Genomic DNA, 55,549 nt, shown 5'->3' with positions numbered 1-55,549 from the left:
TAAAGAAACCAGAAAATATTCACATTTAAGTAGCTGGAATCAGACAATTTGGACTTTTTATTCTTAAAAGATGACAATAAATTTAATAGTTGGCAACTAATCGACTGATTGTTGCAGCTCTAAATATTTACCTCTGAAATGTAGTGGAGTAGAAGTATAAAGAATACTCAAAGCACAAAAACCTGACATGTTTATAACTATATATATAAATATAATTATGAAGACATTATAATTACATTTGATTATTGAAAATGAGTGTCGGTAACATCCTGAGCACACAGCCGTTTTCACAGAAGACATTTTGAATCGTCATAGCAACAAAGGCTCAGGTGTAAATAATAAAATTAATCCATTCAGCTGCTTCAGTTTCAGGGTCCTGGTCTTGTTCACGCTGCTCACTGGGACACTTGAACAGGACGGAGCCGTCGTAATAATCATAATTTCAAACTGGTCACAACTGCAGTTCAGTCATGAATCCGAGAAATAAAATCAGGAGACATTTTCAGAATTTAACCAAATTTATTGCTCCATTTTTTTTTAAGTAAACACACTTTAATTCATTTCCTACATCAATGCATTCATCCATCAAAACTATTTAACATTCTACAATCAGTTCCCTTGATCATCACTTTCTAGAAAAGGTATGAAGTTACAAAAATATAGAATTGGTTAGAAAAATAATCAACTTAAGTCATAAATTCAGTGTGGTTATAGCCTCCTAGTCTGAAACCTCCACTTTATAAACACTTTATGTTACCACGGACCATTTTAGAAATAACAACAGTTGTTCAGTGACTTTTCATTCTCGCAGGCAGCCGTTGTTTTCAGCTCATTTCAGTACAATAATTAACCAACGGGGAGTTTTACACTGTATTTTAATGTGACAACAATGTAACTAATAAGAATTTTTTTAAAAATGGCAAAAATATTCAATATGAAGGGATACAATCACAATTTGTAATGTGTAAATGCTGATTTCTACTGAAATGATGTCAAACCAACGGCTGCCTGACAAGTAGGAAATAAATCTAACAGTCTGTTGTATGATGTGATAAAAATGGTTGTTAGTACTGAGATTACAGATGATTTGTAGATTTTGGGTTATGACATGAAAAAACATTTGTATTGTTGTTTGACTTGGTGTTAATGGAGGCCAGAGAAGTCAGACTTTTGTCTCATTCATCCTTATATATTACATCTGTATTAAACTACACTGCAGTGGTTTTACTAGCGAAAAGAAAACAAAGACATTTAATCAACTGCACCGACACAAACAGATTTCTGAGGGGATAAATTCAGCAAAAACTGGAGTGAAAATAAATACAGTACAAACAATTCGGTTAATTGTTGAAATGGTAGAAGAGAGTCAGAAACCAACAGCTGCTTTTCTGTCATTTTGGCAAAATATTCTGTTGCTTTCTGATGTCGAACCTGAGAGATTTACACTGACTGTTTTATCCCTGACATCAACATAACAAGTTCATTATGTCAGTAAAATGACAGTAGTGCATGCTGGATTTTTATAATTAAACACATCATTAATCTTTGTGGATTCACGGCTGATGGGATTTTAGAGGGAATCTGAAAATTTGACTCTAAGTTTGTCTTCTTTTTGATATCCAGACGGTTGGTTGGGAAATAAAGGTTAAAAGACTGATTTATATTTTTTAATATATCTCTAATAAATAATTTAAATTACATTCTAATAATAAATTAAGTAATAAAATTTTTTTTATAAGTGATTAGAGGTTCCCTCGCGCTTTTAAAAAACAGAAAACAAAAGGATATTGCACTCAAACATAACTGCAGGAGTCATTTCAAGGACCTGAAGACCAGAGAAGGATCATAAACTTGGAAGTGTGTGTTGTTATTTTAATGTTCCTAAAATGATCTAAATCTGAAAAACATTTATAACACAAACTGATGGTTTCAAATGATCAAAGCAAATTTATAAGAAAGAAATGAAATGAAAGAAAACGAAATGCCTTAATGTACTTTGACGTTTTTATAGACTACTGTAGCTAATCGGCTATAAAAGCAAATAAAATCTCAATGAAAACACACACACACACACACACACACACACACACACACACACACACACAGTAGTTCATTTAACTAAGTGCAGTAGTTCATGAGAAAATAGCGAACATGTTGAAAATGTTAAATATTCTCATAAAACGGGCCGACCTACAATCAAATCATTTCAATCTGCTGACGAGTTGATGAATCCTCAATCAGACGACACAACCTCTCTAACAGAAGTCTGAAATATTCCTTTTACACAGTAACTCGACAGCCAGTTTTCATGACAAAGGGAATGTGAACGTTACTAGTTGGTGAGTTGGTAACTGTGAGTACAACATTAAAACTCCCTCATGTGAAATGTGTTCGTTATATGATCGTTCACATCCAGAAACGCAGGAATGAACGTTTCCTTTACGCTCAGCTGATCGGTGTTCCCTCATTAATCATATTAAATACAGAATCGTGTCGCTCTGTCGTCCTGCTGGTCAGTTTGCTGGATATTAGTTATGAATATCTGAAGTCAGACAAACTGCGGGAGAACACACAGGTCGAGATTACAGTACATGAGTGTACAAGTTTTAAAAACATAAATAAAAAATAATTAAAACAGTGTCAAGAAAGTGAAAATCTGTTTAGTGTAATCTGTGAGTGAAGCATTTAAAGGATATAATATTGTCCAGTTCGGGGTGTGAAACGGGAGCAAAGTAAGATGTTCATACAGTTATGCCTGCGGGAGCATAACATGACACAAAAAAAAATTAAGTTGTTTTTCTTTTCATTAGCTACAAGCTTTCTGGTCTGGTAATTTTGGTTTTGTATTGAAGGAACATCAGACCACAGCTGAGGTTTTTAAGCGCCTTGAGCAGTTTGTTTCTGTTCTGTACTCACAGACTTTGTACACTGTGAGTCACACTGACGAGTTTAATTTAGACGGGAGAAGCGGAGCCTCACGTTCGGTCCGCTCTTCAGCTGCTGCAGCTGCTCACTGATGACGTAAAGCTCTGATATCTACTCAGGAGGCTCCGTTTGACCCTAAAAACTCCATCTGTGCCTCCTGTTGTTTCTCTGCGACCGGTGAAAAGTATTAAAAACAATGAAAAACTCCTTCTGTTAAACGCTACGAGTGCTAACAACATGCCCAAGCGCTCTTATCTCAACTGTTCATTTTATACCAAACTGAAGTTACATACAGTCAAACGCTGTATACAGTTTCAACTTACCCGTATGTGACTGTAGGTTTTGCAGTATTTAAAAGAGTGCAACACTGAGGTCGGAGATGATCTCCATAATCTGACAGAGTATCTGGTTACTCGCTCAGTTTCACTGTTAAAATTCAGTGAAATTAAACACTTGGAAAGTTTAGATTTACAACTTTAAAATCTTGAAGTTAAAGAGTGCTTGGTTATTACAAAAATATTTACACCTTTCTTTTTTTTTTTTTTTTTCAATTATTCGCCCATGTTCCCTTTGACACGTGTGTTTCAGACTTCATCAGAGACTCGTTAGTCTCTTCACTTTGCCTGCAGTGTTTGGAAGCTCTGATAGAAAACAGAAGAAACACACATACATACGATACAGTACAGAATCTCACATGAGAACTTATCTTGTAGTAAATTAACTTGTCGGAAAATACTGTGAAATACTTAATGTAGTACTTAATGAAAAAAACTGCGCTGTTATAACAGTTTTGCAAGCAAACTGTCTGAGACTTTTACATTCTGTTTGAGATGAAAAGATGAAAATTGAGTTAATGTATTGCTGAAAATGTTACACAGGGATGAATCCCTTGTAGGTAAAGTGAGTGTTTTTCTAAACTGTAATCTTTGTTTTTTAGATTTAGAGGTTTTCTGAATGACTTGGTAGTTTAACAAAGTGCATCAACAACAGAGTCACTGACCGAAACACTGAAGCTCAACCCGACACAAATGATCTGATACCAAACAAGTCTGATCTGAACTCTGTGTGACAATTAATCAGCTAATCAGACATTTATTCTGCTTGTAAATATTCAGGTTTGAGCTTCGTATAAATGTTAAGTGCTGTCAGATAATTACTGCTGTAACAGGAGAACTAATCCAGTGAAATGAGTTCAGGTTGAGATGATAATACGGTTTTCTAATATGTCCAGAACATACCGAAAAGGATCGACAGTGAACGAGGTGCGAGACATTTTTCGCTCTTCCCGCCCTCTGCTCAGCCTAAGTGCAGCTTCCCAGTGGCCACCAGTAGAAAACTGGTCGTTTGACTGGTTTTGTTCCGGCAGCTCCTGTGTGTAAAATGTCGCGCTGCTGTTTTCGCTTCCTTCTTCTGTCCGCTGCTTATGTGGTCGACTCCCGCTGGATCTGGATGTAGCAGGCCTGCAGCACAGACACACAGACGTGTTTAAAAAAGTGAATGAATAGAATAGAAACAGAATTAATGAATGATTGGCAATGATGAATACATTAATAATTGCTTTTAAGACATTTCTAAACCAAACAAGGATCCAGATTTGTACCAAAATACACAGTAAAAGACGAATAGAGCAAAATTGAAAGTGTTTTTTCTCGCTCATCAGTAGATTTTGAAGGACTGTGCATGTGGAATCTAAATTTGGTTGGAATTGCGTATTATGCAAAAGTATCATGATGACAATTTATGTCAAACAGGCCATGAAATTATTAAAAATTAGTGAATAAATAGATAAATATAAAACAAACTAAAGAACAAATGAGAAAGTGAATGAAAATTAGAAAAAATAGAAATATACAGATAAATGTTTGGGTTAATGAGCAAATAAATTAATAAAAAAAATTTAAGAATTGCTGGAGGTGTGATTCATTTTCAACTCTACACCATTTATAAAGGTGTTTTCTATGTGTGTGTGTGTGTGTTTCAGTTTACAACAGTTTTAAAAGAATTAGGTTTAGGGTTCAGCATTTTCTGTAGTTGTCATGCTTAAAGATCCCCTACAGTCATGTTTGTTTGTTTGTTTGTTTGTTTGTCTGATATGGTTTTTGCACAAAAAAAAGTTTAATTTCCTCATTAAAAATCCTTAAAATTACATCTACCCCTTCTACCTAATTTACAAAAATCCAGAATCTATGAAAATGCAAATATATTTGGACACAAGACGTCTCAAGGAAAAAGTCCATTCTCAGCATATTTACACCAGGTGCTTCAAGTCTCCACATCACCCTGGTGTAAGTTGAATATTGGACCGTTATTGGCTCCAAACTAGTTGTGATGTCACAAATCACGCTCATGGGTACACACCTTAAACTGAGATTTAAGGTGAGAACAGAGAAAATTTCCCCTTCAGTAGCAAAACGTGAAAACTTCTAGTGTCAAACTCACACAGGCACAGTGAAGCTCAAACAAGCGAAGTAACAAGAAGAAACACAAAGTTTTTGAGTGAAAGAGGACTTTAAGGTGTTGCTGGTGTCGTAGTTGCTGTCGGTCCCACCTTCAGTGTGGTGAACATCAGTCCCATCTCTCCGTGCTGAACGTTGGGATCCATCAGATCTTCTATCAGACTCACCTCGGCTCCCAGGTTCCTGATCCTGGTCAACAGAACAGTCACAACACAACAAGTTCAGTCACTAGCCTGCAGCGTCCTAGTAGGTGTGTGTGTGTGTGTGTGTGTGTGTGTGTGTGTGTGTGTGTGTGTGTGTGTGTGTGAGACCTCGCCCGGAGCACCACATAGAGGAAGAGAGGCAGCAGGTCATCCATGCACCACAGGAAGTTACCATCCAGCAGAGGCTTTATCTCCTGGGTCAACTCCTCAAACGTCTTCTGGATGACCAGAAGTTTGTCTGATGGAGTGAAGGTGGTGCTGCGTGTGAAGGAGAAGTTCATTGTTTAATTATGCACATAATCATGAACGATCACTTCAGGCTTTAAGGTTAAGAACTGAGATCTGATGTAGAAATAATCTGCCACATCATGTCATGGACGGGTATTGCTTGGATTAAAACTGATTTAAAATGAGACTTCTGTATAAATAAAGCTGAAACGTCTTCAGTCCCTCCGTCCAATCTTCACTCACAACTGTCAAATCTAAAGACTGTGTTTCAATTTTAACACCTGTCTCTGAATGGAGTCCTGGTGCAGATGAACTGTCACCAGCGCACGTCAAATTAAATCAAACCTTGACCTCGACGTGACTTCTCACAAATTTGTTTGACATATTAGTTTTTTGCTTTTTGTGATTTTCTGTTATTTTTATACTATTATGATGTCAGATGTTTATATTAAACATAGTCAAAGTTCCAAAACTGGAGGTAAACATGTCAAAGAAGACCAGACTTCAGCCTGCACTGAACGCTTCATTTGTAATGCTTTATGCGGATCATGTACGGATGTATTTGAGAATTTGACATCGCGGGTGAAGAACGAGAAAAAGAAGTGAAATCCTCCTACTACTATTTGTTTACGCAACATCTGGAGCCGCCGGAAACTTTTGGAAGCTAACCAATTAGAACGCAGACAAGTGCTAAAACAACCTGTTTCAGACAGAGGCTGAACTGAGGGGCTGCATAAAGGGCCAGTATAAGATAAATAAGGAGATTTGCAAAGATTTTCCAGTAGAGTCCCAGAATATAAATATGATGATTTGTTCCTTTTAGGGGCCGTTCAGATGTTGAACGGCCCCAATAATGACTATTGGTGCTTTCACAAAATATTTACACAATGAGATTTTTGATTAAATAATCATCAGTAATGTGTATAAAATGACTAAGTGGCTAAAGACAAATAATAGATCAGTCTGGTAAATTCAGAAAATTACATCATTTTACTAAACCAGGAAAAGAGTATTTATGTCATATCACCATATTATGATATCCAAAATCTAAGATGATATCTAGTCTCATATCACAATATCGATATAATATCAATACATTGCCCAGCCTTACTTGGGAGGTTGTGTTACTGTCACGCCTGCTGTTACTAAGCAACCGGAAAAACTTGTATCTTTTAGTCTTTTAACGGCGGTTGGCAACCAGCATTGTTTGACCTTTCAACTGGATGTTGTGACGTCCTTGGACAGAAAGGGTGAAGCAAGTTCTGTGGCGCTGATTGGTTTATTATTATTGTCACATGACCTGCGGAGCACTTGTTGCATTCTCCGCAGTGCATCTTGGTGCACCGCGGAGGTACCCAAAAAAACAATGTGCAAGGAACGCACTTTCGGTTTTGAGTACGCATTGAAAATGAATTTGTGTACGCAAAAGACGCAACATCTGAACAGCCCTTTAATCTTCATCCCCGAGAGCCATCTTTTAAGGCAGCACTTAGTATCAACAGCTCGACCGATTCACACATGGTATCTAAACTGACCTGTTGACACTAACGCTACCTTGCACTCGCTAACAGACTTCAATGAGATCTAAAGTCACACCGGGTCCAGGACTGCAGCTACCTGATTTGCTGAAGTGTCTCTACAGCAGAAACAAAGCAGGCATCTTTACTGCTGGATACAATCTGTGATAGAGGAGATACAACAGGAAATAAAAAAACAGCACAACTGTACACTGGTGTCACAGGTAATCAGTGATGTGTGTCAATTATATGGATAAGGATAAAAAAAGAAAGAAATGTTACATGTAGAGAAAACACTGAATATATCTGACCTGTTTTTTCTCTCCAAGAATTGACATCCACACCGGCCAGAACTTCCTACAAGAGAAAAACATTCTTATTTAACAAAACAAATTAAAACACCTGCAAAACGTAAAATTGTGCATCAATTATCAGGTCATTTGTTGAATTTTAACACACATACACACACATACACACTTTGTGAGCATATAGCTTTGTGTGAGTGGAACAGCATTAGAGGTGAGGTTAAAATGAAACGTGTGTATTATGAATTATTTTATTTCTCTACTGTATGATTAAAATTAGAAGTCCCTCCCTTGTTGTCCTTATTTTCCCTTCACTTCCTTACGGAGTCATTCAATTGTAATCTACTTTAAAAAGACGCCTTTTGTGATACATCTCTTGTAATCGAGCTGTCAGGAACGGGCTGAGCTGTGATTTTGGTGTAGTGGGCACAGTCCGAACATTACGAACTGAGACTAGATGTAAATTATGAATGAAATAATCTCAGTATGTCAGAGCTGACGTGAAACACAGACGGTACTTAAAGACTCTAAAATGTTGGTTTGAATGGAAGGAAACTTCTTTTGGTCTTGAAATAAAAGTCACTAACAACCAGAACGACATCGCTAAACTTACCGTTATCCAGACACAGTTTATTTGTGGGTTTACGTGTGTGTGTGTGTGTGTTTGTGAATGTTCACACTCACTCCTGCACTCCCAGGAAGCTGAGCAGTGACTGATCGGGCTGTTTGTTGAGTCGGAGGATGCGGTCCCAGTACTGGGCCTCCTCCGGCTCCTCCTGCAGGCAGTACAGAGTAAAGAGAGGAGGATAGAGACGAGGGAGCAGCAGAGGGAGGAGCAGAGAGGAGCAGCTCACCACCAAAACACAGCTGGAGGAGGTGAAGGAGGAGGAGGAGGAGAGAAAGGGAGATGAAGTTTTAACATACAGTTTGTCTTCAGCACTGAAACGAATTTTGTCATCTTGTAAACAAACCATCGTAACTGTTGAACTAATCGCCTGATCGTTACCACGATTGATTGATTGTTTTTATTGTCAATGTGAAGATTATAATGGGAACTTTTTTTATTCACAAATTTATTTTTTTTAAACCGACATTTTCTCTTTTCTTTCATGATTTTACATATTTTATAAACTTAAAAGCAAAACGAGTTTATGCACAATTAATTATTATATCTACATTTTTGCTAACTTTCATAAGACTTGATTGTAATTTCTATTTACGATGTTTAACACCTGGATTGTGATGAAATGGAAATTGTTTTTTGGTTTATAAAGTCTTTTAAAATAAAAAGATCATAATGAAGTTTCAACTTTAAGCCACATAACTCTCAAGAATACAGGCTACAACCTGACCTGGGACTCAGGTCTGGACCAGTATTCCTGGTTCACACGTCTCGTCCAACTTAACCTACTTTTTGTCTCGAGTCGGTTTAACTGCAAGCCTAATTTTTGAATGAACAGGTTTATTCATCTGCTGAACACATGGCAAATCACTCGCTCAAAGAACAACGATAACCAGAAATATAAAAAGCAAAAACAAGTCAAATTTCTTCCAAATCTTGAAGTTTTAAGAGCAATGAACTGTCAGAAAACCAGACCAGTTTCTCCACTTTCCCTGTTCACTGCTAAACCTCACTGATCACTTATTTGTTGGGAGTGACGAGATGTGTCGTGAGAAGGGCAGAGAGCGTAAAACCGAAACCCAATTTCTGATCATCTGCCACAGCTGTTAGTTTTTAGTCCGTTTACACGGCAGGATTATCTGTCTAATACTGTCTGATACTCACTCTGATGTGTCCGAGTTGTGTCTGCTTTTGGATGGAGAGACAGGGGGGTCTGGGATGATGCCGCCATCATCTGGTAACCCAGGAAACAGAAACCTGCAGGCGAAAACGTTTGTTATTAAGCTGGACTATAAATATCTAAAGTTAACTGTGTGAGATGTTTTTATTTAATTTCTTCTGTGCCATCATATTGTGTTGGTGTTGATTTTGTGGTTTTGTTTGGAGATGATCAGTTGTAAACTGTGTCATGACCTGCTAATATACACACACACACACACACACACACACACACACACACACACACATATATATCTACATACACATACATATATAGTCATACATCTAATAATCTGCCATTTACTCTGTGGACATGTATGAGTCTGACTACTCTTGAGCTGTTATTGAACTTAGTTTGCAAAGATTAGCGGCAGATTTGTGTCATTCATGTTAATATCTACTCTGAACCATCAGTGTGCAAAACAGACACACACACACATTTCTTGTCCAGGTGCTGAGTCCAAAAAAGATTGTAGATGATTTCTGCTTCTCAAGGACTTGCAACACTAAATGCTCTGTTTGAAAAAGGTATTAAAGGTGTGTGTCATAGAGTAAATAGCCTATAATCTATCTGTCAATCAATAAAACTTTGTTTGTATAGCACCTTTCATACAGATTAGTGTAATTCAAAGTGCTTAACAGATGACTGACAAGCTGATAATAACAGAACGAATGTAAACAGTAAAACAATTTGAGACTAATGCACAGAAAAAGAAATTTAATAAAATAAAATAAAATAATTCTATGTACACAATGTTAATTTGCACAGCAGTACAGCAGAAATATGCACTAATTATGTGACACTGACACACACCTGAGTCACTTTGATACCTCCGTACCTGCTGAAGAGCCAAGCTGGACTTGTAATGTTGTACTTTTTCCAAATATAATAAAGAAAAAAAAATCAATATCAACTCTGTAGACACAACTACAGCAAAAAGACATGAATTTGGAGACAAGACCAGTCCTTGGAGTTGTTTTAGATTCAACGCACCGGTCAGCACAATATTTAAACGCATTTCCCTCCCACCAGCCTTTCTAAACAGACATCATAAGAAAACTAAAACCCTCTGCGATTCCTGAGTGAGTCTCTCCAGTTTTTCCAACCACAGTGGAAAAAAACATGGAGTCTAAAACGCAACGCCAACCTGAGGGACCTATAAGGGCTGAGCAGTAAAAAAAAGGGGAACAACGAGTGAGATGTCAGAACTTGAAGCTACCTCACGATGCTGTAGAAATGTGTAAGGTAGGCCTGGACCTCCTGGACAGCCTGCCTGAGCAGCCTGCGGTTGGATCCCACACCGACGTAAGTCATCCTGTAGACGGTCACTAATGTCTCCACCAGCCAGCCCAGAGGGTGGTGGGGCGTCTCACATGCCTTAGATACACGCACGCACGCACACACACACACACACACACACACACACACACACACACACACACACACACACACACACACACACACACACACACACACACACACACACACACACACACACACACACGATGAGTCATGATCACTGATTCAGTATGAGGTTAAAGCAGTAGTCATACCCTGCAATGCTACTTTTATGAAGGTCATGATGTTCAACTGTTTCAGTAATGTGTTACTTCAACTTTATAGTCTTTTGTTGCTGTTGAGTTGGATACTGAAAAGTGTTTCTGACAATTTGTCCAAATAATAAAAATGAGGGTGGACAAAATATTAGAAACACCTCTTAGTGTGTCAAACTGGCAACTGAGTGCATTTTATTCTTATTTCTCAGCCTATATATTGTGCAATACTCTCTACCTGACAAAACATTGCACAGAAAGAGAGAGACAGTTTCTCACAAGCACACGTGTATGAGATGACACACACACACACACACACAGTTTCCCTCACAGTCACATGTACCTTGGTGAGATATCTTCGTATGTTGTCATAGTTAGCGGTGGTGACTGGTTCTCCGTGCTGAGGAATGAACTCCAAACCCTCCAGTATTTTGGTCTGAGATCTGCTGAGGTTAGGGCTAAACACACACACACACACACACACACACACACACACACACACACACACACACACACACACACACACACACACTTATTTTGATATACAGCCATACATCTCAGAAAGGTTCAGTCAAGTTTATAAATGCCTCTGTGTGTGTATTTCAGTACGTTCACATGCACTAAAGTAAGCAGGTTACAGTTGGTTTTCTCTGATTTTTTAATTGTAACATTAATGAGAAACCTGGTTACTGTTATCAGGGGAGGGCATTAGAAAAAAACCCTGTTTTCCCCAGGTAGATTTCTCCTGCAGAGCGTAGATTTCTGTGTAACCAGGTTTCTAATCGTCTTTTTACAAGTACATATATGCATAACAAAAGACTCCAGACAGAGAAAGTGGAGCGGAGCGGCTGGAAGAAAGGAGAGGTAGTTTAACACGGAGTGATGCGGCCTGGTATTTAAAATATTTCCATCCAAGTTTGACTAAAACTGTAATAAAATAGGTCGGTTTCAACCACTGACCATTTAAGTATTTGTTTAATTCACACACTCTGACACTCTGACACACTCACACCAAAACAAAACAAAGAAAAAAAAAAGTCAGAAAGCAGGGTCGTCTATTGCTAATACAGTTAAAATAAGTAAACGCTTCCAAAACAAGGTCAGGGTCTGTGGATTTACAGTAACCAGGTTGTTAATGCACTGATTGTGTGTGTATCTACCAGTGTCGACGTGCACTTGTTATAGTAACAGCGATGTTCTCCCAGGCTGTTATCCGCTCTCCTCTCGCTGCGCTGTCGCAGCCCAGTCGACTCCAACATTCGTCAAACACGCAGGTCCACCTCTGACCTGCGGGCACCACGTACTGACCCAACCTGCTGCATACGCACACATTTGAACATGTTTAAATACCAAAAACAACATAAACAACAGATTCTACAAATCTAGTTGTCAATTAAATTTCTGCACATTGATTAATCGACTCATCGTTGCAGCTCTAGTAGAATATCAAAGACATAGAGATGTACATGCAAATGTCCAAATAAAACTTGTACAGACTTCAACATTTGCTGCTCAACATAAGATTGTTCACATGGTATTTGTTTAGAAAATCAGCTCAGGTAGCTCAAGTTAATTCCAGGTGTAAAAGAGTACAACTCACAGCAGGTTGTTTCTGTCTTTGTCGTCTGGTCCCTCGACGGCTGGTTTGTAGTACGTTCCAACCACCTTCAGCCCTGTAGTCCATTCTCCATTGAACAGGCCCTCTAATGAGTCACCGTTAGCCAGGGATAAAACTCCCTGGAAGAAGAGAGGGGGAGTTATGTTTCTGTATAAAACTATATTCAGTGTCTTGCAGGTGGCCGCATGTAGTTAGCAACATGTAATCATTTTGTGGTAAGTTGAAATAAAGTACACAGAGACAAAAATACAAGTGATTCATGTTTTGACTGATGCTGAACAAGAAAACCAAATTACATTCTAACAAAGCTGTGAAGATTTCTGTAGCGCTACTGGCACACTGACAAGAGCAATCAGCAAGTGCTTATCAAAAATCAGACAGGCAGCAGCAGGTAGATGTGGTAAAAAACGTCTGTCGGCATGAGACACGGACAGAATATCTATGTGGCGAAGAATAAACAATTGTTAGAGCCAGACAGACAGCCGGAGCACAATAATAAAAAGAGACGGAGATGTTTTCTACCTTCCCGCTGACAATCCAATCATCAGAAAACTCCCCGTGGAAAGCTGTGTTGTCCTCTGACACCAGCAGACCTGTACCCTGATAGAAAATACACATCAAATTTCACAAAGTCATATTATGGATCTACAGTAATTAGGATTGTGTCCACAGATTTTTTTTGTTTTGATCACAGAACATTTGTTCACTGTTACTGTGCATTTTGTCATACTTTCAGATTTCTGGCTGCAGGTGATTCATTCACCACAATTGGTTATAGCTATTAAGTTTGGATTTCCACTGTGTCATCTACTGTAACGGGACATTACATCTGGGAGACACTGTTGAGATACATTTGCTGACATTTATTAACTTTTCTTTCATCATCTCTTAAGTCCATTGTTGTTTATGGTTGATGTGAGAAAAATCAAAGCTCAGTGGCGCCATCTTCTGTCTTTACATGACACTACACATCAGCCGAAACTACCGATCTTCATCTCCAAATATATATAATACATTTGCGGCTAAAAACAGAGGGAATTATTAGCAGATGATGAACTTCAGGTTAACTAATATCATAAACACTGTTTATTGGTCCATATCTTACCAGATAATTAAGTTTGGCAGTAAACACTCGCTGTCTGGGTTGGAAATCGAAAACTCAGTTTCATGAACAAACTCAGCCTCCTCAGATAGTTGTTCAGTTGAATCTCTGTACATCAAACCATGTATTTGTCATCGTTAACTTACACTCATCTTGTTTTCTCTGAAGGTCCCTTCATAGTAAACACAGTGCTGAGTAACAACCACGGCGTTCCCGTGCCTCTGGTCGTCCACCCATAGCCCCATGTACTTCTCACCTCTGGAAAAACAAATGACAGCAATGATCAATATTCACTGATCACATTTAAATTCACTCAAAGCACAATTTCACTGCAGCCAGGATAACTACTTACATTTACACACATAGGATCACTTGTTTCAAAGTTGTATCCTTGCATGCTTTACTCCAAAAATTGACTACAATAACACTTAGAGGAAACCTCCAGCTGAGAGCTTAAATGCTTTCTACACAGGAAGTGTTCTTGTGTTTAAAGACAGAGCCGTTAATCAGACCTGGTGATGTCATCATAGACTCCATATCCTGTCTTCCTGTCATGGACCCACTGGCCGATGAAAACGCTGGAGGAAGTCCTAGCCAGTTTACCGGAGCTCAGCATGCCGTAACCGTGACGCTGGTCATCATAGAAACAGCCCTCGTACACCTCGCCATTGGCATACCTGGGAAAGACCGAGACAGACATGAACACACACACACACACACACACACACACACACACACACACACACACACACACACATATAGTGACCCTTTATATGTTAATGTGTAGAGAAAAACACCAACACTTGAGTCACTAATATTACCTTTAAATTTGTGTCAAGTACTGCTGCTTCAAATCAAACATGACACTAGTAATTCATGGCTCATTTTGGTGACATTTTTACATAATTATACAATCATACAACGTTATATGCGGGTCATTTGTCATTTGCTACTCTCTACTTTACTGAAAGGTCGTTAGAAAACAGCATACTGACTTGTATTTGCCGAAACCATGGATCTTGCCCTCTCTCCAGTGTCCTTGGTAAGTATCTGGTTTATCCAGCAATTTGTTAGGCATTTTACACTCCCCGTAGCTGGAAGGAAAAATAACAATTATATGAAGAAATGTTGAGACAACAGTTTCACAACATAACACCTGGTTGATGTACCGACCCGTCCTCCAGTCCGTTCTTAAAGTTCCCGCTGTAGGTCCGTCCATCTGGCCACTCCATGTTTCCTCTGTAAAAGCAATTATATTTTACTATCCAGCTCTTTCTTTACACAGTCACTTTTTTTTTTTTACACTTGGTGGCCATTTAATTAGCCACTACCAGGTAGAATCGACTTCAGCTAACTTTGACCGACTTAAGATTCAATAATTCTGGAAACTGTGAGTTCACAGTCCAAACTGATTCACTGATTCCCTGCAGGTACTTTAATTGCTGGTTCATTTACTTGCACTTTTCGCCCCACAAGTCTTTGATACTTTAAACTAAAGACACTGTCATCATCTTAAGGGGCTGCGCCATTACAGCTGCAACGATTAGTCGATTAATTGGCAACTGTTTTGAAAATTGATTAATTGTTTTGAGTCATTTTTTTAAAGAAAGAAGGGCTAAACTTCTCTTGTTTCAGCTTCCCAATGTGAGATTTTGCTGTTTTTCTTCGTTTTACATGATTATAAATTGAATATATTTGGGTTTTAGACTGTTAGACAAAATAAAGACATTTGGAGATAACAACTTGGACTCAAACTAGGATGGATATTTTTTGCTATTTTCTTATGTTTAAAGGATTAAAGAAAAAATATGAGAAAATAATACGGGCTGTAGTCTGCTGGTTGACTGGTCGATTAGTTGGTTGATATGCTCTCGTCCGACTAAATTCTCATTGGTTGAATAATCTCCGTGTTATTTTCATAAGAAGAAAAGTGCTACATCAACAGCTTTCCAGGAGTAATCCATTATTTCCTGCGGCGGAACAGACTAACAAATTACCTGTGAAAACAAGGGTGTATTCAAAACACCCCCGTTCTTTTCACAACTTTGAACTCGCCCAACCTAATGGAGACCGCTGGGTCTAACTGTACTCAACGTTCACTGAACATACTGAACATTTACTGAATCGGTGTTTCTCCTATAATAACAACGAGAACCCCCACAAGGCCAAAAAAATATTTTTTAATATTTGATATCCGAATGAATGGTCAATAGCGTTTGGGAGTCTCTGTGCATCGCTGTTCTGGTACGTGAGTCAACCTCTGTCGTTGCCTGGGAAACCACTGGTAGCGTGGCTCTGTTAAGGAGTATGTTTGCGTAGCGAGTGGGGAAAGAGCAAGCGGCAGAGAAGTGACGGTGGATGCGAGCGAGGCAGAGGAAAAGGTTAGTAGTAAGTTGTCAGTCTGGCAGTAAATGTACAGTACAGACTACAGTGTGTCAGTTAATAAATGCTAAAAAGTCACATCTGTTGTTTCCCCAAATGCTGGAAAAGTAAAGGGGGTTAGCTCCACCAGTGGCTCGGTATGTTTTAACTAATTAATAATTATGTTATTGTTGTGTGGTACGATAGGCAGGTATGAGCTGGGACCATTTTCAATACTCTCCTACTGCAATATCATCATAGGTTATAGTGAGCTGCCGAAAAGGAATGCACTGACGTGAAAACATGAGCAAACATTATTCAGTAAATGCTCAAGCTGCAGAGATGGATGTGAGATAACCACACACACACACACACACACACACGCTCTCTAACCTGCCATGAACTCGTCCCGCCAGCCAGCCCCCCGTGTACCGGGCGTCTTTGAATCTTCCTTCTCCCGTAAACTTGTAGGAGGCTGTCCGAGACATTGCTGTCAACCCTGGTGACGACCCCTGACCTCCGCCACCCAGCACCTGATCTATCTCCTGGTTAATAGAACGCAGCCACTTGTTCTACAAAGAAAAAGAGAAAACAAAAAAAGAAGCTGCTGAGGGAGGTACGGCAGTATGAGACAGAGGCAGAAAAGATTCTGAAATACGAATCAACAACAAGAGATACTGGAAAGTGATCTTTGAACCAGGGGAGCAGGAGTTGGTGTGATTAGTAATGTGTTCTTCCTCGTCCAGCCTGTTTCACAGATACCAAATTACAAAAATTCAATGGTCACACTATTTAATGAACTCATCTATGTCAAAAAAACCTACCTTTGAGAAAAATTGGAAGGAAAAGTTCATGTTTATTAATGTTTTTATATCAGCTGGGCTGAATTAATACATTTGCTTCCTAGTTCAGTACATCATATAAACATGTGTCACTCTTCTGCTGTTTAGTAACGAGGCTGAAACACCAATAACGTAAAGACTTGATTTATACACAGATTCCATCAATCTTATAGCCAAATTTCTTAATGCTTTTGTTTCTAAAATTGTAGCTGCCATTCAGATTCTCTACTTCACTGCATTATGTGCATAAAACTCCTTGGATGAAGCTTCAGTAAGTGTGTAGTGAGTGTATAAACCATGAATGTACCTTCTCTTGTGGTGTTGAGGCCACCAGGGTGAAACTCTCCTCTGGACACGTAATTTTGATGGCATAGCTGAAGACACACAACGCAACGACAATAATAAACTGAATGTGTATAAAGATGTTCAACACACATGGTACAAAGTGTTTTATAAGATTTTTTACAAAGTTAGAAGAATTTAGTTTCCAGCAGGTTGGTATAAAGGTGTAGACTCTCAGGTGTGTCTCAGGTTTAAGTTAAACCCAAATCCCTTCACCAATATATTTGATCTATTTCCAGAGCAGACACAAGTATCAACCTGGCAGTAAGCAACCTCTGAACCAAGGCTGAATGTTCATCAGTGCTGAAGTGCCTTAAAATGCAGTTCATCCACTGGCCACTAGATGCTGAGTCCAAAAAAATATTCAGTCAAAAGAAGTCAATGAATAGAAGAAGTTTGGTTTTCAAGAACTAATTTCACTTCTTCTAATGTGAGTTTCAATGTCGATGTGAAAAATGACTCACAGATTTCGGTCCTCTCACTCTCAGCCGTAGTGATTTGCTGCTTCCTAAACAGTTTCAGCTCCATTCAGAGCCGCGCCCATCCCCATTGTCCAAATATGGATTTACTGAGATGTAATTTCCATCTCCAGGGATCAAAAACACCTTTTATGGGCAACATCAGACAATGTGTCCGTGTTTCTGTACAGTTTGTGGTATCAGCAAACCAGGCCGAAGATATAACACTACATTATTATTACTTTATATGTGGGGGTGAGTGAGATGTCTCATTATTCATCATCATAAACAATGATGGCTCACTGATTATATTAAGATATCAATGACTCTGTGTTCCTTACTTTCGACATTCATAGTTTGGCTTTTCAAAAACAATAAGTGAGCACATCAAACACAAACTCACAGTCCGCCGCTGTTCTCAGTGACCGGTTTCACCCACAGACAGGTCAGAGGGTAGACGTGATGTGTGGAGAACTGAAGAGAGACACAGAGCGGCAGTGGTTAATGTACTTCTTCACATTTTCTGCATATGTAGGATGTTACATGATACTTCTCACATTAGGCAACCTCACACTGTCTGAGATTACCAAATTCATAACTTCAGAGATTACCACATCCACATGCAGCATGTGAGTTCCACAGAGAACCGCCGGTGTGATTTCAGTTTTATAATATGCTCGTGAGATGAAGGAATGCTGAATGAGATGTCGCTGTGCACCCACTTCCCATTTCTATTACAAAGTCACATATTTGTCGGTTGTTTTCTCAACAGAGTTTTGACCTTTATGGTATTTATTTAATTGTACAAATCATTATTTCTTTGTACAAATTCTTGTACAAAGGTCGTATCGAATTCTAAACGGAGTACCTACGTTCCAGGCAGCAATTACTTTCAGGCAATTTCAGTATGTTTTGAAAATCAACTTGCAGACGTGACTGTTGCTTGAGGTATGTAGGTAATCTGTCACAGTGACACGTTACTTTTCATCCCAAGGTTTGTTTTTTTTTTTCTCCAAGTTACTTCATCTTCATGTGGTGCTACTGCTGCATGCAGAAAAAAATAAAATCACACAGTAAACATCTGAGGTGAAATGTAAGAAACACTCTCATATCATCATTTTTATGACATCCATGTTTTCTTAATATTTTGTCTTTTAAGTTGAATTTTTCAGAGCTTCCTTGAATGCACCACAAAGAGTTTGAAAATAGTCCCTTCGTGCAACTTCCACATGCTGATGATGGAAACTTATACAAATAAATAAATAATAAAGTGTTCACTGTAATTTATTACCTATCTTGAATAAGTTTGAAGTCTCTGCAAGTTAATTTTTACTGAATACTGGAATTTAAAGAAAACAAAGGCTGCCTGGGAGGTAGGAAATGAATCTAAAAAGTTACACTTTGCTTCAAAGAACTCAGCAATAACGGAAAATACAGTATATGTGATTTATAGTTAATGGCCCAAAAAAACATGCAAAGTCTATGATACGCTCCTTTCAGATTATTTTTATCTTGTGTGGTTTAATTCAACCATGTTTAACTATTATATTAAGAAGGTGAAATGTTTGTAACCTGCAGTATCAACAGTGTTTTTAAGATCTAATTAACAGCACAGGACATGAACCAAAAACCACAGACGGAGAGAGAGAGAGAAACAGGACAGGTTCAACACACCACCTCACACCAAAAAGAGACACACAAACTATTAGACCTTATCAAGGGTTCAGCAGCAAACTGCCTAAAAACAAACACAGAGAGTAGAGAGGGAGAGACACACAGGACAAGGCGACAGTAAATATGTTATCCTCGAAGAATGAGGAAGTTGTCATCTGAGCATAACGGTGACGGTAACGTTTTTCTTGTTCGGAGCAGGTGATGCTGTCGTCTCCTGGAGCGAGATGCATTTGACAGCCAAAATGCAGCGGTGAGTTGCATCCTTTTACAGGCTATGTGCTACTGCAACTATGACCTCTTAATGTTGCTGCTACAAACACATCTAAACCCAAATCCACACACACACAAACACACACACACACAGCAGCCTGTTTGGCAGCGGCTAAAGCTCAGTTTGGGCACAATCTGTTATCAGGACAACATGCATTAAATAAATATTAACACAGGACATCTGTAATGTCTACGGGCCGCAGTTTTATGCAATCAGACCGTGCAATGTACAGCTTTCTTTATAGCTTTTGCAAAACTTATTGCCACAATGAACAAGGCTGCAATATGACAAATCTGGATATTCATTAAGTTTGTCTTCCCATATTGATATAAATTTTTGGGTTAACGGTCCGTTTAACATTACATAAAATCCTGTTTGAATATTCATTTATTTGCTTACTATTCCCATGTGAACCTGTAAAAAGTGTCAGCACTGAGCGGAGGCCAGCCCACCCATGCTGCCGCAGCACAAAGCTCACATAGGGTGATTTAACTGGTTGGTTGGAGGTGAAGTTGGGTTAACTGGTGTCACATATACTTACAAAGCTCTGAGAGGGAATGGCACCCTGAGTGAACGAAAGACACAAATATAAACTTCATCTGCAAAACATGTTAGAGGACCATAAACACCAAGAAGGCAGAGATGAACACTGATATTCAGTGGAAGCGTTGTCTGATCTGAACCATGTTTCCAACGGCAACATCATCACTGTCAGCATCACGTTCATTTAAAATTATTTATATTAAATGTTTTGATTGCTGTTTGGATTTAATTGTTAATTGGAGGACACCATGATCACATCAATCATGACTTCTCTCATCAGATGTTACCTCTAAGGAGCTGGAAAAGGCCCCAGTTATTAAGAGACAGTTTATTTAAGTATGAGCATTAGTCACCCTGGACCTACTGTATACAACCTGTAACTATCCTTTAAAAATTACCATCGTTTAGTTAATTTTGTACTGATTCTCTGTGTGTGTTTGTGTGTGTGTGTACCTGTGTGTGCACCAGCGCGTCGTTGAACAGTATGAACCAGTGGTTGGAGAACCGGCCGGCGTTCTGCAGAGTCAGAGACCTGTTGCTGCTTTCACACACCACACGACGCTGCGGGAGACGCAGAACCTCCTAACAAACACACACGTATAACACACACACGTTAAAGAAGCTGAATAGATTCAAGTCAGACACAACTGCTGCATGTATCTATTACTACCTCAACACACCCCTTTCAGACAGTAGACGCACATGTGACGCAGGTCTACTGAACACGTGTTCAACCTGCTTTTGACCCATTTATGAGATGTCACCCTAGTTCTTACTGTTAGCAGAGAGTCTGCAGTAATTCACACACTTACTGATAAACCTGAGAATTACATAGAATAGTTACCAGTTTCCATTTCTCATCTCTGTTTCTCTTTTTGGCAAGTTGGTCAAATGACATTTAAACATTGGTATCACTTAATTAATTTCCCTTCCTTGTAGCAACATCAGTTCACCAAAACCGGCTAAAACTGTTAATGAAGACAACTAACGCTGTCATATTTGTCATTTAACAGTCATACTGCTTAGCTTTTATCTGAATACCTTTTTGGGGATACATGGTTTCCATTTGAACACTGACATATGCAAGAAGACTCTGTGGTCATTTAACTGGCAGATTTTTGCCCAGAGTTTTCACTTTAACCTCAGCTATGCATATATATAACTATAGTATAGCTATACTTAGAGGATTTGACTGATAAAGCTTGTTGTTCGGGGTATTCTGTCCAGGGCAAAAATCTTTTAGTGACTAATATCTGATTAAAAAGGAGCACACAGAAAGCAGGGATGCCAATATATCTAATTTGGTGAATACAAGCGCAGTAGAAATGATTTACAAGAGCAAACTGTCTTCTGTGTATTATATTTTGGCGATGTAAAATCTCTTGAGGATTTGTCGGCAAACCAGTACAGAAAAGACAAATGTGTGCAGGTTATAATAATTAAACACAGAGTTGTTCTCACAGTATTTTTTCCAGAGTGGGTCTTCCAGAAGAGGAAGGTGGTTTCAGCCTCCTTCTTCCTCCTCAGCAGGGACAAAGACAGAGACTCATACTGACAGCTGCCCTGATGGAGGGACTGATACTCTGTTGTTAACTGGAGGAAAGAAAGAGAACATGAGAGAGAAGAGACACACATTTCAAACTTTTTTTTTTAAATTTTTGAACATACAAATGAATCCCCTCAGATACAGTACGCTTTATCAGACTACCTGACTACTGGAACAACTCAAAACCAGAGAAAAATATTAACTAGTTCAGACTCGGTATTGTGTTGACAAACTCTGTCTGTATGGAGACTGACGGAGACAAACCTGGCTGCCTAAAGAAAAATGAGGAAGAGGTTGAGGAACATTTTCTAGTCCACAAAGTAAATATAATGAGGACTAAGTTCTTAATTTAAAGAACTCTCTTTATCTCTATCTCTGCCAAGGCTGGATAATCCTCTGATTATTACACTGACAGTAATACTTACAATACAGCCAAAATTACTCAATGATGGGAAATACAGAGAGTTGAGAGAAAGTGAAAGAGAGATGAACAAGAAGTAAAAGAGTGTTTGAGTGAAAAAAGAAGCGTGATGAGAGAGTGTTTCACCCTCACCACATCATAGCAGGCTGCCAGTTTAAGCAGAACTCGGCCATACTGGTGGAGTTGCTGCAGAGGCCAGTACAACAACGACACCAGATCAACATCATCACCGGCAGACTTGTTTGATACACAGAGCTGAGCGAGTATCTTCTGCTGAGAACCTAAACACTCACTGGACACAGACAGACAGAGAAAGACAAACTTTAAACTCTCTTCGGACTCAATTATCTTGAGCACTTTCATCTAAATATGTGTTTGCTTTTAGTTCAAATTGTCTGTTTTAATATTTCCTGCTGCACAGGAAGTTGTTAAATCTGAATCTTTTCCTGCTCGGACTCAGATTTCGTTCTGTTGTTGGAGCCCTTTGTGGTGGGACTTGGAGAGCGCACATTAATGTCTCTACATTTTTGGGGTGCAGGGAAAAATGAGGCAAGCGGGACTCCTCAAGTGAGGACATAAAATGAAAAAAAAAGGAGCTTACAGTGAGAGTTTATGGAGTGACTGGAATCCACCCATCACCTGGAAGTCACCTACTGAAGAACAATACCTGGACGGAGAGAAAGAGAGATTTTTATTGGGATTTTTATTTTAATTCACAATGTCAGACCAACTGTGCTGTTATTATTACAGTTACATCATATCAGTGGTGTTCTTACTATTGTTGACATGTTGAAAGGAATTATTTTCATCACTCCTTCACTATCTATTGTCAACAGAAACTTTGTAGCTTTATTGGCTCTGAAATCAAACCTTACTGGTTTATGTTTTAGGGTGTTTTCAAACCTGTCTTGTTCAGTCCGGTTGAATCGGACTCTGGTTAGTTTTCCTGCTTGTTGCAGTTGGTTTGGATAAATCTGAACACAGCAATCGTACTCAAGTGTGGACCAAAACAACCATATCAAGATCCTTTAGAGGAAGTGGTTACAAAGTGTTGCTTTGCATGCTGGGATGCTGATGAGCTAAATCAACAGTTGCTAGCAGCTAGTGGGAGAATGAATCGAGGGCCGACCTGGACTAGCAACAAAGTATGTTGCCTTATTGATATTTTGGCAGATCTTCTTCCTCTTCAGTCTTGCTCCTGCTGCAGATACATCTAGTCAACACTCTGTCATGGAGTTTAAGGATGCATTTTGGTTTGTTTGAATTTTTTCAACATGAAAAGAAACCAGACCAGGTGGAAAATGCAACAGGTTTAGCGACTCATCTAGTGATTCGTACCAGACGAACAAACTCTTGGTTTGAAAACAGCATAAACACCCATGTGACAGATTTCTCAAGTTGTTCCAAACGAGCCCAGAGAGCTGCAACTGCATGAGTTGTGAAACTCAGGAAAATTCATTCACAGTTCAAAATAAAACATAGTATTCATACAGACGTATGCAGTCAAATGCAGTACAGGTACAGTATACACTGTTATTACAGTGGACATGATGTGATTTTAACATTGAGGCAAAGAATATGAGCTGGTATTTAATCAAACTTGTTTATGGCTGTTAAATATAATCATAAATATCATCATATGTAAAACAATTAGAGCTATAGTATTTGCCTTTGAATTGCTTTCTGTTGTATGAGACAATGATCGTTTCTGTAAAAACTGGCAGTTATTCTACCCACAGACGTAAAGTGGGATGAATCACGTCAAATTCATAGTAAAAACAAGAGAAAAACATGACAGTGAAACTGGGAATGAAACAAACTAAAAGAACTGAAAACTGCAAGAGCAGAGGAACTGAAAACAAACAAAAACTACAATAAAATATACAAACAACCTTTAAAATATGAGGATGTGTGTCCTAAACTTATTTGAGAAAATACAGAAACTGTCAAAAGTTTGGACACACTCCCATTAATGAGAAAATGTGTCCAAACTTTTATCCGATACCGTTCAGTAAAGATCATTTTATGCCGAGACAAAAAGTTGAACCTTACTCTTTATAAACGTCCAAGAAGTGTTCAGTGTGCGTCAGCAGGGGAAGGGAAGTGACATCACGGCCCTGCACATCATGCAGGAAGTAGCTGAGTGACGTGGAGTGTCGACCGATCAGGATGCTCAGACGAACAAGACGCTCACAGAGAGAGAAGAAGAGATGAGTGCACGGCTCACCTAACGACGGACTCGCGCTCTCTGTGGGGTAGAAAGTACACAGACACACACATGTTTTCATTTACATTTGAGAGGAAAAGGGTAGAAGACACACAATCAAACTATTCATTATTATGGACTGCTGTCTGCTTTACTCTACTCAATAATTCACACCCAAAAAGTAAATATAAACAGAATTTTAAAATTGCAAAATGTTTTACTATTATCATACTATTAGTAAAATAACTTCCCGGAGTTGTGAGTGTTATAAACCTCTGGTGTTGTGCTTTTTGTGATTTTCTGTTATTTTTAACATGTGTTAAAATGCTCTGTGTAAGTCAAAAGCCTTTCAGTGTCACCTTTACTTCCTCCTCATGATGATCTGATTGTATCGACAACCTTAGCCTTTGTTGCGAAGGTCATTCAATAAGGAGTTTTTTGAAACTTCCATGAGCCCCAGAATATAAACACAGACCTCGAAATGTGCAAAATACGTCCCCTTTAATACACTCTGTCATTCCAACTTGACTTCCTGGATTGTATTTCACTGTCTCACCTGAACAACACGTCTCCACCATTTTATCAAAGGGCTGTTTTTAAGCCTGAACACCCACTAAACACTTTAAATATGTATCTTAGTAACGTTTTTCTCAACTGTTAGAAAATCAGCACCACAGGAATTAGTGGTAATAATCAAAGAAGGATAAAGAGCAGACACCCTCTCACCTCTGTTAAACAGCGGGGTCATGAGCAGCTTCCTGACGCTGCTCAGCCAGCAGTAGAACTGTCTCTCTCTGGAAGCCAGTTCATGGATGGCTGAGATGAAACCCATGACGTTGTGATCTGCCAGCACTGCACAGCTCTGACCACCGCTGCACACCCTGCTAACGTAACCCATCTACACACACACACACACACACACACACACACAGAGAAGAAACAAAAGTTTTTAATAGTTACAGCGTGGAGATGTTTTGGTGAAGATTACAGGTGTGTGTGGAGGTTGGTGAGGCTTTGGTGAGGCTTATATTAGGTTTGAACTTCTCTACTCATAATAAGAACGCAGTAACATTAACATGATTAATGCTTAAATGTGTCTTTGATGTTTATTTTTTGTTGTACTATGTATTAATAAAATTGCATTGGCACTTTGTACTTTTTTTCAGATTTAATCATAACCAACATCTCAGAGCTTGGTTTCAAAACTAAAGTGACTTCTTCTCTCTTCCATAATCCATCATTCCAGTATTTTATGGTTTTTCTCTGTTGTTTTAAACATTTTTTTCATCAACTTTCTTTGACTTTCCATTTTTGTTCTGTTTATTTCCTCTAGCTGAAAATGTAAACATATCTGTGTCTGTTGTGATGATCCCTGCCAGCGCCACACATGTCGTTTCTTAAAAAGAACACTTTTTCGCTGTCAGTCTTGTTGAAAGATTAAAAACAAAACAAAAAAAACAACAGTTGTGATTTGGACCTACGAACCTCCACGCAGAAAGGCAGCAGGGTGGGTCTGACTGTGTAACTCTCTGCTCTGTTAGGTGACCTCTGGCACGACCTTTGACTCTGGTATGAGCTCGTCTCTTGCTGCTGGCCGCAGTACAACAGGACAGGCTGGACACAGTCTCCGTCAGCCAAGAGGAGGGAGTGGCTCTGACCGGCTGACACGTCCCACGCCCGAAGACCATCAGACAGCTATGGTGGCCGTCCAGAGACAAAACACAGAGTGCTATTAGGACGTTTACTGACTTTTTGTAGTTGTGTTACTGTAATTACAACCACCATTAGAACCATCACTACAATAAACAATACATTTATTAATTGGTCACACTTGATTCTAAGTCCCATTATGTAGCATTTATAAACAGTATATAAACCATTAACAAATGGTTTCACAATTAATATATGACTGAACGTGTGAAACAAGTGAAGTGAGTGTGAATGACTGAATGAATAAAAGAATAGACATTTCTGTACCTTAGTCTGTTGCGGGACAGTGACAGGACTGTTGATATGACCGAGCTGTCCACACATGTTGCTGCCCCACGAGTACACCTGCGACACACGAGAGCAGTTAGTTCGTCTGTGTGTGTGTGTCTGTGTGTGTGTGTGTGTCTGTGTGTGTGTGTGTGTGTGTGTATGTAAGTATGTCTATGTTTGCAAGGACCAATTTGAATTTTGGAACCAGAGGGTGAGGACATTTTGGCCAGTCTTTTTAAGACGTTTTAAGCTCTCAGGTTTAGGTAAGGTCAGTGTGAGGGTTGGAATAAGGCATGTAGTTGTGATGGTGAAGGAAAAGGATGTAAAGAATACACTCTGTCTGTCAATGAGGGTCCTCACAAGTATAGAAGTGCCATTGTTCGTTTGTGTGTGTGTGTCTGTGTCTGACCTGGCATTGAGCGGTGAGAGCCAGCGAATGGTGCGACCCTGCGGCGACTTTTATCACTTCCTCGCTTGTCAAAGAATTAATACACAGAGGCTGGAGTCTGGAGACACACACACACACACACACACACACACACACACACAGAGTTAAGTCCAGTCTCATGGATTTCACTACATTTCACATCATTTATTTATATTACATAATATCTGATCAATAAAAGAAGTATATAATAAAAGAGCTTTTATGGGTTGGTAAATTACATGTTACATATGAAATAGTCCATTGTGATTTTCTTTATTCTATGTAGAACAGAAATAGAGTGTAGTTAGCAAAACACATTCAATGTCATAAATATGACATTTATTGCATTAAAATCAATTTATCGTCATTATACAGTCATTTAATCAAACATTAATATTGTACTATACTGTTTTCTGTCTTAGTGTATAAGAATATGTTTATACAAGGGGGATATATTATGTGTGTGTGTGTGTGTGTGTGTAAACAGACCTGGCAAGCTGATCTCCATGGCCCAGTTGCCCCTCAGACCCGCGTCCCCAACTCCACACTTCCGTCTCCAGAGACGGCAGTATATCTCCTGCCTCCTCTGGGGCTGCAGCCTGAGTCCGACCCGCAGACGGTGGCCCGCAGGCACAAGGGCGCCGTCGCCGTGGAGACCCTGAAAGAAAAATACATGATCTAATGGTGAGATCCTGGTTGCAATGTTGTTTCAAACAACTGAACCATCACCTACTGGTTAAATTTGAGCATCTGTCAAGACTGCAAATGAACTTCATGCGTCAGGAGTAAAAACAGCCACAAGAAACAGAGAAAAGAGATGAAGTGTCTCATACAGCAGCATGATGAAGGAAACAGCAGACATGGTCATATAACCCGCACACCCTAACGACTTATGTGAGCTCCTCTGGAACCAACTTTAAACATTTTATCACCTCGCTGTTGTAAGCCTCTGCCAACCAGTCAAGTTGCAGTTTACATCCATGTTTGTCTAGACTCATCTAATATTTGTAGTGAAGAATTTAATAAAAGGTATTAAGTGTATTTTCCTTGTATGTGTTCAAATGCTTGACCAATCTGACCACATGTGAAATATGGTCACAATTTCCCCTTCTGTTCCTGAGTTATGGTGTTGAATAACGGCCAGAAAAGAGTTTTTGCAGAACATTATGATGTCACAGTGAAGTTGACCATTGACCTTTTAGATATAACACATCATCACTTCATAATTTTATCCTATTAGACATTTGTGTGAAACTTTGTCATAATTAGCGTATTCATTCTGGAGTTCAAGTTCTTTTGAGCCCAAGTGGAGGTTTGTGCCAAATCTGAAGAAATTCTCTCAAGGTGTTCCTGAGATATTGTGTTCACGAAAATGGGATGGACGGACAACCAAAGAACATAACGCTGTTGCCAGCACAGAGGCATAAAAATCCAGCAATCCAATTCAATACAACATTATTTACTCCTGTAACAGATACACACAGTTGATAGGAAAGAAAGAAAAAAATAATGTTAATCACAAAGCTAAAACAGTGAGCAAGGTGAAGCTGTCAAGGTGAGGTAAGCAGGCACAGAGCGGGAAATCACAGCACCAACAACATCAGAGGAAAGCAGGAAGAAATAGAAGAAAAAACAAACTGAAGCTTAATGTAATGAACTTTAAAAAAATGACAGCATTAGACGAGTTGTGTAATAGACTGAAATGACTACTAACTAAAACTACTAGAGCTGAAAAATAGTCTGTATGCTGAGTGGTTTTGTGCTGACTGCTGAGACACTTTCATTGTGACACTCTAGCAGACCAGATAAGGAGAAGTTAGTCTGCTGCGTCTCTTAATCACCAGTTTCCCAAAAGGTTAAAACATGCATCTGCCTGTATTTTTGTTCCACTGTTGTGATACACTTCATAAATTCTCCTGTGGATGCTTGAAGAATAAATGGTTAGTTGAGAAGGGTTTATAATATTTGTTTCATGGCTTCTGCAATACAAGTTATATGTGTAGTTGTTTTCATTTTCTCCCAATAATAAGTTAATTGTCACCTTATCTCAAAAAAGCAAATATTTAATCTCAAAAAGTCAAATATGGTTTTATCATGTGAGCATGCGCATTCAACTGATTTGAGCTGATAACATCAGGTCACTGAGAACTCATTACTGTTCCTTGCGTCAAAGTGAAAGGCAAACAAACAGAAATTGCATTGTGTGTTTCTGTTGCAGATAACGTTAAAATGAGTCATCCTTCTGCGTTTCAGCGAGTCTGCTGGTATTGTTAATTTGACTGGTGCCAGACTTTCCTCATGCAAGAACCACTCATACAAACAGATTCTTTCTCAAGACAAACTTCGTGCAAGATGAATACTCAGTTCATCTTATTGTCATCATCATCATGGATTTCCAATTTAGTGAGAGGTTTTTAGATTTTATAATATTTATTTGAATATTTCAACACAGCAACTTCTGTTTATAGTTGGAGGAAAATTCTCTCAGACAGCTGCCTCAAGGTCTTTATGCAGGTCTTTGTCCAGTATCATCTTTTGCACCTGACGTGTATCAATCACCTACTGCAGGTTATATAATATTATTTCATCTAATACCTTCATGACCGTCATATCCTCCTTTACCACCTCTCATATTAGACCGCTCTAGCAGACGGTATATTCCCTCTTTATTTCTGTCACAGTTCAGCACTGTTCTGATGACACACTGCTGACTGCTCTACTATTTATATTTTCTAATTGTTTTGAGTCCTCTAACGCCACCACTGGCACTGCTAAATTCGTTATGTTTTTTTCTGCTGATTTCTAACAGCAGGACTTAAAGCTCTGCAAGATGAAATTCTTCTTTTTACTCAACAAATTTGTGAGTGAGACACAGAAACGGAGCAGAACAGGTAGCCTCGTATGGTGCCGTGAATTATGCTAATGATCAAACCCATGAACATGCACCTACTCATGAACAGATAGCATTCATCGGGCTAAAACAAACCATTGTCCAGTTAAGAGAGTTTGGTAAATCTGACTTGGAAAAAATTGTACAAACAAACCTCACAGAAAAAAAGAGATTTTGGAAAAGCATACAAAAATGTTCTTGCATGAGGCCCAATGTATGGCCCTGTTTACACCTGGTATCAACATCCGTCTCGGGTGATCCGATCACAAGTGGACAGCTCTAAGTACAGGTGTAAATGGACCCAAGACGCATTGAGGACGGATTGAGATCCGATCACTCAGACCACATTTGGAGGTGATCTAGGCTGCATGTGGCCACATTGTTTTAGCAGTGTAAACGCAATGCATCCTGGGCCACATTTAAGGACCGCCTATTCAACTGACCTCCTCTATTTTCCAGCAGACTGGGCACAGGACCCTCCATCCAAAGCTGTTCAACTTGTCTGATAACAGGATAAACAAATTATTTTGTTTTTCATGTGAATTAAAAACATAATCCACCTCCCGTTTTTTCCTGTTTTTCCCGTTCCCCTAACCGGTTTCTCTCTTCAAATTGACAATTAGAGTAGAAATTAAACCATTAATTTTTCGCTTGTCTGTCTACAAAATATTTCAGAAGCTAAACCTTGCTGGATAGTTTCCTCTGTCCTGTCAAATTGATAACGACAGTTTTTAGTTTTGCTGCGCTGCTAAACATAATGGAGCTCAGGATTTATCAAGAGGACGGCTGCTTTACTCCAAACAGTATGAACCTGGACTGTGTGTGTAACAGATGACCTGTTGGATGTGTAGAAGATCGCAGAACATTAATTAAGGTTAGATCCTGACTGATCCTGTCGGCGTGTCGGAGATTTAAATAATCAATGAAGTTATGCTGCTGTGTCTTGTGCGTAAATGCGCACGCAGCTGCGGGGAGATCGCTGCATCTCTCCCTCTCTCTCTCTCTTGATGCGGAATATTCATATATATCCTAAACATGTATCCTGTTATCAAACAAGTTGAACACAGCTTTGGACGAATAACGAACGAATTTGGTCTTTGAAAACAGAAATGATGTCCGTGTTTATTTGCATATAGAGAAGTGAGATCCGATCACAAGTGGTCACTCAGGACACATGTGGAGACGCATGTTAATGCCACGTGTCAACAGACAGCTAGATTACAAGTATGTTACACCACTCATGGGTATTTATTTCATATGTCAAGGCACAGGTGCATCATGCCTGATTCGCAGAGTAAGTGGTGCATGTTCGTAGCCATGTGTCTCACGCAGGGTGCACACAGAAACTATTAGCCATGTTTGTCAAAGACGTGACAACTAACTAAAACTACTAAAACTGAAAACAAGTCTATGTGCTGAGTGGTTTTGTGGTGATTGATGAGACACTTTCATTTTGACACTCCTGAGAGTCCTGGCAAATCAGAGGAGAACTTAGTCTGCTGCGTCTCTTAATCACCAGTTTCCGTAAAGGTTACAACATGCATCTGCCTGCATTTTTGTTCCACTGTTGTGATACACTTCATAACTTCTCCTGTGGATGTATAAAGAGTACGTGGTTAGTTGAGCTATGAGAAGGGTTTATAATTGTTTCATGGCTTCTGCAATACAAGTTATATGTGTAGTTGTTTTCATTTTCTCCTGATAATAAGTTAATTGTCACCTTATCTCAAAAAAGCAAATACTGAATCCAAAGACATCAAATACAATTTTATCATGTGAGCCTGTGCATTCAACTGATTTGAGCTAACAATAATATAAGGTCATTGAGAAATCATTACAGTTAACTGCGTCAAAGGGAAAGGCAAACAAACAGAAATTGCACTGTATGTTTCTGTTGCAGATAACATTAAAATCGGTCACCCTGCTCTTCGTTTGACTCCTTGGTAATAAATCTGTGAGTGAGACACAGAAACGGAGCAGAACAAGTAGCCTTATATGGTGGCATGGATTATGCTAATGATCAAATCCCATGAACGTGCACCTACTCATGAACAGGTGGCATTCATCAGGCTTCAGATCCTTTGAGAAAGACACGTAATGAAGAACATATCTCCTGTACTTACTGATATTTTTTGTAAATAGTATATTAGAACTTTAACCCAAGTAACGTAAAAGGGAAACTGAGTTCATCAGTGTATTTACATCTACAAGTTAGGGCTGCATTGTTTAATTTTGGAACTCAAAGGTCTGAGATGAAGAGTTTTTATCAATCCGTTTGTTCAGACCCTTTCTATTCCTACCATGAGTGGGTGTTCCAGGCAGGGAGCGTCTCCTGTTTGGTCCTGTTTTCCCCTTCTGGTTAATATCTGTGAGACTGGAGCTCTTCTGCCCCTGCAGTGCCTGCCTCTCCTTCTCCAGATAAATCCGAACCTCTTCCGAACACACTGGGGAGGAGGAGGAGTAGATCCCGGCCACTCCACCGCTACTGTAGGAGAGAAGGTCAAGGATCAGGTGGCAAATACACTGTAGGTGAGAGTCAATTTGGCATGTGGATATTGAGGGAAAATTGACCTTCAGTGTGTTCCTATTACACAATGATTAAACAAAAATGAATGGAGGGCACATTTCCACTTTTCTGAGTAATATGAGTCGTCTGGCCAAAAGTGTTACAAAGACAAAATAGTCATGCTGGAAGGCGGGAAGTGAAGTAGGCTATCACGTGGGAGAACACAGAGTAGACCAGCAATAGGAGAAAGCTCAGAAGGGCTTGGAACAACTTGAGAGATTGTTGCAAATACTGATGTCCAGAAAGGGGCAAAAGAAGGACAAGGACAAATTTAAGAGTGGCAGGAGCTTGGTGACGAAAACACGTTGGGTCTATGTTTGGATCAAATCTAGCCAGTCTACATCTGGTCCAGTGAGTCCTATGAACAATTTTGCATTGAATCACCCCATGTATGACACGGATAGAGAAGCAATGCACTCTGGTCAGAAGGGCTCTCAAAGTTGGGTCACCTATAGCACCACCTATGTTCTGGGACCAGGCTGCTTATAAAGTAACAGACACAGGTGATTGTAGTGCAAAAAGGTGGTTATAAACTGTAATGATGGCCCCTCTAAGATCAGGGTCAACGTCTAGAAGAGCATCAATAGATGAAGAGGGAGGGATAGAGGGGAAATCAGGATAACGCTTGCGCACAAAGTTCCTAACCTGAAAGTGTCTGAAACGGTGAGATCTTGGGATAACAAACTGGTCAATAAGTTGCTTGAATGAGGCAAAAACGCCATCTACGTAAAAATCTTTGACAAAAGCAACACCCTTATTGCACCATGATTCAAAAGCATTATCTTGTAGGGAAGGAGGGAACAGTGGGTTGGCGTGAAGGGGGGCCAAAAGGGAGAGATGTTGGAACCTGTAATGTTAAATAAATTGCCTCCAAAATTTAATACTGTTGGCAAAAATAATGTTATTTTTGCACCTGGGGGGTGGGTCTGTGAATGATAAACATAAAAAAGCAGACAATGATAAAGGGGCGGAGGAGAATGATTCAATGCGGAGCCGGGCCAGGATGGGGTCAGGGGATTTAAGTTAAGTCCAATATAGTATCAAGCGGAGATTAATAATAAAACTGAAAATTGGGCAAGGACATACCACCTAAGCTTTTGGGATTCTGTAATATCTCCTTTTTCCCTCTTAGGGTTCTTACTGTTCCAAAAAAACTGGGAGATAATACTGTCAAGTTAATGAAAAAAAGGTTTGGGAATGAAAATGAGAATGCACTGAAAGAGATAAAGAAACCTAGGCAGAATATTCATTGTGACACAGTTTATGCAGCTGGCCAGTGGAAGGGGGAGGAGAGCAACATGCTGAAAATCTTGCTTCAAGCGTTTAAGTAAAGGGGTGAAAATGAAGTCAAACAGGTCATTAAATTTCTTAGTAACACAGACTCCCAGGAAAGTTAACTTCTCCTGGGAGATCTTGAATGGAAACCTAGTGAGGGGGGAAAATCTTGGCTGCTGCATTAACAGGCATAAGTTTGCTCTTACTGAAGTTCACCTTATAATCTGATATATTACCAAATGCATCCAATATATTCAATACTTAGGGAATGGATTTATCTGGGTCTGCCAAGAACAGAAGTAAGTCGTCTGCATACAGAGCTAATTCATGCTTGACTCCTCTCCTTGTAATACCCAACACATTCCTATTCATCCTCAGTGCTATTGGCTCTCTTTCTTGATTGTACCTCTACAACTTATTTTATCACAGCATAGATTACAACATGATTGACAATTTTCTTAGACTTTCTTGTCCAAATAAAAGTGCTTCATTGTCAACTAAACTTGGTCTTACTTGTTAGTTTGACTCTTAATCGGCATGTCGTCTTTGTAACTGGAAGTGAAAATATCCGTGGAAGGAGTTGAAGAAACATAGCTGTCATCTGGACGGAAAGATGAATGGAGAGAAGGGAAGAAAAACAGTAGCGATAAAATAAATTAAATACTAAAAATCTGCAAAGAACAGAGTAACAAGCAAACAATGAAGTGAACAAATGAGCTAACTACTATTAACAAATAGCTAGGACAACAAAGAGAACAGATCACATAAATCTAAGAACAAAAAACAAAAGAACACACCTATGGATAAAGAGATGAGAAATATATAAATATAAAAGAACAAACATGCAAAGGAACAAACTTTAGAGCATAGGACTGCACAGAGGAAAAGGGAACAGATACATCACTAACCTGAAGTCTGACTGCTCAGTGAGTCGGTATCTCCAGGTCCGCTGGCATGTCGCATCTCTAATGAGTGACCAGACAGCTTCTGGAGGAGGTTCTGAAGCTCGAGCTCGTCATTAAAGGAGTTCTTGTTGGCTGTCCAGCCTGACAGTGGTTGGGATTTAGGGCTGCCGTCTGTCTGGGTTAGAGGGTCAGCGTGCCCTTCGGACTCCAGCTTGGTGCCAGCGGGAAGATTCTCCCTGTTTTGCAATGGAGGAAAGGAACAGAGATAAATGAAAATATGAGAAGAACATGAAATGCAAAAATGTTAAAACTGAAAAAATAAAAGGGAGAACCATAATATTCGTAATACTGTACTGTATAGTGTTAGATTTGCCGTCTTCAGAGTATGGACATAGACCAGCTCCAGACCCAGGGCTGCTGCCAGCAGATCTTCCCCCAGGTCGGAGCCTCTGTCTGGGTCTTCTTCTTCTGGGAGACATCTGGGAATAGACACCAAAGAAGAGGATCAACCAGTGCTGAAAACACTCAAAATCATTTAAATGAGCACCGATACATGTAGAAAGGAACAGTATGATGTAGTGCTATAGCTGCTGAAACATATCTCAAAGATCCCACATAGCACCACATCACAACAATGACTAGTTTAAAAATCAATCAATGACATTTTTACAACCTCCAGATTCTGTAATTTCTCTTCTAGAAATGACAGATTCTAGGATGTTGAAGCTGGATATGATGTAAAGAGACAATTTTATACTACTAATTGTGTTCATTTTTTGAGTGTGGTTTTCATCACCAGATTTCTTCAATTTCTTCGTCTCACGGTATGTTTACCTCGGCTGTCATGACTTCAGTTAGCTCCACTCCCAGTGGACAGTAGTGAGCATCATCAACTGCAAGGGGCTCCTCCCTCTCTGTAGATGAGTAGCGAGGTGACTGACCCTGCTCCTTCTTCTCCGGGGGTTTCTGCGTAGTGTAGTTCTGCTGAGGTAAACTCCGAACCAGAGCCAGGCTGTGGTAGGCACCACAAGCCACCTGTGGGAAATAAACAGTAATACTGGAAACAACATCTTATTTCTGTACTTTTAATGCAGCAATGAAGATATCAGGAAGAGCGACTACCTGGATCACATGTCTGCCTGCCAAGTGCTCCACCTGGGCCAGAAATAGAAAATGATAAATTATAAAAATATACTGTTCTGTCAATCCATTTAGTCTTACACAAGCATACCTTCTGCGGTCTCCATACAGGGAAGGTGTTTGTGACCAGGCCAAGCTGGCAGCCACTGCCCCAAGCCCACAGCTCATTCTGGGCTGACAAAGCCAGGCTGTGCTCACGTCCACAGGCCAGATCCACAACCCGAACCACCACTGGAGGAACGACCTCATTGTCCACCACAGTGACAGGACACGGTTCTGAAACTAGCACAAAGCAAAGTGTCAAACACATACATATAAAGAGTCTAAAGGCTGTTTGAGGGGATTTTACAACAAAAGTAGACATATCGTTCTGATACTTTTTATAATCTAACTTTGATTATTTCCACATTTTCTGTTACCACAGCTGCATCTGTTACAATCTTATTGTAAGTGTCATGAAGTGGAAAGTATTAGATCTTTAATCTGCTCCATGTTGACCTCACCACCAACAAGCTCTACGAGCACCAAAAAATACACAGACCTGCCTGAGCACACGGGTCAGAGTTCTTGTGGTTTTTAGATAGCTTATGTTGTCCTGGCATGTATTAACATCTTTTCAGATCAGGTACAACACACTTTACACGGCTACAGTATATAGCCTTCAATGACACAATAACTGACAAAAAAATTTAATAATAAACAAATAAGTGAAAAGAAAAGGAAAATTTGAAGAAGGACCATGTGTTTAGAATAAACTCTAAATTTCTCTAAATGGATGTAGGGAAAGAAAGAAGGAAGGAAGTGAGGAAAGACTGAGGAAGAATATAGAAGCGCTGAAGGAAGAAGGAGGTGAGGAGGGAAGACGACTCAAGGGAAAGTAGGAAGGAATGAAAGAATAAAGTGAGAAAGGAAAGTGTTGACCAACCTGTGATGTTTGCGGTTGTGCCCCTCTCGGTCAGCCCACACTGTCCTGCAGTGTTCTCCCCCCACATGTAGACGTTTCCCTGTTCGCTCACCGCCCCACAGTGGAAACCGCCGGCAGCCACACGGACCACCGTCCTCCCCAGCAGGGACTCCTCCAGCACCGGAGCAGAAACTGGAACGCTCAGACCTCTCCACAGCAGCTCACCGAAAGAATACACCTGACCACCTGGAAGATGGCAACAACTGAGTGGAAATGGCTAATTTTGATCTTGTAGCTAAGGGTAGAAATGTTTTTATGGTTTATTGTGAATGGGAGGAATGTAATTGTTGAAGATGTAATGATATAACCACAGCAAGCTCAGTTCACACGAGCAACTTGGTTTCAATCTGCAGCTACAGATGCACGCAAAAGAAAAATCATCCTTTGCGATATGGATAAAATAGAAGATGTTCCTCTGGTGCTGTTTTTGGAAAGAACTTGTTTATCTAGAGAGAAGAACTCTGAACCACAAATACTATTAATACCTAGATTAGGGGATTTCAAACACAATATAATGTCCACACTCTCTCTCACCCTGTGATAGCAGGAGTCCATGGTGTTCTCCCAGCGCGACCTGCAGGACGCACTTGGACTGCAGCACTCTCTCAGGGCAAAGCTGCTCACTGGGGCCCCCTGATTTCCAGATGTGGAGCAGTCCTCGCTCTGGGGGTGTGGGGGCCCGCTCATCAGCAGGGCTGCAATAACCCACACAAAATTTATTACTAACATTACCCTGAATTGAGCCTGAAATTTTAGACATAACCTGCCCTCAACCTAAGCTGACAGTTATGGCTGAACCTAACAATCACCAGCCCGGCCCAGACACAACCAGACATTTCTTCTTTAAAGTATTTTTTCAGGCATCCGTGACACGAAAGACAATTATCTGAACGACAGATTAAATTCCATCTAATTCATCCATCAACCACTAATTGTTTTGTTCAGCTCAGGCCCAGACATGCAGTTATGTGTCGAGGAAGGAGAAAAACATTGTAAATACCTGAACGCCAACAGTGTAGACAACACTGATATCTGGCAAAAGCCTAAACTGACAACTTATTTTTTATTTCAGAAAGATTACAAATGTGAAAATATGTATAATTTTCCTAAGTCAGAGATCACTCTGTGCGCAGATGAGGTTTATTATCACTATATACTGAAACTAGAAGATACAGATATAATTTCATTCTCTTATGTCCTTTACATCATGATTTATGACAAATATTGTTCAATATTGTTGAGCTTTAATTGAAACTTTTTTGATAATGTCTTTGCATTTTCTGAATATATTTCTAAAGCATGGGATTGGAGGAGAAAAGTGACATATGATAGATAAAATTCCTCAGACTCTATTCTCTATATAGGTTGCAAACTATCGGTCTATGAAGTGGATCAAATATACAGTGTTTGGCACCAAGAGAACAAAAGACTGGAGCACACCGATTAATTCACAGCCTTTAATTATGCAAACAGACGTTTTGACATTAATGTGTCTTCACCAGAGTCAAAGACTGAAGACACAGTTGTGTTGAAACGTTAGTCTGTTTGCACAATTAAAGGCTGTGAATTAATCGGCGTCCTCCAGTCTCTTTTGTTCTCTGGAAGTCTGCTGTCTTTGAACTAAGAAGCACCTGATTCAGCTGGATTTTGCTGGAAGACATGCAGAGAACACTGTTTCATACAGTGTTTGGCATTGATGGATGCAGATTTTGTTTTGTTTGGATTTGTGTGTTGTGTTTTGTGCTCATGGGGCTGTTTATATATTTGTTGTTTTTCCATTGTGGGATATATCTCCTGGAGCGTTAGTTGTGGGAGGTTTATGTTTATGTTTGAATGGTGTTGATGTATTGTGCTGTTGGATAATGGTGGGTTTACATGCTGGAATGTTTGGTTTGTTGTTAGTTAATATGCCTGAATAATCCCATGAGGGATGGGTCATGTAAATGATACAAAAATAAAACTATTCATTCATTCATTCAATACTGAACTGGACACAAATATATAGCAGAGCTGCAACACTGAGGTATAACACTGAATGAACACTCTTTCATTGTGAGTTTGATATTTCATCACATTAAAGCAACCGGCCATCATGGAGTTCAGCCATCTTGTTATGAAGCTGATTATCAAAAATTACAAAAATTTAATTTGTCGCATTTTAAGTTTAAATTCTCAAAACCTCAATAACTGCTGAAACGCATTCAGTAAAGCCTGACTGATACTGACTGAGGCTGACCATTTAAACATAAACATATAAAACCAACAAACAACAAACAACTGTGATTAGTTTGTCACTTGTACATGAAATGCACTACTGGTATGAAAGTCATTATATACAGCAATTAAAGCTTAATTGTAGGGCTGCAACTAGCAATTATTTTCATTATCAGTTAATCTGTCCATTATTATCTCCCTTAGTAATTAGTTGTTTGGTCTATAATGTTAGAAATTGGTGAAAAGTGTCAATCACTGTTCCCCAAAGCCCAAGATGCAACCTAAAACATCTTGTTTTGTCCCGACCAACAGTCCACAACCCAAAGATATTCAGTTTACTATCATAGAGGACTAAAGGAACTAGAGAATTCTGGCATTTCATTTTTTCTTAAAAAATGACTCAAAATGATTAATTGATTATCAAAACAGTTGGAACTTAATTTTCTGTCAATCAACTAAATTATTAATTGACCAATTGTTGCAACTTTACTTGACTGTTATACACTGAGAGAGCTCAGTGGTCGATATAATCTCACATCTTGCCCAGATGAAAGGAAACACGATTTCAGTGGCATCTTGCTTTCGTATTCAACATGTTTCCAGTGGAAACAGGTTAGTGAGGAGATATAATCAGGACAGGGGCAGCACAAGAGTGTGTGTGTGTGTGTGTGTGTGTTTACCTCTCCTCTCTGTTCTCCATCACTTCAGATTATCTGTTCCGCAGGTCAGTGAAGGCATCATTATTAACATTTTTCCAAAGCTCTCGTCTTCAGTTCACTTCCAAGAATAAATCAGTTTGCAAAAGACAGTTGAGTCATCTTTCCTGTTTTGACGCCTCTGTGGTTCATCTGGTTTCAGGTGCTTGTTTTCTAAGAATCACCTGTCAAAATAACACAGTAAATATGTGTATTACTTGACTTGACATTATGTCTGACATGTACAATAATAACTAGCATTATTCAGGTCACTTAATTTAGAGGACAATAGTGCTGACTGTTTCCAAAGTAAATGATGAAATGTTGAAACTGATTTTCAATCATCAAGAGAGGATAAGCTTTCATTTCATACTAGTATGCTACAAAAATCAATACTGAAACTTGTTTGACTGATCACAGGGAATATTTACCCACCTTATCATTGTTGTTACGATGCACTGAACATCAATTTAATCAACCATATCATTAAGTGTACAGTGCAAATGATGCTTGTTAATATCATGATATTAGTTTGACAAAATTATCTAACTCAAGGTCCAGGTTTTTCCGGTGCTTTCAACTGCATCTTACAGTCATAACCTCAGTAACCTTGAGTTAAAATTATATTGTGAAACTATTTCGAAGTTGCAGTGGTGGAAAGTAAAAAAGTACATTTACTTAAGTACTGTACTTCAGTACAATTTTGAGGTACTTGTACTTTTGATGCTACTTTATACTTCCACTCCACTACATTTCAGAGAGAAATATTGTACTTTCTACTCCACTACATTTATTTAACAGCTTTAGTTACTTTTCAGATGAAGATTTGACACAATGGATAATATAACAAGCTTTTAAAATACAACACATTGTTAAAGATTAAACCAGTGGTTTCCAACCTTCTTGGCTTTTGACATCTTACAAAAAGCAGTGTGTAGTCGGGGTCACATTTCAGATGTCTATGAGTTGTTAAAAACTCCACTAAATAGTGATTTTTCCCTCTAAACTTCTCACATGGTTTCACTTCAATAAATGTTTTTTAGAGAAAAAGTCCAAAAACTGAAAACAGATTTGTGTATCACAACTTTTCTACTTTCCTCTCCATTAATCATCTCACGACCCCTCAGATTTATCTGGTGACCCTTTAGAGGGGCCGGACCCCTAGGTTGGAAACCACTGGACTAAAGTAGCTAACTGTATATAAAGTAATTCAAAGTAATTCCACTTCCAGCAGCTACAACAGCAACATGCTGCTTACACACTGATGCTTCAGTATTAATAATCTACTGATGTCATATATAATAACATATTAGTCACAGGGAGGAAATGAGTACTTTTACTTTAATATTTTAAGTACAGTCTGCTGCTAACACTTTATTTTTATTTAAGTAAAGGATCTAAATACTTCTTCCACCACTGCCAGAATAAACCACTGGGAGCGGGGATGGTTTCTTTTGATCTTTGCTGGATTATTATGATCTGTAATGGCACCACTAACATGTCACAACAACCACTCAATGCCCAGTAAAACCTTTAGAATTTTTTGTGCTGCTACATGTTTCTTACGAGCTGACATTAACATTAAGTCGAAAGCTAATCCGCACAGTGGTCGTCTGTGTCTGTATCTATGGAAACACACAGCCAGTAATCACTAAAAATACATTAAAGTAAATTACACACAGACCTGATAGATTAGCTAATAATAGCCTGACAGACGTGTTCTGTCAACGAGTAAATATTTACAGACATTATTATAACTTTACACGCCTTTCTTGCTTAGTTTCCTTTCTTTTTTAGCTTCATTACATGTTATTTACCATTTAATTTAAACATGAGTTTGCGTTTGTTTATATAGCGCTACAGCTAGCTGAAGTTGGCTAGCTTCATGCTACTGCAGCTAAAGGTGCTAACTAAACTTACCAACCGTCAGTTTGTACTTAGATAAGGTAGAAAGTCGCGGAGATTTGCGATGCGGGGAAGCCTCAACAAGTCCGAACAACTGTGTGAAACTGTCACGGCAGCACTCCTGAGGTATGTGATCTTTTTATATTCAAATCAGTGCAGCGCAGTGGAAGCAGAAGTTGCCTTTGGCAGTTCAGTGTTGTCGCTCTGCGATGGAAGCCCGGCAGGGACAAAAATGACGGCGGTGCCACACCTGTTGCAGCTGCTGTATGTCAGAGATGCTTCGTTTCAAGATCTGTGGATATCGATAATTATTACAAATGTGACTTATGTAGCAGTGAAGAAGACACGACTGAACATCTATTTTATGAGTGTCGGTATACACTCAATATACACTCAAACCCACCACTCAATTAAGCTGGAAGCCAATAGGATGTAATACTATACTATGACAACAAACACCAGGAAGTTCAACGGACTGTAAACGTATATATTTAACTGGGAAAAGTCCACATCCATTAATCCAAGTCCTCAAGGTCTCACCCAATGTTTGAACTTTTCCTGATTGAATTTAGAAAGTATTTTGAGCATCCCCAGCTTGTAAACATTGAGAAATGGGCACATACAGTTAGTATGCTCCAAGATTTTTTTTTAAAGAAATCTGATTTTATTGCCTTGTTTTTCTGTTATCTTTCTAGCTTTTTAAATATTATTACTTTTAACCTTTGTCCTGTTCCCTTGTTGACTGTATCAACAAACTGAAAAGGAAGTCATGTCCTTCATGTTGTCTTTGTTTCATTATGATGCCTAACTGTTTTCTGTTAATGTGCTATCGTCACACATGTTGTAAATGACGATTTCTATAAATACAGCGATGGGAAAAATAAGTGTGCTCGTGAGGCGATAGTGAAAGAAAGAGGATCCACTCTATCTCTGTTTCCAGTGTCTGACTGTCAGGTTCACATATGTCCTCACCTTGTCTGCTTTATTTGCTTTGACTGCATACAAAACAGCGCTTGTCAATATTTCTTTACACTACAAAAACTGGATAAAGGATAGTTCATAAATAACTGACAACACTTTGGTTTCATGTTTTTGTATTCACTACTTCACCTATATAATATAAACATATTCACTACAACTATAGCTAGCTAGTATTTTGCACAACTTTTTTTTATTTCTACAATCCACAAGGCTGGCCATGTATATAGCCTAAGTATTGTAATGTTCACAATGTATATAAGGTATATAGATTGAATTCCATTTACTTGACTTCTTATTTTGTTTGCATTTATTACTCCTAGTTCTTATCCATTTCCTGCACTGCTGTAACATGCAAATTTCCCCTCTGGAGATCAATAAAGTCTTATCTTATCTGACGTTATAGTTTTTTTACAATTGGTTACATACATAGTTCAATACTTAGTCCACCTCTTCAAAACTCTTCACACAGTCAACTCTATCAACACACTGGTTGGCACAGCCGTTCGTTTTTACACACAAAAGCAAATCCTTCCAGCAGACACTAACACAACAACTCACGTGTCAGTCAGAACACAGTGAGATTCAATAAACAGCAGGCAACACATGATGCATCTTTTTAATGGCAGCCTTGGAAGTAGTAAAACACTTTTTTATTGTGTATATGTTGTTGGTTAATTGTTGATGGCGTGAGAAATGTGTAAATTGTGTAAATAAACTTTTCATTATGAAATATAGTAAGATTTGTACCTCTCTATAAAATATACTCCAGTGTCTTCTACAGGAGCGAGTCACAGAAATGCAGTAGGAAAGGTTTCAATGGGTTTTACTTTTGACTTGATTTTTTCTTTTCTTGTCATAAAGTAAATTCAAAATACTGTACTTTATAATACTGTGATACAGCATTAGTACAGTAAATTAAAATATTGTCATAAAAAAAACAAAAAAGTACTGTAAATTCTCCAATACAGCAAAAATTGACTATGTATAAAAAAGTTCCAACAAACAGCAAACACTCGTTCATCAACATCACACAGAGGAAAAAGTCTTTTGGCATGCCGGATCTGTGGGGGGTCGGTTGAATATAAATGTATTTCAGTGTGCTTATGATTTGGCAAATTACTGTCGATATGAATACATGTTAGTTCTTGAACATAAACTGAAGAGTTTTGAAGTGAGTATATGTAAACGTTTGTAAAATGTGCTGCAGATCCACAGAGTTTAGCTGGTTGTTTGTGTTTGAGTGAGAAAAGTATTCAGGAAATTTGAAGGCTGTCGTTGTTGGATACTTTTTGTTTGGTCAATTATTGTTGCTGATGTGTTGGCTGTGTGAGGAGTTTTGAAGACGGGCACTAGGTATTGAACCATGCATGTAACCGATCATAAAAAAACTGAGAACTCCCCTAAAATTGTTGTAGGTTGATTTACAATAACAGAAAAATACCTATAACATTTCCACATTTATGTTTGTTTTTATTAGCTATCCACCCAGCTAGCAATGTTAGTAAATTGGACAAAAAGATATAAGAATCATTAGATATAAGTATTTAATATATGCAGTTTTAAACTAGATTCTGGTTATGATTTGCTGTTTTTATGTAAATGTTACTTTACTGTCAATCATTAAACTGTAAAACTTCTCCATGATGAACATTGCTTTTGTCTTTCTATATTTCAGAAAACTACAGCAAGAAAAATATGTATACATTTCTCCATGATAACAACACTAATGCATATGTGTGTGTGCAGCTGCGTGTTCGTGTCTGTGTGTGTGTGTGTGTGTGTGCGTAGGATGCCCATGTGTTCCTCAGCTGTGTGTTGAATCAGCAGAGATCTCCTCAGAGCTGCAGAGAACAGCATCAGCTACACCCGCCGTGTTCAGGTTCACATCACCTCTCAGATGTTGAGAAACAGAACCCGCAAGAAGTACGACTACGCTCCAAGAAATGTTGATTTGATTTGATTTCACTTTATCATTTATTTCACTTGTCTTGCGTCCCAAAGCGTAGGCTGTTTCCTACATAACAACACACAAAACACTACATGTAACCAAACAACAAAACAAATACTACAAACATTACATCAGACGTTACAGATAATTACCTGCAGCGCAAATGAATTTCATCCCTCACTTTCACATTCAGTGCCTGCACAAGAGCACTGACTAACTGATTTAACAGTTTGACAGATTGAGGAACAAAAGAGTCCCACAGTCTGTTCAGTCTGAGCATGTGGGACTAAATCTTCTGATTGATTGCAAAAGCTGATATTCTCCAAATAAAATATGAGAAGGGACTGATGTAATATTCTTTCTTTTAGTATATGCCGTTTGAAATCTCGACTCAAGCATTTGAACAACAATCTTTGAGCACGTATTTAGCAGTCTAGCTGGTCCTGCTATACAAGCTGGACTGAGAGACAACTATGCACAGATTTCATACTGCATAATACTCTGTTATAAGTAGTTTAACTTAAGTTAAAACAAGAATTTTTGCTTAAGATGTTCATGCAAGCTATATTTTTGTAATAATATTCAGTTGTGTTACAAACTCTTTCTGTTTTTACTTTAACTGTCCCTTTACTGTGTCGACGTGTGCAGTCCTTATCAGCTTTTCCCTGGATCTGATGTCAGGAGGCTCAGTGAGATACCAGAAGGTCAGTGGAGCGTCGCTGATTTACTCAGATTGTGATCATCCGCTACTCACATCCCACCGACGATACTCGAAAAGGGTTGTGTGAGTGCTTTGTGAGTGTGTTATGGTCATATTTGGCAAAGAGCGACTGCCAAAGTGGTATTTTGTGTACATGACAAATGGCCTGATGCCTCACCACAATGTTTAATAACGGTTCACTAACCTCTTTTGGTCACTACTGAAGAAAGGGTTTCTAATAAAAGAGACATCTACAACATTTCACTGGTGTTCTGGAGTCTGAACTTTTTTGTATCCAGTTTTTTCACACTATCAAGTCATTTTACTCCTCTCCTCCACTTCCACACTATATAATTTATACTTGATATTAACAGTGTGCTTATACATATCCTCCACTGCTACATCCTCCTTTCCCCGTGTTTTTTCCTTTCCATTCCATTCCTCTAACCCATGTTCGTGATCAGCTCTCGTTTGCTGTTTTAGTGTTTTCTATATAAAAGTATCCAGCAGGTTTTGGCTCCGGCTTTAACTGCCTGCAGTAAAACAGGAAAAAAAAAAAAAAAAAAAAAAACGTAACGAGGGCAGGGAATCCAGGGAGAGTAAGAGAGTCCGATATATTTTCCCTCTTAGAGCTGAACACGAGACATCAAAGGATCACAGCTGCTGGCAGTAGCTTCTAGGATCTTACGTGTAGCGTTTCCTCCTTTTTCTTGATAATCTAATATTCAGTTTTCACGGCACAAACATCTCGGTGTTGTAAAGTTCATCTCATATTTTTATCGTCTTAAAAGACACGATGTTGATGTCACCTTGTTCCCACGTTTTTATGTTCTTATGTTCATGCTTTTTTAGGAGTTTGTAGCCAAGATTTGAGAGTCAGCTGCCAGCGCCTCATTTATGAGATATAGTGTCAGGAAACACAAAATTATCAAACACAGATGTCGTCCGAATTATAATGTAAAGTTGGGAGTTCCTCACATTAAAAAGGCTGCTGTTAGCAGATCACTCTCACATAACAGATGTCAGACTTCTTACCGGTACATGAACTTTTAAAAACTGTATAACTATGCAACGATAATGTAACTATGACAAGTCTCTGCACAATCATTTTCAAACTGTATAGAAAAGAGAGAAACTATGGCTGACTAGGGGATGGGGAAAACACATGGCACGCCTTGGATAAGGGTTGGACATGATGTAAGTGTCTTTTAAGATTACTTTTGGGCATTTATTATTATTATTATTCATTATTAGGTAGACCACAGTAGAGATGCAGACAGTAAATGGTGAAGGAGATGCAACAAACGTCATCATCTATCATAGTATACGGTATGTATCTTAATTACTAGGCCACCACACTGCCTCAGGAAGTACGTAACATATAGAATCTGAAGAAATATATGTTTATGATTTAAATATGGAAAAAAAAGAGATGGGGGCTGCATGATGATGCAACAAGCTACTGAATATAAGCTGTGTTTACTACAAGTTGTTCTTGCAAACATCACGTTGTTTGCATTTCATAGCTCATGCAAAATCAGACTTAAACTGCTATTTCAGAATAATTCCTTATTTATAAAAACACAGCTCTTATTCCCACTATCGCCATTTTACCTCCCATCCCACCTCGCCTACGCACACACTCACACTCACACGCCAAGCCCATGTCGTGACCTGAACAGCCAGGCCAAACCCTCATAAACTTCTACTGCTGCTGGAAACAACACAACCTGGATTTATAAGAGGCTGTCTGTGTGTGTGTGTGTGTGTGTGTGAGAGAGAGAGAGAGAGAGAGAGAGAGAGAGAGAGAGGGTAAAACCATGCAGAATTGCAGCCAGGCCGCAGAGACACACAGAGAGAAGAGGGTGGTTTGATTGACCACAGTGTCGTGAGGAGTAGGTCCCACACACAAACACTCACACAGGTACTTCTATCCTTGTGAAGACCCTCATTGACATAATGTATTCTCTGGCCCCTTACCCAAACGGTAACCATCACAAATAAGTGCCTGACCCCAACCCTAACCCTAAACTAAACCTAAACCCAAGTCTAACGTTAACCTTAAAACCAAGTTTTTTCTCTAAAACTTCCATCTGGAGGTATGTGAGAAAGTCACAACTGGCTAAAATGTCTTAACTCCCAAGTTCAACAACTCAGACTGATCCTTACAAAGATAGACTTACTGGGACACACTTGCACACACACACACACATACACATACGTGCGATTATGTTTTTCTGCAAATCCTGCATTTTTGCACGTTCGCAAGTAATGTTTTTCCTCAAAAGAACATCGCTTAATCAAAGAGAATATACACTCATCAAGCACTTTATTAGGAACACCTGTGCAATCCAATGCAATCCAATAAGCTTTGTAAAAGTAGAATTTATGGCAGAGCTGTTGTAATGGATTGCATTAGATTGCACAGGTGGTCCTAATAAAGTGCTTGGTGAGTATATATCTCATAATTATGACTTGGAGTTGTAAAAAAAGTAGCTGGTAATTAATACTTTGGGCACTTTGAGAAAATGACAGCTAAATAGCAGAAACAATCTTTGGATTGATCTGTGTTTAAGTGATCCAGCCTGTGTGGAAAAACGTTTTATTCCAATAGGGAAACCACTTGGGTCCAACTTCAGGAGAGCTGCCTATTAAGTTAATTACAGACATAAAGACGAGCCATAATTGGTTTTCACATTCTCTAATTATATCTAATCTGTGCTCCAGTTTAAATCTACAAGTTCTCACTTTGCTCAGACTTTTGTAGAAGACGCCAGCTGCCCCCAACCTGAAAAAAAAAAAGCTTAATTATTCATTTAAAGTCAACTGAGGACAGTACATTATGAAAACATATCACAGCTTAAACAGACATCACTGCTGCTCTGCGTTCTGATCATGGCACAGGTAGTGCTGGTAAAATGTTTTGTTGATAGGGGATTTAATTTCCGCTAAACTTTATGGCAGCTACTAAAAGGCCACAACATACGCTAAATGCCTTCGGTTGCCAACAACAACGATGGAGGCTTTATCTGAACACCGGTGAGCTCAACCAGCCTTCTGCTGTCACTTAACGAATAAATGCAGACTGAAACTGAACCAAAATACTTCAGGGATGAGGGTTATAATCCACTTTCCATCACGGTCTCAACAAAAAATTGCTCCCTGCTGTTATTTGCAGCACCCCACCCTCATGCACTCATATCTTGAATCTCTCTCCCTCGGAGTCTTTCCTCTGCCAGCTTCATATCAGGTGACCTGCCTCCTTGGAGTCTGGCAACATGTCAAAAATAACAAATGACGACCCGTGGCTGTGAAAGTTCACGACAGGTGACACTTTTCAAGGTAACTTGTAAGATCAGGCCTGGTGTTCATGGTATTAACACCTCACATACTGCTCATATTCTGACTCATAATTAGTCTCTATACCAAACTCCTGAACCATTAAACTATTTTTTTATTCATAAATACCTCAACAGTCAGTAATAAATGGGTAATTATCCTTCTTGAGGCTTTCAGTGAACAGAGAAAGTGTATTCTTTAGGTTTCTTATGGAGAATATTGTGGTCCTATGTTACCTGAAACAGGAGAATATAAGAGCCATAATGATTTCAATGAATGTTATTGAATGTGAAGAAAGTATGGGTCAAATTTAAACCTCGTTGTACAGAAATGTGTATCAGCTGCACAAAAAGAAAACTGCATTTTTGTGCATTCTGAGTCACTTCAGGAAAAGTCATACAATTTCACGCTCAGAGTATGGTGTTCAGGGTGTTTTATCACAGCCCTGGCCGTGCCGCAGCATATTCCCTGGTGTCTCTTGTGTCTCCCGCTCCCCCCCCCCCCCCCGTCTGTCTCTCCCTGTCTGTGTCTGTGTGTTGGCATGGGTGTGGCTTTCCCCTACTCACTTTCCTGGCTACCAGCTCCAGCCCTAGGTTCCCAGCTTCAAGCTTCAGTTCCAGTCCCATGTTCCCAGCTACCAGTCCAAGCTTCCCCAGGCCTGCATTCCCTTTTCCTCGCCTTAACATAAATACCTTGTTCCTAACATATCCCTGTGTCCTCGCCTGTGTCTGCAATTGGGTTCACCTGCTCCACTCCCATTTAACACGTTTTTACTGCTCCAGCTCAAATGTAAAAAATGGGTCAAATTTGACATGAACAGTATGGGTTCATAAATGGCTGCGGTTGCTATGACAATACCTGAAAGCACACTGTAGGCTAATGAATTTGCTATTTTGAGAAAATTACAGCAATCTTATGGTTTCCAGCAACTTTACATTACTGTTTTATTAATATCACTTTATCAGTTTTTTAATCACATGCAGTCTGATGGCAAAAGAGGGAACATTAATTTTTGTCTTTGAGACAAGAAGGGAGGGGTTTAATTTTAACTATCTGGCACTGGAAGCACTGTGCATGTGCATGTGTGTGTGTTGGCAGTGCATTTAAAGAACATTGAAAACACGTGTCTGTAGCCTTATAAAAAACATTTTAGGCACTGCTGTAATTTGGCATGATCTTTAGACATACACACACACATACACACCAGCACACGATCACACTCACTTGGATTGAGGAAGTCTAACCTTCTAGAAAGGAACACATTCATGCGTTAAATAACTGGAACACTCAGAAACTTCAAATTAAACTCCTTTAATATGAACCTTCACCAGTATGACCCACTTTAAAACAGTTGTTTGTGGGTTTTTACGAATAAAACTAACTGTACTACACTATATTTAACACTAAACAAAGCTAAATTCAACTAAATCATGATTAGTGAGCAGTGTTAGCTAAAGATTGGAAAAGTGGGCTGACAGGAAGGTTGCCAGTCTCTCAGGATACATCTGGGTGCAGTGAAGTGAAAGAGCAGCGCTGGTCCCTTCTTCACTATCACTTCTGTGGGAGCAAAGTGCTTAATCCTGGATAAATAAAGGTCAATGACAAAAATTATCAAAGTCAAATTATGTAAGCTAAACTGAAATGTTCAAACTAAACAGACCTCAGTTTGCAATTATCCCAAAAACTAACAGGGAGGGCGTCATCAGTGTACAGTTTTATGTAGAAGAAAGCTAATGAATTTCTGTTTCCTCTCTTTTGGTTTGGAGCATTACCAGTATTTCATATTTTGTGGACGTATGTAATGATAAGACAATTTATGAAGACAAGGAAGTTGCGGTGGAGTTTGATGCAGGAAAGCGCTGAATGTAGACAGTGTGCACACCCAATACTTTGGGCGTGAGCAAAAGTCGCTGTTTGCTTTTGGTGCAGGAAAAAATATACAGTGGGAAATAGAAACACAGGCCACACAGTTGATATTGCAAGCTTTGACCTTCAAGATCTTTATTAGAAAAACAACCATGTCAGAAAAAAATAGGCCACAGATAAAATAGAAAAGTAACATAGAGATAAAATGAGCTCCATCTACAATCAGGACGTCATGTGAATCAGTAACTAATCGGTTGTCCCATATTAGACTGTAGCGACAGTAGAGAGATGAGGAGGAAAAAGAGAGAGATGGGAATCAACATGCAATAAAGGTTTTAACCAGTAATCTACTGTGATGTGTTGGTTTGTATGGTATGTGGGTTTCACACAACTTTCATTTAAACAATACAAGCACTTCATGAAAGTGAAGACAGCATCAACCACCGCAGAGATCTGAACACCCAGAAGAGGTTTGAGTTCAGATTAAAACATACATTCATGAAGAGTTGTTTTTTTAAAAATATAAACATGTTTCATGTTGAACAATTGTTACTTTTACATCCTTTTTTCTGCACACAACTTAAGTCTGTTGTCTATTACTCTTTTTGGAAGTACGTTTTTCCAATCTTGAATTTTTGACTCTTAAAAAACTTCCTTCTCATTAATAAAAATGCAACAAACATTTCAGAAGATTCATTGTCATGTAAAATGATGAAATTGTGAAAACATTTTTTATGATGGTGACACAAAAAAAACCCTTTTCTTCTTTTTTTCGTTTTACATCTAACATGAGGATGAATTATTTGAAACAGAAACTCTAATAAAGAAATTATTATGATTAAAAAATCCTCTTATTTCCCCTCATGACCAAATATTTGGAACCTGGCATCCACATTGTTACTTGCGGTTAGAATTGGCTTTTTTTTCTTGTTACTTGTTTATCAAGGCAAAAAGTAATTCCTGTGGTTTTGCACTACTGGGATCTTTTTTAACTGTTTTCACAGCATAAACTTAAATACAGGTTAATGACAGCACCTATTGTGTTGTAGGTGTTATTGCCTGTTGGTGTTCAAAATGTGCCATCACAGAGAGTTTGAGACGACGGAAATGTCTCTTCTTGCTACACAGCTCCCTGTGGAATCGTGTTATTGATACAACATTGATTTGGTTTTGTTTGCCACATTCACACCACAATTAAAGACTGGTGTTTTGAAATGTATCAAGTCTGGAGAGCGTATTTGAAAAGCTCAGACTTTAGGTGCGGACAGAGAGAAGGCAGACAGAAAAAGAGTCATAAAAAGAGAGTGGTGACCATCTGGCTCAGGTCAAACTCCCATAGAGAGTGATGATCGCATTAGTGTGTGTGTGAGTGTGTGTGTGTGTGTGTGTGTGAGTCCCCTGCAGAGAAAGGTGATGACCACAGCTGTGTGTTTGACCTCAAAACCGCAGGAGGTCTCCACCCCCCCATGCCTAATCCTCTTCCTTCTCCATGTCCCCCTTCTTCCTCCTTCTGTTCTTTCTCTTCATGTTTCTCCTCTTCTCTGTTTGCTTTATTTCAAGCTTTTTTCTAATCAAATCTCAATCAAATAAACATGTTCAGAAAACATGGAGTTTTTTTCAGTGTGAATCTTGCAAACACAACAACTCTGCAAAGCTTAGCAGGGCGACTATTATGACTTCACCTCCTCCATTACTTTGCATCAATTAGCACATCACCTCCAAGGCTGGTGTGTGTGTATGCGTGTGTGCTGTGGGGGAGGGTAAATGGAAAGGAGTAGGACTATTGTGTGTGGTAAAGAAAATTCAGCTCAATTTCAATGCTTTATTGCCATTTCAACAAGTTGATTAGAATTTGTCGCAGTGCAGCTCAAAAAACAATACAGTCCATGTACACACATATAATTTGTTTCATAGCCAATAATGATAAAAAGAGCACAAAGTAAAAGGTAAAAGGTAAAAACAAAAAGAGTAAAATATTAGCGCTCTCCAGCCTGACCTCAGTCATTACATGCCAACCTAATCACAGACATAGATTAAAAAAGCCAGCTGTGTAATGCAAATAAAACAGTGCATGAAATAAAAGTGCATATTATAGTTAAAGTTGCAGTGCAAAGTGCAAATATAAAGTGCATAAGCAGTCACTAATATTACAAAGGAGAATTCTTTCGGTAAATAGAAAGGTCTACATCTGATTGCGAGACGCTCAACCTCAGGCGAGCAAGAATTTGACAGGATCTTTGAGTCAGTACACCACCTTTGATTCATGTAGAAGGATGTATGAGCGTGTTGTTTTGGTGTTAGCATTAGCTTCCACCGAGATCCCAAGCACAAAGTTGCTTGATGAGAAAAACAGTTTAGGTTGTACATCCTGCACGGTATCTCGGATTTGCATCTGTTCATACTTCAGTAAACAGTCCACACAATCCACTTGTGGACACAAAAAATACACAGAGCAGCACCAAGTTACCATAGGACGGCGCCATCTTGACAAGTGGTGACTAGTGGCACTAGTGGTGGAAAATAACAGACTCTCCCAAACTACTGGTGTTGTTCAACAGGATAAACATGAAAAAGACTCTGCACAAGTATCACTAGCATGCTAACATACCTACCAGAGGTGAACGCACATTGGACCAGAGCTGTAAGACCTTCCCCCACCTCGCCTTTGGGAAAACAGATCATATCTCCATTCTGCTCCTCCAAGCATAAAAACAAAGACTTAAACAGGAAAAACCAGCTCAGCACAAACTGTCCAGCAGTGAAGTGACCACACTCTCCAGGATTATTTTGAGATTACAAACTAACAGATGTTAGGGACTCATTTGATGGCATGTCTACTGACTTTACATCATAGAGTGGACTGATGACAATATTACCAAAATGAATTTACAGTCACTCCCAACCCAAATGCATTAAGGTTAAAGTCTGATCTAAATTGAGAGCACAGTACACTGCCTACAGTTCTGGTGACATGGACCACGGACTTGGCATCTCCCTCTACAGCTAAGTCTTTCACTTCCTGACAAATAGGCCTCAAGTGGTGACAATTGCCAACTCTTCCTCATTGACCCAAAGAACAGGTGTCCTACAGGGCTGCATGCTCAACCCTCTGTGCTACCTGTTCCTGTCAGCTCAAATACCATCATCAAATTTGTGGACGACACAACCATCCTATGCGCTTCATCACTGATGGATGGTAAGTGAGCTTACAGGCAGGAAGTCAAAGTCCTAGTGAGTTGGTGTCAGGACAACAACCTCTACCTCAACAAGCAAGCTTCAGGAAGGCAACCATACCCCCCCGTACACTTCGACAGAACTGAGGTTACGAGTGTCAGCAGTTTCATGTTATTTGTGCCGCATTCAAGTCATATCAGTTATTGTAATTATGAGATTCCCAGTCGTAAATTGCTTTCACGCCAGCTTCCAAGTTGTAATTATAAGTGGAGAACCCTGACTTTTCTGAAAACTCAATGTATGTGACTTCATATTATGGATGTGCAAAAAGGGACACCTCACATCAGCCAAAGTCTGTTGTTCAAGGTGGTGAAACTTAAATTGAATTAATATAGTGTCATGTTGTCTATGCACAGTATTTTTAACCCTCAACTCTCATAACTGTCTTAAATTGTCTGATGATGTCAAGGCTTAACACAGGAATCTTACTCAACTTTTTCATCTTCCCTATAAGAGATGAATGTGGCATTGATGTGGACATCACTAACCTCTGAAATGTTGGTTCAAACTGCCCACCTCTTCCCTCTGAAGAGATGTAAGAAGTTTGGCTTGGACCCGGCAATCTTCACAAACCTTTATAGACGCACCATCATTGAGAGCATTCAGATCTCTGCATCTCTGGTTTGTATCGAAGGGAAGATGGCCGCACATTTGACACCAAGAAACACAACATAAAGACCTAAAATGTTCAGATGTCTCACTTACCCAGCTTTTATGGAAGGAAATTAGTACCAGGTGTGAAATGTGTATATCTAAAGCTGTACAGTATCTGACACGTGTACTGAACTTGCCTTGAGAAAGACAAAGTAAGGCCAAAACATCTGTGATATAATAAAGTCATCTGAGCTTAGTGTGCGGCCATCTTCCCTTCTAAATGCCACTGCCATGACCAGCACTAAGTTTTTGATGTGGGTTCACCAGACAACTCTTGCATCTCTGGTTTGGCGTGTCTCTGCTTACAAACGCAAGAACATTCATCAATCAAGGTCTCTTGCCACCCAGCACACAAACTGTTTACCTTGCTGCCATCTGGCAGACGGTGTTAAGATTCATAGCTCAGACCAGCAGGCTGAAAGAGTTTTGTACCTTCAGGCCTTGAGGCTCCTTAACATTTAAGATCTGAACTGAACTCACTTAATACTCGTCTGACTACTTTTGTGCTGCTGCTGCTACTTGTTCACCATGTGTAATTATATTAACACATTATGTATTATTATAGATAATTACTGTTCTGTGTAATCAAATACAATATTACTTACTGTTATGTGCAGTATTGATTCATGTTCATCAACACTTCAATCATGTTCAAATATCATGTCCCACATTACATGATTCATGCTCATCTTAGAGCAATATATTAGTTTACTATATTAGGTTAATATTCCTAATATTTCTTTGAATTGCACATATTACGATCTTGGACTGTGGCAATGCAGCATTTCACTACACATTGTAATTGTATAATGATGTATGCTACAAAAAAAAAGATTTAATTTGATACATATGTGTACATGTTTAAACTTGATAGTGAGCCCCTACACTTTCTACATTTTTATTTGATCTACATATATTGTTGTATAATGGCTTATTTACTGTCATGTTTATTGCCAAGTAGACGACAACCGATAAATCAGCAGGGATGATACTAATTTACCGCAGATAGACTGTATATGTTTGATGATAAGTAACAGGAAATTGCAGTACAACAGCAGAAATGCCAAAGATGTGTTTAATCAAAATCCAAATCCAATGTGCTGCAGCACAGATCAAAGACAATGAAAAGTGTATGTATGTTTCTGTGTTCCCAACCATTAGTTTTCAGCAATAATGAGGTTAGTGAGGAGCAGTATTTGATACGATTTTATTTTTTATTATTTCTACTCCATCCAACATTTTGTGTGTAATGTACTGCATGGACTCTTCTGGCAACACGCTCACATACTGTATAGAGTTTTTGTCCAAGTTGTTGAGATGTCAGCCAGTGAGCTTCCTGCTGCCCGCCACCGGACCAAACACACACTCTGTTGGTCCAAATAAATCGCTCTTTCATCACTATGTGTATGTGTGTGTGGGTGGGTGGGTGTGTGCGTGTGTGTATGTGTGTATAT

General features: G+C 39.1%; 1 protein-coding gene across 3 annotated transcripts; it reads right to left on the bottom strand.

Annotated features, from left to right (window-relative positions):
* Nucleotides 1-499: 499 nt before the first annotated feature.
* Nucleotides 500-41,598, bottom strand: LOC137192489 (alsin-like). 3 transcript variants are annotated; one of them, XM_067603226.1, is made up of 41 exons: nucleotides 41,389-41,598; nucleotides 39,454-39,653; nucleotides 37,094-37,254; nucleotides 36,521-36,745; nucleotides 35,687-35,877; nucleotides 35,578-35,610; nucleotides 35,290-35,490; nucleotides 34,810-34,934; nucleotides 34,459-34,691; nucleotides 34,064-34,151; nucleotides 32,010-32,194; nucleotides 27,309-27,477; nucleotides 26,802-26,898; nucleotides 26,390-26,467; nucleotides 25,898-26,107; nucleotides 25,139-25,310; nucleotides 24,259-24,454; nucleotides 22,808-22,873; nucleotides 22,339-22,498; nucleotides 21,701-21,832; nucleotides 20,693-20,821; nucleotides 20,238-20,261; nucleotides 18,155-18,225; nucleotides 17,259-17,325; nucleotides 16,503-16,681; nucleotides 14,922-14,987; nucleotides 14,744-14,842; nucleotides 14,261-14,425; nucleotides 13,895-14,006; nucleotides 13,169-13,246; nucleotides 12,629-12,765; nucleotides 12,189-12,344; nucleotides 11,372-11,486; nucleotides 10,695-10,852; nucleotides 9,421-9,513; nucleotides 8,319-8,501; nucleotides 7,641-7,686; nucleotides 7,430-7,491; nucleotides 5,693-5,842; nucleotides 5,474-5,570; nucleotides 500-4,385 (listed from the first exon to the last, which is right to left on the bottom strand). In XM_067603226.1, exons 2-41 carry the CDS (start codon nucleotides 39,471-39,473, stop codon nucleotides 4,347-4,349), a joined length of 4,968 nt encoding a protein of 1,655 aa, XP_067459327.1. In that variant the 5' UTR covers nucleotides 39,474-39,653; nucleotides 41,389-41,598; the 3' UTR covers nucleotides 500-4,346. The 3 variants fall into 3 exon arrangements, with proteins under 3 accessions (XP_067459327.1, XP_067459328.1, XP_067459329.1); XM_067603227.1 differs by having other exon boundaries at nucleotides 41,393-41,598; XM_067603228.1 differs by lacking the exon at nucleotides 20,238-20,261.
* Between the last annotated feature and the right edge of the window lie 13,951 nt (nucleotides 41,599-55,549).

This window comes from Thunnus thynnus, chromosome 11, assembly GCF_963924715.1.
Source record: "Thunnus thynnus chromosome 11, fThuThy2.1, whole genome shotgun sequence".
NCBI lineage: Eukaryota > Metazoa > Chordata > Actinopteri > Scombriformes > Scombridae > Thunnus > Thunnus thynnus.
The sequence above is the reverse complement of the archived record's forward strand: the minus strand, read 5'-3'. Positions and strand labels throughout refer to the sequence as shown.

Coding starts and splice junctions, on each gene's coding strand:
- LOC137192489 (XM_067603226.1), bottom strand. CDS start 39,473: ATGGAGAACAGAGAGGAGAG. Junction 11,487..12,188: donor ACAAGTGCACGTCGACACTG/GTAGATACACAC, acceptor GTGTGTGTTTAG/CCCTAACCTCAGCAGATCTC. Junction 7,492..7,640: donor TTCTTGGAGAGAAAAAACAG/GTCAGATATATT, acceptor CCTCTATCACAG/ATTGTATCCAGCAGTAAAGA.